Genomic DNA, 68,176 nt, shown 5'->3' with positions numbered 1-68,176 from the left:
AACATTACTTTTGAATCAAAATAGCAAACTCTATGTGCTGACATTTTCCTCGAAGTATTTGTAGCTGGCAGTCTTTTTCCCATCAGCTCTGGATGAACAAGCCTGTCTTATTTATCTAGTCTCCACTCACAAATTAGGTTCTCAATACCCTCACTGCTGCTTTCAGGCTTCTCATCCTCCATTGCTGGTTTGAAACCACCTTTCAGAAACAGAAGTGAGCAGAATAATATACAGCCACTCAGACTTGGTCACAGAAAGACTTTGTCTCACTCTTTCTTCTCAATGCTTCAGGTGGTCTGGCTCAGCCTTAGACTGTGGACCAGACTGTCAGATCCAAGAGAAGCTCACCCACTTCAGACCTGGCAAAAAGGGGACAGTTACAACATCTGGCACACAAGATGGCTGCCACCATGCTGCTCTCCAGAGGCTCCACATTTCTCTGTTTTTTCTTTCTAATAGCAATGTCTCAGTGATGGATCAGACCAATTGAAGCATTGGAGTAATACCTACACTCCCCGTGGCACATATGAGGAGCACAGCTGGCATTGGCATTGTATCTCAGCTGAGTTTACCACACTTATCCCAATATGGAGCCTGTTACACAGTGTATTAGATTCACTATTGTAGATCTTTAACCCCTATAACTTGAATGTTATTTATTTCATGCACCTTTTATAAGTTGTGTTCTTTTTGTTTCCTCATATCTAAACAAGTTGCATCAATGTAACTTTTCTTGCAAACTCTTTGCCAGTTCTCTTTTGCTGCATCATTGTCACTTATTTGTGTGGGATAATAGAAGTGCTGTACTGCTCCCTGAATGGACAGTTTGAAAACAGTTGTGGCCCAATATTTTAGGAAATGCATCTGATAAATAATGGGGAAAGAGTGAAATGGTGGATCTAGGTGTGATGTGATGTGATGTGATGTGATGTGATGTGATGTGATGTGATGTGATGTGATGTGATGTGATGACCAGAACTGAAAAGGCAGCCTGTAGGATTTAAATACTTGGTTATAATGTTTCTGTAATGGGAATTACAGAAATTATTAATGGGTTAATATAATTACCCTATTAACAGGGCTAATATTTTATATGTGGTGTAAGTTTTACCACAGATTTTGGAAGAGCAGAATTTGAAGGCTGGGCTGTTGGCTTGGTGCTTTGGTGCATTGCATCAGATAAGAGTATCTGAAAAAGTACAGGAGAGATTTTGAGTGAAGAGAATATTAAAAAAAAAAAATCAAAGCTAGTGTCCTTGATGAGGCAGATGACACAAATTGGGTGATGTATGGTGTTGAATAGAAAGACAAATAGTATTACTGACCTAAAGACCTGCTAGCACTATCAAAAACATTTTCATTAAGCTTCACAGGAGTAGGATTTAATTAAAAAAATAAATTTAATACTCATAGAAACATGGAGTTATGGTAGGTCTCGAGTTGGCTCGGTGACCAGTAAAAGTAGATTCCTAGTGGCTATAATTTTTTGCAGGCAACAGGAACAAGTTCTGACATATCTGCAGTTTTTGTTGCTCTTTGGCTGACTTGTCATCCAGACAGGTTCCCTTGTGTGTCCCAGCAATGACAGTTTATTATACAAAGAAGAGGAAGATAGTTTTACTTTTTAAACCATTAATTTCCTTAAGGAAGACAGTGTGGATTTGAAAAGCAATGTCTTAATGCTTTGGACATGTTTGCCTCATCCAGTCTGACTGATCTCTCACTGCCATAACAAACCACAACCACTGTTCTGGTGTGTGGTATTTCAACTCTGAGATTACATTTTAGAAGCAGTCCTGTATCCCACTCCATTGTCCAGACCAACTGAACTGGAGCCAGTTCACCCTGTGCTGTTCCTACCAAAGAATGTTTCAGGGGTTTGGGTGGCCCTGTGGGAGCTGGGAGAGAGAAAGACGTACTCTGAAACCATGAACTACAGACTTCCCCAGCTGTAAATGGTGTCCATGGAACCTACTCCTTTTTATCAAGTGTCTTCACTACAGGTCATGTGCCTGTAGACTGCTTTAAGGGAGGTACTGGACTTTTACTCTCTTCTCTACTTGGTGTGTAATAAGTCCATTAAACCAACCATTGCACATTGGCACTGCACATAGCCCCATAGTTCATTGCACATGTCCCTAGACACTTCTCCAGATGAGCTCCAGTATTGGTAACTCAGCCACCCTGTGTTTTTTTCCCAGCTGTCAGACCATATGCTAATCCTGGATACCTTTTTTAGACTGGCCACTGATGAAAGTTTGTTTTCTTGGTGTTATTTAGGTAGGAAGACTCCATACAAATGGCACAGATGGCAACAGTCATCTAAAGATCTTGATGGCTTGTGCTCACCAAGGACTGCTTGTAGAACAAGAAAAAGTTTCTCCTTCCAGAGGAGCTCTGCTGGTCATCTCAAATCTGTGCTGTGCTGTTGTTCTTCACCTGTTGCTTCAGGCTGGAATGGGAATTAATTTTCTCTTCAACAGTTTAAAAATGGCAGATCTCATCTGGGCAGGCTACCTCCTAGCTTTGCAACTTCCCCTGGGGTACTATCAGCACCAATAAAACTTGTGCTCTTGTTGAAGACTGAGTCTAGTGATGTGATGGTTGAAAGCAGCAGCTGGACCTGGAGACCTACCTTTGCTGCCATGATATGAGTGTGTCTGAGTTGGCTCTGAGAGCAAAAATAGGGGCAGGTATGTGGAGTGCCAGTTACTTTCCAAATTGCATCCAGGCTGCCTCAGACTTCTTTAAAAATATATCCACTCCACAGGGAGTTTCAAAATAGAAATTCTTCACTGCAGCATCACTGGAATGAAAAGGAAACAGAGATGAGTTGTTTCAAAACAGAGTTAGCCTGTAATCTGGTGGTCAGTCCAACTTCTGTCTGGGAGACCTAGAAAGGATTGTGGGAGGCAGATAAAGAAGACGGACAAAGGAATGTTGGCAGAAAAGGAAAAAAATGTTCAAATGAAAGAGAATGGAAAGAGTGTCTCTCTCCCTTGCTGTCTGCTCTGCAGGTGGTAGGTATGTGACTGGGATAGAGATACTAGAAAGAGAGTGTCGTAACAAATTACGGAAGACGTTTCACTGATCATTTATTTTTACAGTCTGTCAGTGTTTCTCCTAAAGCTAGGATAATCCAGAGACCTTAAAATTACTTCATAGGCAAATCCCCAAGCTGCCGATTGCAGTCCTGTTCCCTTTCAAAAGAGATTCTCTCCCCTCTTATGCTCACAATGAAGTGTGATTTTCCAAGGCTCTCCATTTGTATTCTTTGCACAGAACAATACTTTTATTATTACATACTCTGCTTCTTCTGCAAACACTTTAGCTTTTAAACACAGCATGTCTGGTTTATTTTGGCTTCCTTTCTCTTTTTACCCAACATATAAGAAAAACAGGCATGTATCTCCATTGCACTCTGTATTCACAACACACTGATCTGTGCCATTTTGCATCTTCTGCCACTGTTGATCTCAGCAGTTATTGAGAAACCTTTGTAGCAGACATTGACCAAAACACTCTAAAGCTACAAAAGCTTTGCTTTCCCAGTGTTATCCCAAGTTTCTCATTAAAAATGGCTGAGCCAAATCTAATTCAATTCTTGCAATGAGATCTCAGGCCTAAGCACTTACATAGTTGGTTTCTGATTATCAGCCTGCCTGCAGAGACTCCTGCTGAAGTGATATCACTCCTAGTGATATGATGCCACTGAATCCAGTTGAACTCCGGTGTCTGAAAACTGCTGACAATGAGAGCAGCATCAGACCCCCCCTAACTGTGTGTGTTTTACATGTGTCTGTAATTTTTTCCACCCCACACATCCTTGGCTTTTTTTTCAGGTTTGTACCACTGATGCTTATAAAGTCTAGCGCTTGATAGGTCAAGATAGATTTTATGTTGTTGCAGTTATTAAAGAATTTAGAGTTTTGAAAGATAGCTCTCAATTGCTTTCCCTTGTGTGAATACTGTTTTTCATATAGAAAAAACAGGATTAGTCATTTGATAGCTGACATTTGAGCTGTGTGATATTGCAGTCTTTTCCCTTAAATACAATGCTTCACAAGTACCTGTTGCTGTGACATTCAAAATCCACCTATTGTAAAAATGTCCTTAACACTTGGGTTTGCTTGAGGAGGTAACTTTAATCATCTGTCTGGCAGTCAAATAGGAATTTTTCTGGTATGGGTACCCCAGGAACTGTATTTCACTGTGCTCAGCATTCTTTGAATGCAGCATGACTTCAGAAACAGACCTATTGAGAGCACTACTTTCCCTGATATTTAATCTTCTTTATGGAATATACCCCCATCTGTGCAGCAGTCATCAAAGGGGAAGTAATAACAAAGAGAGAAACTTACTTCTTCTGTTACTCTCCTCCTTTTACAGAATCACAATGCAGGGAGTGCATGGCTGAGCTCTCCATCCCCCAGCTGTAAGAATTTCCTTTGTGCTTCCAGTCCTCTTACCTGAAAGTGTTCAGCATCCAGCACGTCCTTCCAGTTCCAAGACTAACTGCTTCATCGCCAATTGTTTTCAAAAAGCTGACATCTTGTTCACCTGTTTAGAAAATGGAGTTTTGAGTGGTACACATCTTAACCAATGAGTTTGACATCTTGTCCCTGTCTTGAAACTTAATATTCCCCAGTTACTGCTGTATGGATGATCAAACTAAATGTTTAACACTTCCTTAATTGTGTTCATTTTCAGTGGAAATAATTGCAATTAAATGTCACTGTTGCCAAAGAAACCACAAAGTCACCAGTTATTTCTGTCTGTGAAATCACAGAGTAACCATATAATCTTGTTTATGCTGGTTAGTGAGAATAGGCACATACTAGCCTATGTGACAGACACCATTGTAGTATTAGGCAGAGAAAATTCCTGAATTGTGAAAGGAGGTGCCTTGGAGACCACTGAGACTAAGGAATAGATGTCCATTAATTAATCAGTGGAATTTTTACATTACACTAATTTGGTTTTCCACAGAGAACTTGTGAAAACTTACAACATACTAACTGGATATCAAGTCCAGCTGAGACACAAATTGCCTCAGTTCTGCTTCAGTGATTGTAGCAATGATGATTTATACCATCTGAGCATTTAAGTTGATGTTGCTGTTTGTAACCATGGTGAGAAAGGTATATTCCAGTGAGCTGAGTAACATAGAATGCTGGAGTTTTAATTATTTTTCTGTTTATAGTTCTTCAGTTTCTCTAGGTCTTATTAATTTCATAGCATGACCAAAAGTAATATGAAGAACATTAAAAAATTCAGAGAAAACCTTTTGTTTTTTGTTTGAAACTTTTACAGATTTCACTTACTGAATAACACAGGAAGTTGGTAAGTTTGTATGTAAATATTTTGTTAAATTTGGAAATATTACCCACTCTTTTTGTCAAAATATCAAAATCTTAGATTCATTTTCCAGTGTGAATGTTTTATTCCTGGTGTTTCAGGTGACTCATTCCCTGTTCGTACCTTGTCTTCTTCAAGTGCAAATGGAAAAATATATGCAGCCTCTGTCTAATTCTCAGGCCTGCTTTGGTACATAGGCAAAGGTGTTTTAAGTCACTACTATTAGTATTCTAATAAAATCTTAGGAAGCATGCAAGGCAGTCGCCTTGTTCTTGCAACAATGCAAATAATGTTTGGATTAAAGTTATGGTATCTTTGTTATCAGTTTTCTGGACACACTGAGAATAGTCAAATAAGCAGTTAACTGAAGTGTCTTAGTTATATTCTTGTAGAATGATGAGAATTATTTTATCTTTCAATTAGGGAGCTAACTCATGGAATGTTTTGGATCTACTTTGAAAAAGTGTTGAAAATATGGTGAAATTAAGTATTTTATTGGTTCCATTAACATAATGTTTATTTCATTTTCAGCAGTGCTGTAAAGCAAGCTTAGTGAAACAGAGTTTGCTAGCATATAGTTGTGCAAATGAGTTTTCCCATTTTATCACAACAGAATGGATTTCTTCATTGTCAAGGGATAGCAAGGAAAAGAAGCATCCTTAGAACATTTTTACTTTCATTTAGCTGAGCTTCATCTTAAACATGCCTTTTAACCTTGGTTTTTAACCCTAGTAATCAATTGAAAGAGTATCTTTAAGAGGTTGTCAGCCAAAAATAGCAGCTCTATTGCCGACACCACGTCCCCTTCCCATCCAACTCTGGCAAATGTTTCCCTTCCTCTCTTTCTCTTGCTATCCAGCCGTGTCATCCAGCAGAACCAGAGGCTGGGATCTGCAAGTATACAGGAAGGCAGCTGGGGAGAGAGAAGATAAAAGCCTGGATAGGACAGAAATGTTTTCTCTTGTTCCTTCTATACTTTCTAAGCATCCTGTCTGACTGTAGCGAAAAGACACCCTATCTGCCAACTAGCTTAATGCCTTTTAAAGGGGTGTCTTTTTCCTAACTGGTATTTCAAAAGCAGTAATGACAGTTGATAGCCCTGAAGTGTCATTTTGAAAGAACATTTGGAATAGTCTATTTGGAAACTTTAGAATTACATGTCTTGAGTTTTCTAGAGATAAATAAATGGTCTCCTTTTCTTACTCTGAAACTGTTTACAGAACCAACCTGACCTGTACTGCTACCTCCGTCCAGCCCTAGAAGTGCCTTTTTTTAACAAACTCAATGCCTGTGGCCTGCTCTAATGCTTTTTCAGATCCCAAATATCATCTGCCACCTGCCAACCATTGACATACATCTTGATAAACAGTGTTTTTCATTTCATGTGAACTGGATTGTTCTTGTTTACACCCAGCAGTATAAAACAGTCCCTATTGTCCATTGTTCCCTTATGTACTCTCAGAAAACCAATTTGTTTCTGGCAGCCTTCTCTTCAAGGAATGTGATGCAGAGTACAGATAAAAAGTGCAAGCATCTGTTAAGATGACTGGCATTATTCTGACAACAGTGTAGAAATCATCTGCTTGGGAAGGCAGGCAGGCAGGCAGACAGGCACAGCCAGACAAAATTAACTGTATCTTCAGTGTGCAGTGGATATGGTAAAACATATGCTTTAATTCCAGAAGAATTAAAGCAGCTGTGCAAAGCCTGCTGCTTATTTACTAGGCTTGCTGTTCATGGCAGGCGTGCACACCCTGATTCCTTCATCAGGAGCTGACATTTACATAGATGCTAAGCTCCAGTGTACTTTTAAGGAAAATAGTTTGGATAAAGGCAAAAATTCCCCGGATTTCTTCACATATTAATTGTTCTTGGAAGCTTTAAGGAATGTTTGCAATCCTAGAAGCTGGTACCTGACACAAGTGTTGATGCTTTATTTCAGTCCTGGCTGATAGTGGAAAGTCTCTCCAATCATCAGTGCTATTTCAGGCAACACTAAGAAAATTCTTTATGTTTTCCAGTTCAAGCTTTGACCTGATCTGACCCTGCTTAACTTTAATATCTGACCAACAGGGTCTGATATTATTTTTTCTGTATCTAAGAGCTGAATACATATTTAAATGCTTTAGGCCGCTACTATCAATATTGGTCCTCTAACCAAAGATAAATTGTTTATTTGACTTTTACACAGCTGATTTTGTCTCAGCAGCCCTAAAAAATATTTCTGAATGAAAAAATTACTGAAATCTGAGATCCTATGGGTTGTTTCATTTCTCACTAAAATATATTTTTAATAAAAACCTAAGAATCTTCAGTAGTGTCTGCTGAAAGGCCCTTCTCTGCTTCTCCAGTGAAATTTTTTTCTCGTTATTGCTGGCTAGATTCAACAAAATAATGTTCTCCAAAGAGACCAACTATTGCTCTTCATTCCATTCTATCTTTCACCTGGTTTATTTTCAGTTTTTATTATGCAAAATGCAAGAATCCTCTGGATGCTTTCAGCAAATACAAGTGTCAAATTCCCTAAACTGCAGAAAGTAGAAACAGCCCTAGAGAATCTTCTGCAAGACCCCAGCACTTTCATAAAACAATCAAAATGAGATAACTGGCATGCAAACCAGGGAAAGATTCTTCCATCACTGATGTTTCTCTGGGCTGCACAGGGATATCAGGTTGATACTTTGATAGATTGCAATCTGTTTTCAGCAGCTGACCCAGACATAACATCATCATTTCCTGATTATATTGATATGTGTTTCTATTATTTGCTTATTTTGCGCCTTGAGAAACAATTCCTTTTTGTTGTTAAACTGTAAACAGCATAGCAAGGCCTCATATTAAATCATAATTATTTACCATGCTGTTCACGCACCTTTGTCCCTGGGGAATGTGGTGACGTGAATTTACAGGAAGATCGGGGTATTTCTCACCAACAGTTTCCTGTTATTGATATGCTTTTGTTTAGTTGTGATCTTTTTTTTACTCTTTCAGGTTCTCAGGGGAAAAATAAACAGGCACATGACATTAATCACAGTCCTTGGATATCGTATTGGAAGTCTCACAAATACTTTCAATGTGGAATTGTGAACTAGGTTTGCATCTTTGGAAAACACCAATGACAGCTTATTGTTTGCTAGTACTTGCTCTCCTATTCTGATAAATTATTCCAATAATTCTTTAAAATTATTTTGTGATTGTGTTCCTTTTTAGATGCCAGAAAGGTTCAAAAGTTTATGAAGACAACCTTGAACGGTTTGCATCCGTGTGTGTAGATTTGCATAAATGGACCAAGTTTTCATTTGAGAGAAAATACGGATCACTGTCAGAGACAGTTCAAAAATCCAGAATCCTTTCAGCAAATACTATCAAATAAGGCCAAAAATGTTTTCTTTAAGACAGTTTGCCAAGTTCTTTTCTTTAAGAATACATGAAGCCAATACTCTTTCTGGAAAAAAAATATTCTATAAATTGTATTTACCAGTGTGTCAAACGTCACCAGTATAATTACCAGGGTAGTTATTTAACATATCTAAAATGTAGCTTCTAAATCTTTTTCAGTGGTTTTGGCTATCCTACTTTTTGTTTGTCTCTATGGATATGTGGTGCACTCCTAGGAAAAAAACCTTTGCAAAATATCTTGATTTTGCAATAGCAATTGCAGTAGAACAACTAATATATTTAATAACAAACCAAACTTCGGGAAGTTAAGATTTTTTTTCTTCCAAAACATTGTAGAAATATTGTGGTTATAGGCAAAATGACATCGTGTCCCAGAGAACCCACACCAGGAAAGCCACCAAGAGATCTCTTGGCTAAAACACATCACTAAAGTAACTTACAAATAAAGTAGTAGCTATTCAGATTCATTATCAAATTCTCAGGATTTAATACTTTTTTTTCATCATTATTAAATGACATCTTTCTTAGCATCTGTTCTGTAAGATTTAGAGAAAAATCTCAAAGTCAAACCTACATGTCCACAGCATATTTATGGCTGTAGATTTATTGTATTTGGTACTTAGTACTTCAGTGCTGCATTGAAAGTGTTGCTTTCCTTCATTTCTGCTGCTAGTATTAAGGACTAAAAATAAGCTGACAAAAGTTATACGTGATATAATATTAGTGAAAGATCATAAGATCATAGAATGGCTTCAGTTGGGAGGAACCTTTGATTTTGAGGTCAACCAGTACTAATCCCTGTGCCATGGGCAGAGATACCTTCCACTATCCCAACTTGCTCAGAGCTCCATCCAGCCTGGCCCTGAACAATTCCAGGGATAGGGAATCCGAATTTCTCTGGGCAATCTGTTCCAGTCTCACCATCCTCACAAGAATGTCTTCCTAATATCTAATCTAAACCTTTCAGTTTGAATCCATTCCCCCTTGTTCTGTCACTACATGCTCTTGTAAACAGTCTCTCTCTCCATGCCATATACTGAGGTTTTAACTGCCTTCTCCTCCTGGAGTATTTAACTTCTGGATAACATGTAGATGTTATATGATTTCTTAAAATATTAAATTGTTCATTTCCAGGCAGGCCATGTAATCTAAATTGCTTTATAAAAAGTTATTCAATCCTGCTCTCTCTGGATTTCTGTGAATTTGTCCTCACCTGTAAGCTTAGTCAAATAAGATCTGACGGTTCTTCCGATGGGGAAATTCTAAGAAATGTCAGGTTATTAGGTTGCTCTAGTTGTGACATTTTTTCCCTCTGGACTTCTACACCTTGAAAAAAAATTGCTGGTTCCATTACGGGATCAGATGTATTTCCTCCCAAAGCTATCAGTTTAAGAATTCACAAACTAGGCAATATACCTTTCTCTTTGTGGGGAAAAACAAAATTAAAAAACATACTAATGATTTATTAAGCAGGCTATAACAAAATTCCCTATCTGATCTTTTTCATTAAGTGCAAGTTTCCCTCAAACCATGAAAGTATTCTGTTCCCCTAAGTTTTTCTATTCCAAGAGAAGCTCAAGACTAACAGATAAAGTTGCCAGCACAAGAAACTCATCTCCCTCTCTCCGATATCACCCTTGAAGACCTTAGGTGTTGGGATCTCTCCTAGCACATAGTCCTCTAGTATCCATAAAGACCTAAAGTCCCTCCAGTTTTTTTCCAGCACATTGCTGTTCTAGCATCATCTGTTGGGGTGTCAGCTCCAAACTGTGCGATGGTGCACTGTGCCCTGGCTGGGCCTCAGCAACTGTGTGGCCTGAATTAAACCATGGCTTAGTTTTTCATTCATACAGCAAATGTGTTCTTTAACCTACTGCAGACCCAGCTGACCTGGCGAAGATGAACTCAGATAAAGTATTTTGGAAATTTAGGAAATGCCTAGTTCCCTAGTCATATCCACAGCTACACTCTGAATGCACCCTTTTAACGCAGTTCTTCCTTCCTCAGTAAGGGTTTAAGATATGAATCTGGGTCTTCTATTTAAGTACCACACAGGATGGAAAGTAGTCAGAATTACATTTTATCCAAAATGTTTCAGATTCTTTACTCCTACTGGTTTGTTTTTTGGGATCAGTCCTCAGGAAAGAGGAAGAAAAAAAGGTCTGTCATTTTTCTGAGTCATTGAATATTTTATTGATGTTGTTTCTCTGTAGTTCTTGCTCTCTGGTAACCACCTTAAGAGTCATTTCCAATGACATGGTGAGATGCTTGTACTTTCTTATATCTCTCTAAAGCCTCAGAAAGTGATCTTGATATGTTTAACATCTCTCTCAAGATATATCTATTATTATTCTCTCATTCCACAGGAAAAAGTTATTTCTGTTGTTAAGTGCCTTTTGGAAACATAGATCTCAGTCATGATCATTACAGAATTATGGTCCCAAATCAGAATGCCTTTCCCTCTGAAGGGATGCTTTGGCCACTTTGATTTGTTTTATGTTTGACTAATAGATTGCTTTCATGTTTGTGACAATTAGGAGGACAAATGTTCAAGATAACAGTGAAAACTAGATATTCAAAGGTTAATGTTAGGTAGAAAAGCTTATTCATAAGCCATGTTCTGCTTCCAGAAATACCCAAGTTCTGAAACACTAAACTTTCTCAAAGTTTTATAAAGTTTTTCAAAAGCTCGTAAGTCTCTCCTGTTTTCATAGTACAATGTCTTATTGTAAAATTTTATTTTCACACGGAGTGTGTGCTTATCTATTCAATCAGCAGCAATTTTACATATTCCTCTACTTTCTTCGCAACAACTCTGTTTTCTTCTTCTAGGTTCCTTTTGGTTAAATAAAAATAAAAAGGTCTTTGATTTCCCTGCCACTGCATTGGAGGTTTGGGTGAGATGGTTTTTGTAGGTCCCTTCCAGCTGAAATAACCCATCCCATCCCATCCCATCCCATCCCATCCCATCCCATCCCATCCCATCCCATCCCATCCCATCCCATCCCATCCCATCCCATCCCATCCCATCCCATCTTCCACTCACCAACTATACTTCCTTGGTACTGTGTTATGGTTCACAATATCTAATATGTATTTAGTACAAATACTATTTTAACACAGGGTCCAGAAGGATGCTGTAGTATTTATCTCAGCTGTAAGACTGAGGTAGTGTTCTTAACTCACACAAATGCAGTGCAGAAAAACACTGGTTTTTTGTGGGTCCCTTCCAACATGGAATATTCTGTGATTCTGTGACTCTGTGATCTATTCTCCCTGGATTCCCTACATAGTTTATAGAAAATTTTAAGTTCTCTGAGAGAATCCCTCTCACCCTGTAGAGAACACCAAGAGTGGGTCAGATGAATGTGTACCATTGTTGTGAATTACCTGGGTTTACAATTGTAGAGGTTTAAAACGAAAGAAAATTACTCTACAGCTGTATGAGCACTTTACATAAATATTGTGTAGGTGGTAGTTAGAGGGTACTCTGGAGGGCTGAAGTCCAATCTGCCCCTCCAGACAAGGCTGCATGAGGTCAGCTACATCTTTGTGGCTGACAACACAGCCCTGTGCCACCTTTGCACTAGCACACACTAACTGGCCACTCTGTTGAGCTCTCTTAGTTGAGACTCGTGTTGTTTGCAGCATATCTCCTTTTGATGCTGTCAGCCCTGCTCAGAGCCCTTGTACTGCATGCACAGCCCCTTCTTGCTTGGCAGCTTTTTATCTTTCCAGGGTGGGTTTAGCAGTGTTCATTGTCTAGGTGTGATTTACCTGTGAACTCAAGCTCACAGAGGCACTGGCACACCATGGGTGCACAGATTGTCAATGTTCTGCAATGAATGCTCTGAGAGCTCAACCACAAGGAAGGACAGATAAATTCTGCCTTTGAAGAGATAGGATGCAAAAACAGGCCTTACGTGGGCCTATACGCTGTTCTACATTCCTAAACAAGATACCAGTTTTGAAATTAAAATGTATATTTTTCTACTTGAGAGGTCAATTACACTGGTGGGATTTTAGTTATGCAAATATCTATGGATGAAATGTGCATATCTCTTACCTGCTGTTTTGTTTGCAAACCAAGAGCAGCATCCCGTGGTATGAAAATCTGATTGATTTGAAGATAGGATGGGACAAGTGTAAGTACTTGAGTTGCCATCTTGCTGGCAAAGGCAGTCTAAGATTTTGTCTAACATCACCTTGGACATAGTCTGGTCTCGCTGAGACACTGCTCAAACCTAACACCTAAAGAAGGAAGAGTTACTCCAGTTGCAGAATCAGGAGTACCCAGAAATGTCTCCAGGAGATCAGGTTGTCTTGAATGTTCAGATGTTATTTCCAAACAGTTTTGATCTACCCTTTAGCTGAGAAAATGTAACACAATCATAGTAGAGTCTAGGTCCTGAAGATATTTCAACTGTGATGATATCCTCTGATGATGACATACTTGGCTAAAGAGAGCTGAAACACAGCAATGGGGAGAGTGACAAGAAATAGGAGTGATTGTATGCAGACAGCCTCTCCATTTATTCCACAGGTAGAATCCCATGAATCTCATGTAGGGAAATTTCCAAGTGTTTTAAAAGCTGCATGATGGAATGGAGTTTACAGTATTATTTTTTCCTAATTTTAAATGCACCAGTCAGAAAGCTGATCTCATGGGAGAGCTGAGCTCACTGCCAGAGAGGTCTACCACAGAGAGTACATTTTTAAAGCAAAATTCCCCACTATCTTTCCTCTTGAAAAATATTTATTCTTTCTTTTCCTAAGCTATGTTTTTCTTTGGGATTTTTCAGATATTGTTGCCAATATCATTTTACAACAATTTTTGGCTCAGGATACAACATATTAAACTCTTCCTTTCCACACAAAACAAACAAAAGAAAAGAGAAACAGAAAAGCCTTTATCTGTTGTCTTTTTTTTTTCCACCAGAATTAACTAGTTATCCATTGTTCTGATAACCAAAAATCCATCATTAATATTACCAAGAACATTCTGGAGCAAATGGCCTTCAATAGTTCTTAGTTAAAAAAATTACCAACAACATAATATGTTTTCATAAAAATTTTGTTCATAGATTTTACTCCTAATATTTGATGTGTAATAAGTAATGATTTTACTTAGAGAACTTCATTTTAAAGTATGAAGTGCTTATTTGCAGTTATAATGGATCATAGCATGGTACTAAGATGCATGTTTTTCATTTTTTTTTAATCTGGATTTTACATTAAGTTTTCCAAGCTACCATATGAAACAAATATTCATCAATATCCAAACCTGCAATGTTCCCAAAGCACTTTGCTACTGCTTTTAGAAGAAGAACCCAATGCAGTAATACTTACAAATGTCCAGGTTGCATAATTTATCAACTCTTTCTTTGATTCCCCCTGCTTTCTTGCACTGCACTTTTAACTCCTCAGGTTCCATCCAATAAAGTCATATTTAAATAAGAGATTTAAATCAGCGAGACCTAACCAACTCTTTCTCAGCCAATGGTGAAATTTTCAGGTGTTTGACTACAAGCACCATCCCAGTAAATTTTACACTTAGAGAAATTATTTCTTTCTTGACAAGAGGCGAACAGAGCATTTGGTGCTTTCTCTTGGAATCAGGGTTCTTTGACATTATGATTTGAACAAATTGCCACTCCACAGCAGGCTGGTGCATCAGGAGAGTGTTGGCTGTGAATCTCAAGAAAATTGCCAAGAAAAACCTTAGTGGCTTTGAATTCATTCTGGTAATAGAGTCTTCTGTCACTGGAATTTCTTCCACTCTGGACTGGTTTAGGCAGCACCAACAGAAGTACTCTCTTGCTCAGGTAAAGAGATGTAGCCAATATTGCTAGAACAGAAGTTTTTTTGCATGCAGACAGCCCAACAGTGTGGGTGCACCATGCTGGTGCTGCACAGCTGCCAAGATGATGGGTGAGTCCCACTTGTCCTCCAGTGCCTGCTCTGTCTAAAGGAATGGATTCAGATTGGCAGCAAGAGGAGCAGATTCCAGAAGGACTTGCCAGATGCTTCTGTGAATCCTCGATCCCCTGATCTGCATACACAGGAGTATTACTGGTTATTCTCATGTTGGCCCTTAGAGGTAGCATCTCCAGCCAAGGAAGGACCATGGCTGCAGATTTTATTGCCAGGTCTTGAGAGTAACCTCCACACTCTATGCTTTGCCTCTACCCAAAGTATTTTCAGGAGGGCTGTGAATGAGATGCCTGGACAAGGCATAGGAAATTTGTAGCACTCAGCAAGAAATGTGCCCAAGACAAGGGAGACACAGACAGGGAGAGGACCAAAGCACTAGAAGAGAAGTCACACCTTGGGGAATGAAAGAAAAAAAGAAACCAAGGTGGAGAGAAGTAATGAGACAGACAGGATCTGAGTAGGGCACAATCTGATAGGCAAGATGAGCCACTGCTTTGCAGTAAGCATTGCTGGATGTGGGTTTATGGTTTACTCTTTCCTTTTGATTTATGTTTTCTTGCTTTTATTTCTTCCTAAAAGTTTGAATGTCTGTGTGAATTCAGCAGCAAGATGGTATAAGGAATTTAAAATTCCAGCTTGCAAGGCATAAAGAAAGTTCTTTTCTGAAAACGATGCCTCATTTTAATAAAAAAAAAAAGTAGTAAATTAAATTCTCAAGCATAAAGAGAGATTTCCTATACCACTGGTTATAAATATATGAGTTTAAACAAGATTACTGGCTTTTTCTGAAAAATACTTTATTAGTAATATATTATTTCTCAAATATAACTTTTGACTGAATTATTTCTTTCAAGCAAGAAAACAGCACCCTGTGGCTGATGAAAACATTTGGAAGTGCTAAGTGTACAGATCAGAAAGAAAAATATTTATCTTTTGTGACGGCATGATGGCAAGGAAAAATTCTGAAGACATTTTAAGCTTCTGCTTGGAAATTTGGCACTATGGTCAAGGGATTAATTCTTGCAATCTTTACACCTCATGTATGAAATCACATTTGCCCTTCTCTAAGCACTTAGTGGGGAGACACTTCAGAAACAGAACATTCATCCTCATGGGGAAAATGGTAAGGTATAAGCTTAGCTTGTAGACTGGCAAATGATTTTCAGTACCTCAAGGATTAGGAGGCCTGAGCCTGTTTGCACTTCTCTCCATCTGGTGGGTAACCCTGACTATATTACATTGGTACATTGGGTCTCACTTTCTTCCTTTTTAAACAGGAAAGGGAAATGTGCTTTAGAGATAAGGATGTGATCATTATACAAGGAATAAATACGGCTATTTTTTAAAACCAGAAGTATAGAACATAGTCATTGCGCTATAGTGCTAAAAACTTCACAACTCTCAACATGGCTCAATATTTCTTCTATTTTTTTCTGTTTATTTTCTTGCATGTTTTGGATCATGGAAGGAAACTTACCCTTCCAAAAAGAACTGGACAGAAATAGTATAAAGAAGTAAATATTGTAAGTGCAATTAAAGAAAATTATTTAAACCTGTCGTACAGGAAAGGGTATAGATAACAGGGTTTAGAATAAGAAGTCATTTTTTCTTCCACAGTTAGAGGAGAATGAAACATGCTTTGTTTGAGAAATAACTTTTAACTGCAGCCTGGTAAAAATATATAAAAACTTTTTATGTAAGAATTGGAAAAAATGCAGCCAGAAAAAAAAACAAATTAGTATAGTAGTGAGGCTGAATGTGCTTTAGCCTAGCAAGACTCAAGAAGAGAACACAAAAAGCTACTTTAATAGAGACAGCAGCGTTATATAGAGTGCCATAGAATCACAGAATGGTTTTGTTTGAAGGCAACCTAAAAATAACATCTTTCAAATCCCCATACAACCTGGTCTTGGACACTTCCAGGGGTACAGCATCCACAGCTTCTTTGGTCAGCCTGCATGTTGTCCACATGTGAAGTTATACTGCTTGTCTGATTCTCCTTCTGTATAACCTAAGCCTAAGACTCGTAGAGGAAAAATCAGGGAAATTGAATTTATGTTGTGAATTACAAGTGCGATACACCACTGTGCATATTAACTATATCCAGCATTTGAAGCTGAGGTGTTTGCACATGTGCATGCTTAGATGCCTGGCTCTATATGTGTCTGGTTTTCTCAAAGCAGTGTGGGGTCGCACAGTCCCACATGGTACTGGGACTTCTTTATAATTTACTCTCTGTAAGCTCACAGGAAGACATGGTCTTTGTCCCAGAGCATTTTAATGTCTACCTAGAAACAATGGCATGAAACAAAAGGAGGGAAGCAAAGAGGGAAAGGGACAATGAGGTCTCAAAGTTACGTGAGTCAACTCCACATACAAAGGAGTTGCCCTGAATCCTCTGAAAGGCTGCTGGAGTAAATAGTTTTGCTGTCCTGGTTTGTGTCCGGGCAGCTGGTGCTTTTGCACAGCTTTGATGGCCTGTCTATTCAGTTTCATTCTGATGTGGAGGATGTTGTTTGCATTGTAAGAGAAGAAGGCCTGGTTTTGAGGAGGGAAGTAGGACTTCCACATTTGCATGCCACTGTAACGAGTTTGGGATATAGAATAAAATCTAGGATGCACAGTGTTTTTTTACAGCACGTCTGAGAATTCTAACAGGAACTGATATTGGAGTTATCTGTCCTTCTGGACTTCTATGCTTCTACAGTCCCTGCAGGTTCAAAGAGGTATGTGGGTGGGGGCTATGGAGAGGAACTTCCTATTATTTCATTTATATTCCTTGAGAAACTAATAAAATTTAATTGCAGATGACAGTCAGTCAGTATAATTTATGTGCACCAACTGTCTTATATACAAACATGCTTGTGTGAAAAAATGCTGGTTCCCAAAATACCTGTGTGAATAAAAATATTTTCACATGAGTCTTTCTGGAGAGATAGTTGCAAAGATGCACAAGCCTGCTGGAAGCAAACATCTGTCCAGAGACGAAGAAAGCATTCTTGACTGTTGAACAAACTTGAAGAGCTCTGACGAGTAAATAAATTGTAGCAGTCTCCTGTCAAGGTTTCTTCATTAAAATTGTTAGGCTTTAAGATACAGAAAAAGTACACCGAGCTTGATTACAGTGTACTGTAATCAGTACATTTTTTTAATTAATTAATTTAAAAATTAAATAATACATTAATCAGTACAAAATTACAGTGTACTGTAATCAAGCTTTCCCATATGAAATTATAGCAACAAGAAATCAAGAAAATTGACATTCTTTTTCATATTAAACTACAGGATACCTGAAGGTGCACCTTGCAAATGTTTAGAAAGCACTCCATGAAAGAAGATGATACAATAGGTAGGTCACTGGTCTAGTACCCACTACAGCTGGAGAAATCCCTTCCTTTGGCACAGACTACCAGTTGGGTCCAGGTTGGGATCCCTGGCCTCTATTTGCTGCCTTCAGGCTGTAGTGCCTTTCTGTCTGTGAGTACAGCCAGGGGAACACATTAATGACTGCTGGATACCTGTGGAGAAAGCAACACACAGTGGCAAAAAAATTTTTTGTAATACAAAAGGTTGCCTGTTGTTTACAGGAGAAAAATATTTCCACCTGCCTAGCACAGATTCAGCTCAGTTCCTACTGACATTACATCTGAGCTTTACAGAACACAAAATCTATAGGTAGCTCATCTGCTATTTCTCCATGTGAGCACTGCCAGCTGAATTCTCAGTGCTTCTGTCTCCTGTCTTACTAAGGCTGCTATTTATAGCCCCTCTGGCTGCATTCCACCTGAAGGTCAGATTGTTTACAGGGAGTGAGGATATATTGTGTTTTTTAAATAGAGAACACATATTTTGATTCATTAAAAAGAACACAAACTCTTTTCCCTGCACAAGATAATGGACAGACTTTACTCCTTACTCACAACAAAGACCTGGCTGCAAATCCAAAGCATTCCAGAGAGCAGAGATGGATGAAAAATTGGGAAAGTTCAGTAAAGGTTTTCACATGCATGCAGAAAAGTAAAGAACATCCAACTAATAAGCACAAATAAATACAGATGAATGCAATGGCATTTCTTTCCATTGAATACTTAACCCTGATTTTATGTTTATTTTTCTTGCAGTGACTCCTGCTCTGCTACTGAGCAGTATATGAAGTTTCATACTTTCCTGCACAGTTTCGTAGTCTGCAGACATGCTATGGCTCCCATTACTTATTTTCCAGTCACAGAATTCTTTACTATTTCCTTCATTTGAAGCAGGATTTGCTCAACAGTTTTTGGGCTCTCCAAACCCAAACAGAAAAGGAAAATGGCAGATACTGCACAGAATTAAAATCTTGCTTTAGATATATTATGTATGGTATCTACTTGTTTCTCCTAGTTCCACCTGTATTACAGAAATACTTCATGTCCTGGTGAAACAAACAACTCCTTGAATATGACATATTATGGTTCTCACCTTTCTTCACTACTTTTTAGTTCTTTATCCTCTCCTTGTCTCAATATAACAAGGGGGGAAACGTCACAAAGATAAAAACAGGTCTCTCACTTAAAAGCATAAATAAATGAATGAGCCTTTCTTAAGCTTTTATAGACCAAACCTTTGCAGCACAAGAGCACATGGAACAGGCAGAAACTTACACGTGAACCCAGGTAATTCACATCACTCAGCAGAGAGCTATTTTTGGCAATTAGGAAAGTAGGTGTCCTGAGAAAGAGATCTTCTCCAGTGTATGGTAAAAGAGGACAGTGTATGGCCAGTGAGCTGATTATAGGCTCAGGCTTAATTGGAGAAATAAGGTCTTCAGCTTTTCCTCTCCTGCTAATTCCAGCCACTGCCATGTCACATGTAGTTGCAGCAGTACAGCCTGCCCCTGAAATGCAAACTTTCAATGGACCTTTAAGTCTCAAGAGGAGATCACCTCCTTCCATTACTGAAACTACTGCAAAGTTAAAAGCCTAAGGAACAGGGGGGGAAAAAACTTAATTTAAGTGACTGAAAAGGTCTGTTTCATACCTACTACCCTGTGAAAGCATCCAGGGAATTGAGGTTGGAGCAGAATAGGTACTGCCTGGCTGAGGTCTGTCCAGACACTTGGAAATGGTAGCAACTTCCTCCAGTACATGAAGGGAGAGTGAAAGCCTCCCGGTACCTGAAGAAAACCTACAAGAAAGGCAGAGACAGGCATTTTAAAAGGCATGTAGTAATAGGACACAGGTGAGCTGCTTTAAACTGAAACAAAGTAGATTTAGATTGGCTATTAGGAAGAAATTTTTACTGTGACAGTGGTTAGGCATGGGGACAAGTTGCTCTGGGAAGCTGCAGATGCTCCATCCCTGGAACTATTCAAAACTATATTGGATTGGGCTTTGAGCATCGTGATCTAGTGTAAGGTCCCTACCCTTGGGAGGGGAGTTGGAACTGGGTGATCTTTAAGGTTTCTTTCACCCCAAACCATTCTATGATTCTATGTAAAGAGAAGATGCAAACTCCACAGCTGAATTTGTTAACATGCTGTCAACAGCTGGGAGACTTGCATGGCTCAAATCAGATAACAAGTCCTGTGGCCCAGGACTTGGATGGTGCTTCTTTAAAAATTGCTTGATATTATAGAAAATTATAAGTTTCAAAGAATTAATCTTATTTCAGACTAGAAGAAACTGGAAGCTGCAGATGGTCAACAAGTTCAAGAAGTGATTAAACAGAGGTCTGCCCAACAACTCTGTTCACAGTTGAGTCTTTCAGCACAGCACAAATATTTCTGCTGCCAGCATAGTTAGAAGTATGGAAGAACAGTCTTGGTTTTGTTACAGACTTGGTCACTAGAAAGAGCTGCCAGATGCCAAGGAAGTTCTGAGAAAAAGGCTGTGAGTTTGATGGCTGTCAGAGAAATAAGGGTCATTATGAAGAACATACTGGCTAGAAGAATTTTCAGCCTGAACCAATGGCTTTTCTCCCTCCTTATGTTACGTTCTTACTGCAGCACTGGATGATGACTCTATCTTATCACATGTAAAGGTTGAAATCAGCTACCACATACTTCCTACATCTGACCTTCTTCTATTTTTTTATGTATCCACCCTGGAGATCAATAGAAAACAGCTACCACACTAAGATTGTCTGCTTAGCTACTTTTCCAAGACAAAGCAAAACTATCTACAGAACTGAACACCTTCAGGACCAGGGAGAGATCTGGACCCAGGTATAATCCATGTTGCTGTATTGCTTTTGTGCAGCCAGGTTTTGATGGAATGGGGTGACTGTAAGAGTGACTTCTGTGAGAAGCTGACAGATGCTTCCCCAGTGCCTAACAGAGCCAATGCCAGCTGGGCACTGATTGGACCCACCACTGGCCAAGGCTAAGCACATCAGAGAAGATAATAACACCTCATTAACATATTGAAAAATTAATTTAAGAAAGAGAAAAAGTTATTGTGAGATGAATTGCACTCACAGAAGAGCAGCCTGAAAATATGTGAGAAGAACAACTGTGCAGACACCAAGGTCATTGCGGAAGAAGAGACAGGAAATGTTCCAGTCTCCACAGCTGAACTCTGCAGCCTGTGTGCAGCCCATGGTGAGGCAGCTGTGCCCCTACAGCCCATGGGGGTTCCTGGAGGGGCAGAGATCCACCTGGAACCCCCGGGGGAGACCCAGGCCAGAGCAGGGGGTTGTCTGAGAGGAGGCTGTGACCCTCTGGGAGGCATGTCCTGGAGCAGGGTCCTGCCAGGGACTTGCCCACCCGTGGAGAGATGAGCCCATTCTGGAGCAGGTTTCCTGGTAGGACTTGTGACCCTGCAGGGAACCCACACTGGAGCAGGTTGTGGCTGAAGGACTGCACGCTGTGGAAAGGGACCCATACTGGAGTAGTTCCTGAAGAAGCCCGTGGGGAAGAATTCAGGCTGAAGAAGTTCATGGAGAACTGTCTCCCATGGATAGCACCCCACACTGGAGCAGGGAAAGAACTCCTCTTCCTCAGCAGCAGCAAGAACAATGTGTGATGAACTGAGCATAACCTCCACTCCCTGTCTCCCTGCACCACCAGAGAGAGGAGGCAGCAATCAGGAAGGAGAGAGATGTGGCCACAAGCTGTTTTTCTAAAATTTGTTTTATATTACATTTTCATGATTTTTTATTTGTAGTAAATTTGAATTCATTTATCCATGTCAAATCTGGTTTGCCTGCCCATGACAGTATTCAGTGAGTGATCTCTCCCTGTCTTTTACTAATGAGCCTTTTGTTGTATTTTCTCTCCACTGTCCAGTTGTGTAAGGGACTGTCAGAGAACCTTTGGTTGGTACTTGGCATCCAGTAATTATTGATAAAGCCTTGATAATTATTTAAGATAACTTAATTAATTAACTTTATTAACTTAATTATGCCCAGGGCATTTTTGCATAGTTTTCATAAAACATTGCTTAATTGGTTGCTTCAAGCCAGTTGTGGTGGTGGTAAAGTGCTGTGGATGGCAGTGCCAGCCCTCATACTGGCCAGGGGAGGGGAAGCCAAATGTTGTTGCCTGACATGGCAACAGCTGGATTTCAGGAGTTTGAAGAGACTTTGTGAGGTAGTCAAGTGAGAGAATTAGGGAAGGGAGACAAATACTTTTGCTGTTCACTGTTCGGTTTTGTACTTTCTGTTGGGCAATGTCAATATTGCCAGCCCCAAGCTCACAGCCCTGGTTGGGACCCAAGTCCCAAGAAATCATGACATCAGTTTCAATGTGCTAAAAGTTTGGGCTTCTTAACACCATCTCTTAGATTAAGCATATGGCTGCTGATTTCTGAGTCCCTGAGTACAAACATGCAAAGAAGTGCATTCCCCAGTAAGAAAGTTTATTTTGGGGTAAACAAAAATTTTCCCCAAAAATCTTTGTATGTTTTTAAGTACCAGATAAAATTCCTGACTAATTCTTTGCAGATAGGTCCTAGGCTGCTAGCAAAGCATTCAGTCATTACTTAAAATTTGTGGTACCTCTTTAACAGGTGAAAATATCCACTGTTCTGTAGGTAAGTTACTTGGTTCTACAAGATTACTAATACTTCACTGTATTAAAAGGGGGTGGGGGGGAAGACACAAAACTTCTTTATGATACAATATTTCACCAGAGCCCATTTTTGTTCCTTTTTAATTAAATGCCAGACTGGGAAATTAAGGTGAAACTGGGTATTGGTGGCTTTCCAGGTGAAAAGATGAGGACATACTTGCCTACAGAACAGGCTTGAGTTGTCTTTGTGTGCTGCTCTTTATGCTTATGAAGCCCAAGTACATTAAAAGCTGAAAACTAGCAATGTAAATTTCCTAAATCCCTTTAGAAAACCAAGAACTCAGCCACTGCCAAGAGAAACATGACTTCCTGAAACTGGACAGCATTGCCTGGGTTTCCTTTGAAGAAAAAAAAAAAAAGAAAAGGAGGAAAAAATGGAGAGCGAGCCAAATGCCTGAAATATGTAAGACAGAGGGATACAGGAGTTGAGGGGAAACTACATAGGAAGCAAAGCAAAGCCCAAAATAAAGAGCAGCAATGGAAAACTAAAAATAACAAACAGGAAAGTGTGACACAGCTGCAAGGGCTCTGGTGCATTCTCCCCCAGCATTGTACCTTTTTTTTTCAGGAACATACTAATAGTGTGTTTGGATTTCAATGGCATTCCAAACCATTATTTGTTCTTCAAAAATAGATGTTTCTCCTGTGAGGAAGAAAGATATTTTCGAGTAGCATTCAGAGGATTTCATTGGTTACAGTTTATCAAAAAAACCACTTCAGTTAGGCTCAGTGTCTGCAGTGCAGAAAAGCTGCATCAATTATGTCATTTTTTGAAAAATTATTCTGTGTTTCCTTAGAGTAGCGAAGCTAAGCTCATGTATAATCAACTGTCGCCCTTAATTTAGTTGAACTTTTACTTAATAGCTTTCAAAAGTAGGAAGGGAGCAAGCACATGAATCTGAGGTGCAACTACTTTGGAAGCAGAGTGAATGGGAGGGGATCAGGGGAGATTAGGAGCACCATGTACTAATAAAGTTAAGGAAATCTCTGTCTTTTTTCTTCCTCCAAACACAAGTTTGTTTGTTTACACGGAGCATTTTGCAGAACCAGGAAGGCAGCTCAGGGGACATGGAGCTGCCAGGACTGTGGCTGGCTCCCTGCTGGCACCTGCAGGAAAACCAGGCTGCCCAGGCATGGGTGCAACCAGCACCCCACCATGACTGAGGTACTCAGCACGTGTACAGGGGTTACTGGCAGCTGCTGCAAAAGAGAGGGCAAGGAATACTTCAGCATGAGGATGTCTTGGTGTTTTGACACCTATTTCATTACTAAACTCACCTATGCTGAAATAATTAAGCCAATTAATTGAGTTGTGCCTGGTGTCTGGCCCCCCAGAAGATAGATGGTGCCACTTTTGGAAGAGAAAAAAAGCCTGAACCCACCAGTTTCCTTGGACACTCACAAACACTAGTGAAAACCACATTAAGATGGGTCAAAGGGAGGATAATGATGTCTGTGAAGTTATCAGTCCTATTTATGAAATTCCTATTTTTGACAGACACAAGAAGAACAGGAAATATTTACCAATTTTGCAGGTGTCAGGAAATATTTTCAAAGTGCTGCTGTAACCTGAAAGTCCATTTAGATAAATAGCGAGCATGTGCAGAGGTAATAATAAATATATTTTATATTTTTAAAATATTCTTTGATGTGTTTGCTCCAGTATCTGTGTCCTAGTGGGTCAGAGTGGCAAATTCATATTGTTAATCACACTACAGTGATTAGGCAGTAATAAATCTCACAATACAAGTGTCAATGTTTTATATAATTAAATCATACATTTGGGTACGCTAAAGATGTTTCTCACAGTTGATGCTGATAAGACTGTTTTTCATGAAAAGTTGACCTACAGTGGAAATATATTTCTTGCATATTATGTGAATCATGGGTGAAATATATCTGAATATATTCCAGGCTTCTCTATTCTGTGTGCTTTAGACACTGCTCTAAAATATTTGATTACATATTGTTTGAACTGTAATGGGTCTGCAACACCCTATAGTACAGACTGCAATACAAACTGCATTAAATCACAGTTTTTATCAGTGTCATCCCACATTAGGTAAAAAAAGAGAGTCATTGCATATATTATGTAGCTTACAGTTATGAGGCTTCTTTGCCAAATATATTAATACTGTAAATAATATATGTAAGTAATATATGAAAACAAATTAAATTCCAGATGACATGACTACATTCTGTGATGAACCATCTCACAGCTTTTACTTCAGGAGTAGTAGTAGATTTTTCAGCTTAACAGTTGAACTCAAACAATCTTAAAGGTCTTTTCCAACCTAAAAATTCTACTATTACATGGGTGTATTACCTTTTGCATTATTTCCTATCCTACTGTAGTGCCATTATCACTGGCAGCAACAGAGAAATGTTTCAATGGATAAAGGATAACGGGATGAAGTAATGTAATTTCAGCCTGAAAACTGTTGTGTGTGCAACAAACTATCACTGAAGCAGCTGAAAATATGCAAAAGCATTTTATAAATTTGATGAAAAAGAGTAAAAATCATCCAAAAATGTTTTCAAGGCATGCCTCTCTATCTCCTCCTTTCTCCTGACTTTGTTGTGGATTTGTTGTGGATTCAGATGTCACTACTCTATGATAAATGAAGAATATCAAGGAGCTGCTGGCTCTGCTCCACAGCTAAATAGTCCCTGGCATGGTGATGACCAGACTAACAAGAAAAGACAACTTCCAAGTCCTTCCTGTAGTGGGATGGGCCAAGGATTGGCTGTTCCAAGTAGGCAGCTAGGATCCAGCCACCTTGTTGTGAAGCTGAAGGTAGTTGGAATGGCGTGGAACAAATCTTTCATTACGTGGGACACTGCACATTTTCTGCAATCATGAACAGTCCCAGCAAGTTGCTGAAATAGTTGCAGATAGTGTGAAACTGTTTCTGTGGATTTGAGAACAAAGCATACCTAATCTGCATGCACCATCACCAACAGGCTTACTCTGTCATTAATAGACACAGTAGACAGTAATGCTTTCAGTTGTCTTTTTTTATTGAACAATAATAATATTACACTTTTTAAAACCAACTGACTTATTAAATTTACATTCAAGAACTCGTAATGTCATTTATGACACTGTTGCAAAATATTAATAATGTATGCAGTATTTACTACATTCTTTAAATATTTCTCATCAGACTGCTAAAAGACCAGTTTGATCCTGCTCTCACTGAAATCAAGAAAGAAATTACTTTTGATATCAGTAGATTAGAATCAATTCACTTGCTAGTAAACAGCCCAAGATAACATTATTCTCTCTCAGACCCTAACATTCAATACAGTTAAAATGTGTTATTATGCTAGCTTGAGATTTATGTTTGTATGTCTCCAATCATGGCAAGAGAATCTGTATGGTCATACTGACATTTGAATCTTCTGTCATCATCCTCTTGTTGCAGATCAGCATGATTCATTCCTGCTTTCTCAGGTGACCTGCTTTCACAGATGTTGACTTTGGATCTCTTTAAAGACATTAAAGTTTATGTTGTTCATAGTTTTAAATGTGTGCTTTCAGATCCCAAACTATCTCTGGCTACTGTACTGTGTGTTCCTTCTCTCACTGCAATCGTTGCCAAAGCTCAGGTCGATTTCAAAGGAAATGTTAAAATCAAGCCACACTTCCAATGAGAGTGCTCTGTGTTACAAGGCTGTTTCTAAACTCATGGCATTCAGGTTCACTCTGACATTGCAACATCAATTTTCATTATCTGTGGATCTGGTTGTTTCCAGACCTATTAGCAAGCCCTTCTCAGTGGTAATTTTTGACTTTCACATATATCATCCAGCTTAGGCTGAATGAAAGACTGCCTATTCCTGCAACACTCTAACACGTGTAAGTTTTTCTCCTGACTGAAATGGCATCTCTTGCTCATGCAATTGAGAAACAAAGGACTGGGTACCAAAATAATGTAGTCTGTGGCTGCACTGTCACTTGCTGAGGGTCCAAGTCTTTTCTGGATCAAATAAACTCTCTGTGAGTCACATCTGGGCCATAGCCAGCAGTGAAGATGGAAAGCATGAAGATTTCTTTGCTGGCCTCTCACCACTCTTTCCAAAAAATGCATATATTGTCTTAATTACACCAACTAGCTGGTTTATAGAAACATATATATTTAAATTATGATAAGCAGCTTCTTTTGTTTCAGATCCCCTTCTACAAATTGGCAGAATTTACCAATCTGCTGTTTTTCTGTACAAAATTTAACTTTAGAAATTCAGCGAAATACAATGTATGTCTGCAGTGTCTTGCCTAAGTTATTCACAATGTATAAAATGAAGTGCTGGGTGTTTTCTCTCTGAAGAAAGGCATATTTATCTCTGAGGAATTGTCACCAAGCTTCCAAAAACTAGAAAATCGTTAAGAACTAATGTTGGTTTATTTAATTTACACTGTTGTGCTTTTGTTGTTATTATTGTTATTGAACAGGGGTGTTCCCTCCATCTGAGGTGCTGTTTATGTGTGTTTCTTTCATGATGGTTCCACATCAATAGTATCACTCACCCAAACTGTCCTCTTCATTCAGTGAGAGCTTTCCCAGCCTCAGGCTGGCAAGAGTCAGCCTCTGGCATTATTTAAATGATCATGTTGGGTTTTCAGTGTAAGTATACATTCAAAAATCCACAATACATTTCTCTGTTCAAATAATTATCAAAACAAATATCAAAAGCCATATACACTGTACAAAGTCTATTTTTAAGTAAACATTTTTCTCATTAAAAACAGGTCACATTTGAGCTTCAGAGATTACATATTCATACATTAAGATCTACTTTGTTCTTAAAGTGTGTTGTTGCATATTCATTAATCTGTGAGAAATGCATTCACTTGAAAGTCTTACAAGTGTAAGTAAATATCAGCGAGGATTTAGCCATTTCATTACTGGAGAGCGAATAACTTTCTCTTTAATGAATTCCTCTTTTACAGAATTTCCATCCCCTGATGCCATGTCATTGTCTGAAAAAAAAATGAAAAAAAACCAAAAAAAAAAACCAAAAAAAACAACAACAACAAAAAAACACAACACAAAAATAAAGATGGATTTTATGTGAGACCTTTAAAATATTGTTTTAGAAATACTCTGGAAAACCCATAACATGTTTGGAAAATCCTTAACGTATTTGCAGAAAACTCAGAAAATTATCTCCAATTAACTAGTTGTGAAATTTTTACCAAATTAAGGCATAAGTCATATCTGTTTTCTGATGCTTCAAGCATAAGGCTGATTTGACTTCAGTTTCCAGTTCTGACTGTAACACTAACTCCAGTGTGACACGGGACCAAGCAACATCCTCAGTAACTACAGCAGTAAATAAAACTCCCCTGCAGCTCTTCTCTGACTGAGGCCAGCTGGCATGGAATAGCCTGGTGCGTGCCACTAAGCTCTCTTACTCTCCAAAAATAGGTAAAAGATATTCAGTTTGTCAACTGGAGACAGTCCCTGGCTGAGGCTGATTCCTGAGCTGTGGCTGAGGTTGTTTGGGACAAGCATGCTGTCCACAGCCCTACTATTTGACCATGAAAGGAGCTGAATTGCAATGTACAGGACCAGGCTCTGACACATTAAGTTTGCTAGGGTAGATATAGGTATAGTGGTCTTTATAAAACATATGTGTCAGAAACTTGCCTGTTTAAAATACAGAAGTATTTACAGCTGTTTTAATTCACTGAAGATCACTTGGAAGCTATAGCTATTTCTGAAGATAACTTTTAAATTAAACTCTGTGTGACCACCCCATGGAGTACTACTCGTAGTGTCCCTGGTCTGCTAACAGTGACAGACCTCTGAGGACAGAATTCCTTGGGAAACTTTTGCAAGGGTAAAAAACACCATTTGTTTCCATGCAGTGAATATCTCATCCTGGCTGGAATAAGTCAAGCAGTTAAATGTTGAGGCAACAGAAAGTTTGGGACCAAAGGCAAGTGAGGAAGAGGAAAGGGAACTGATGCAAATAGGTTATCTGGGAAGGTTTGGAATATAGACTAGATACAGAAAAAAGCAAGCACCCTCAATATTTTGGCATCCTCAGTAACAAAGAGAACGAGAAAAGACAAAAGAGCACAGTCATGTAGAATAATACAAAAGCATCAGGGCTGATTTATCTTGTAAGAGGCTTTTTTTGAAATTATTTTCAATGTGATATAAACATGTGCTGCATGAGTTTGCTTCAATCTAGCTTTCTCTAAGCAAAGAAAGGGAGAAAGAAAAATCTTGTATAAAGACAGAAAACTCCACACAGCCTAATATAACAGAAGAAAATTTTAAATTGCACACAAACTGCAGTTGGAGAAAAAATTAAATCCAAAGACCTTTAGATGAAACCCTATAAAAGATCCCAGTAGTCCTACGATTAAATCTCTGGGTGTTTTTTTTTCTCTTTTGACTTCTATCCATTTATTTTGGTTGGTGTTTATGTTTAGAGTAAACATTATTCAGTCAAACATACCTCAGTATTATCAGGTGAGAAAAAAAGAGGAAAATTTTTAATTGCACCTCTAAAAACTTCAGTGATCTTTCCTTGGTGCATCAAAAACACTCCAGCTTGTCACACTCCTTTCTTTTTTAATTTTAATTCTAGACATATCTATTACAAGCTTCAGAGATAAGTGTAAAGGAAATAACTTATTCCAGAGATACTGTGACAAATGACTAAAATGAAACATTTAATAAAATCATTCACAGACAACTGAAAACATTTAAAGCTCTATCCTCATGAGAAAAAAAATGTTGTTTATACTATGTACAAACTAAAAGCAGCAGATGCAATGTAGTGAAATCCTGAACTGGTTGTTGTAAATCCTAGCACATCCTCCTGCTCCACAGGTGAAGTACTGCTAGCACATGCAATATGTGCAAAGTATTTCAAAGTGTTTCTACTAAGTGTCACAGCTCACTTAATTCCTTGCCACACTTTAAGGAAGCTGCAATAAGAAAAACAAACCTACCTTGTGTTGTTAAATGTTTGCACAGCTCCACCACAGTACCCACCACGCACACACAGAGTGGTAGCAGATCATGTGCAAGGTATTTTCTGCTAAAATCAATTGTCCCACAAAGACTTACCTGTGTGTGAAGATATTTTTCGTCGATTTGGAGGCTTTGAAGCAGACAGTTGGAAAAATGGGAACTTCAGACACTTCCCTGTTACTCTGTCACAGATGCCAGAGGGACAGTTGCAGGTTTTCCTGCATTCCATTCCATAGCTACCATAGGGACACTCTGGAAAAAAAAAAAAAAATACAGCAAAGCAGTTCTCAGCCATCCAAGTCAGCTACTGTCTTAATAGCTGGTCTGCTTGAAAGTGGAAAATTTTTGAGTAGAGATCAGCTAGACCTTAGCTACAGGATTTCAGCCTGTTGACTGTTTTTTTTTTACAAGTATTTTTACAAGTATTTTCCAGTTAACAAACCTTGACACACTTTACATACACAATTTCATTTCTTATAAGTTATTTACAATGTGCTACCGGTAATCCTTCTCAAACACTCTTAGATTTAAATCCATTCTTACACTAAATTGCCTGAGTTAAAGACAACATGAGTATGTAAGTACACAGTTATAGAACCTTTAGTTTAAGGACTAGGATTGAATTTAGAGAGGAAGGCGACTCCAGAAATTCCCTGAATTCACTATGTGGTTCTCTATGATATTATCTGTGTTGTGATTTAGTGCTGCAACCCGGTGCAGAGGTGCTGTGGCCAGGGCCAGCAGTCTGGGTGGAAGATGCAGCCTGACCCTGAGGAACTATCCAGCAAACTCACCCTCCACCTGGAGATGCTACTGAATCCTGGGGATAGCCTCCCACCCAACACCTTCTCACCAGTTCTGCCTTCCCATGGCTCACAGCCCACCTGCATGTCCAGCCGAGAGAGTGAGTACAACCTGAAGGGATCTCTGGCACTATGGCAAATACCTAGTTGTGCTGTGTGTGGTCACATAATGCCCCAATTCAAACCTCAGATCCCTGAGCAAGCTTGTTGAGGAGCACTACAAACCAGCTGCTGGGGTGGAAACAAATGTTTTCTGAAGAAAACTAAGTCAGGTACAGGATATTTGCCCCATCCCTTAGCTGACGCCTATCACATGCTGGGTCATACAACTTCCCAGAGGGTTTAAACTAGAGATTACAGCCCTTGTCTTCCTCTGCCTTGCTGTTGAACAGGATACCTTCCCAAAACCATTGCTAAGGAGATGGAGACAGGGAAAAGCCGTGTCTAACATGTCCTTTCCAAACCCACAAACAGGTGATCATTCACAGGAGAAGTTTGAGACATTCCAGGAGAAAGGCCTTTTTGTTCAGACTGTCTTTGCCAACCCGAGGTACATAGTCACCTTAGATAGCAAGGTCTGGAGAGTTTCTGATTCACCTCCTAAGGGCAGATGAATGACTGTTCAGGGCTGGACCAAGGAACCAGGCTGGACAAGGAATCAACTAGACCAGACTTCCACAAAACACTAAAGAAAGGTGACCACAGTAATCACAAATGATACCTCTCTCTTCATTTTATCTCTCCTTTTCAGCTGTGGGACCTCCAGATCCAGACATAGTTTCTGTGCATGAAACACCCCACAATAAAACTATCCTTTTCAATTTGTCCAGTCTTCTCTTGAATAAATGCGAACTTTTAGATTTGCCATACAGCCTAGGCAGTATGAAAATCAAGCTAATGCATTATAGTGTAGCAAGCATTTTACAATTCTCTGTGTACCAAATGGATATGCTCTTATAAATGAAAAGAGCATATCCAGAAGGTATGCTAGCATACCTTCATGGAGAGAACACTCTCCAAGGACACTCTTTGATCTGCTGCTTGTTCACATAAGCAAAACCAAAAACCCACCCAAGTAAAACTGTTTGTGTGTGCACACCCTCTTTGGGAGACAAGCAAAGGGCACACACTGCATGGAGCATCAATCTGCCAGCTGCAGGTGCTCAGCCTGGAGAGGTGGGATGCAAAGCTGTGCACAACACCACAGAAACAAGTCTGAGCTCAAAGCACTTGGCTCTGTGTGGAATAATCCACACAGATGTGGCCCTTTATGTTTCATGAAATTGAGATCTGAGTAAATTTTTCTTTTATAAGATTTTTATTCAACAGGACCCTGCTCCTAGATAAATTGCAGATAGTTCCCAGTGGTATAATGGAAGCAAGGGCACCAAAAAAGTTTTTGCTTCTGGCCATAATGACATAGCTATTGATAATAGTGTGATGCACCCTTCTATCCATAAAACTATCTATAAAAGTATCCAAAAAATTGTTCAGGAATATATACTGCCCATTTTAGAAATAAGAAATTGAAGAACAGAGAGTTCAGGTCATTTTTTCAGAACTTCAAAGTAAATTGATAACAGGAAGCCAGAGAGAATTTAGCCATCCTGCATCTGTCAGTTATTACAAACATGGAAGTTATTAAAATGAGTAAGTGACCTGGTATCATAGCTGCAAATGGATATCTAAAATAACAATCTCTGGCCCCAGAGAAATATTGTGCTCAGAGCTGAGATGAAGAAAGAAAAATAATTCAAAATTAAATCTATAGTATTTATTGGAAATAAATATATGAGGAATACAATCTCTAAGCACCAATTTATAATTCTAAGTCAAAATATGGATATATTTAAATTACTGAATTTTTCACTGGCTGATCGGAAAAAAAACCCAACCATTTTATTTTGCATTTTCTGCAGAACATCCAAGGTTCAGCTATGGGGATTCAGATCTCAAGTCCTATAATATTTCTTTTTTCCGTTTCAAAGGATGCTATTGCAAAGAAACTCCTATGGGGACAGTGAAAAGTACACACTAATTCAAAAGAATTGTTAATTAAATTATAGGTAGTATAATTGCACTGTGGTAATTTTTAATAAACTGAAGATCAGTCAATTATCTCAGTAAAATATTTTCCTGGTGAGTGCACCAAAGACATAATCTTTTTGTTTAAGTTCTACTCTTTTGCTACCCACAACTGTTTTGGGTTTCACACTCAACCATTTGCATGAGTTTATTATATATAAGATAAATAAGTGTGTGCTGTATGTGAACCAGCCTAAGTGATTTTTGCAGCATCAGGTCCTAAGTAATTATTTTATCTGAGTCTATTAATACTCCTGATATTTAAGTTCCAAGATATTCCCACTTTTAAGGAAGTTATCTAAGGCTTATCTGTATCTATATACTGAAGTGGTACACAAACACAGCAAAACCCACTGCATTCAAGGTTCTTTTTTTTTTTTTTTTTAATAGTTTATTTTTTAAAAAATTCACCCTACTTTTTACAAGTATAATACCTTTTCATCATTTAAAGATTCCCCTGTTTAAATGGAGTAAGAATAGTTCCTAAATGAAAAATGTGATTATAGCCTCTGACTAAAGAAATCAGCATGCAGCCTGGAATAAACTGAAAGTAGTGCCTGGCTTCTCATTTCTCAGTCAGCTTCTGCTCTCTTACTGCCATTTTTCAGGCAGGAGGGTTTCTGTTTGCCTCCCCTGACTACATCCCTGGGATGACTGAGCACCTCAAAGGCAGGACTAAATTAGACAGGACGAAGTCTCCAAGCATTCGGGCAGCGCTTTCTCCGTCCCCCAGACCCAGGGTGACCACCTGGTCCCTGGGCAGGCAGCCAGCAGTGCAGAGGGAGCATCACCCCCAGGGGTGTGCAGCTGTGACAGGGACCCTGAGGCAAGGCTGGACTTGCAGCCACCCACCAAATCAACAGAAAGAACAGGACTAGTGCCTGGGTCTCTCAAGCCGTAGTAAAAATCTCATCTTCAAGCACACCCTGTCTCTATTTCCTCACACAAGTCCCCAGGTGTAAACAATGTCCTCGCATTAACAAACCTGCCCCACTACATGCAACGCCTTCTAATGAGAGCGGGTATTTTGTCCGTTTTTTTGTTGGCTAAGGCATGAGCTGGAAAAATCCCATTTTAGACCTTTCAAGCAACAGGCAAACTCTGCATGTACCGCGCTATCAGATTGCCACGGTGGGTGCATACAAAGTGAATATCATTACCTTTGCAGATACCAAATTCATCACCAAAATCATCCTCCTCAGTGTAAAAGTGGCACTTCAGCCCAGGACCACACTTGACCCCGTCCATGCCCGAGACGGTGCGGTAGCAGGTCTCGCCCAGCGCAGCCGCGCACACGCGGCAGCAGCCGCAGTCGTCCAGCACCGTGCGCTTGCAGCGCGCTGTGCTCCTGCACGCGTTGCTGTCACAGGGCTCGGGGCAATCCACTGCGTATTTCGCACTCCAGGCAGCTCCAGCCTGCACGGGCATCAGGAGGAGTGTGAGGAACAGGAAGCCTTTCATGTCTTGCAGGCGTAGATGCTCCATCCCAGAGAGCAGGTCTCAGCGCTCAGCCTGCTGGTGCCTCTTGCCGAGGGAAGCAGCGGTACAGAATCCAAAGTGGTAGCTGCACACATCAGCCTACAAGTTTATGAGCTTTATAAAGTGTGTTGCCCACATGTTGCACCGTCGTCAGCTTCCTCAATCCGGCAGCGCTGCTCCTGCCAGCCTCCCTTGTTTCAGTTTATGAAATCCAGGATGAAGGTTGGATTAGCACTCTGCTGCCATCCAGGAATTGAAAAGCCTGAGCTGATGTAATCTGTTATGTTTAGTTGGTTGTTTTGCATGAGGACTAAAAACTCTCTCACATCCGTTTCAAATGCTCAAGGACGTCTGCCAAGAGTTAAAAAAAAAAGGCAAAAAAACAATCAACCCCGAGGAGGTTGCATACCTTCCTGCAGGACAGGGATTGCTGTGACACTGGGCACACTGCTGGCAAGAGACCTTGCCATCACAGCTTGTATGGTCAGAAGAAAATCACAATGAATCATCTTATTGCTGAAAGAATGATCTTTAATAGAATAAATCTTTGCCATACTCTTTAGGGGATGTGGATGATTATTTTGGAGAATTAAATGAGATCATGTCATTTAATAGCCAGGCTTAGATTTTTCAGTAGATTTTTCTGCCTGCATCGAAATAGTACTTTTTAATCAGTATTTAAGTGAAGATGACTGAAATATTCCACTCAAAGATTACTGCTAGAACTAAAAACTGGGCAGACAAAACCCATCGTTTTGTGGGATCTTCCACAGGAAGTTCAGGAGAGTGAGCAGTGAGCTGCCCCAGCTTCACTACCAAAGGGGAAATCCCCATCCATCATCAGCACTGTCTGCACAGCGTTAACACAAATCCAGGGGGCTGATTCTCCTCCTTTTACACCACTTCTGTTCTGACAAACTCTGTGGGATGCTCTGATGTTGCTTTTCAATGAAACCAATGTAAATAAACAGAAAACAAATCTGTTTCCTCTGTCTCCCCTCTTAGACTTTATTTATCCTGCCAGAGCTTTGACAAGAAACAGCAAACAAGTGGAGTCCAGTGAAACTGATGAGCCACTGGAGAGATGAAAATTTCTACACTGAAAAAAATCTACAGGAAAGGAAAAAAGGAATAAAGCTAGCCATAAATAAATCTTTGAATACCAAAAGTTGTTGCCAGTGAAGTTAGTGGGAACCAAAGTAAACTGACCAGCTTGTCACTTGGGAATCCTGTCTCAAGTGGGCTAAAGACACTGCCAGTAGGCTGCCAAGTAAAACAAAGGACTAGGCTAGAAATACAGGACAGCAGGAAAGCTTTTTCTTCATTAATGCAAATGTGAATTGATAAATCCAAAATCAAAATGCTTAACTTCTTCTGTCTTGTGAAGATGGGGTATAGTGTATGTTGCATATGGGAAGGGGAGGGGAGGGGAGACTGGCCTAGTATGTTTAACACTTGTCAAAAGTCAATATTAAAAAAAATAAGTAAAAAAAATTAAAGAGTTAGATTGAGGTCTTATAAACCAACGAAGTACTACTGGTAAGCATGAGCTGAGAGCAATTAGCTCAATTAGTAGAAGACAGCTTTATCTTCAAAATACAAAGCAGCCATCCTCTAAGAAGTGAAAAGAGTACTTCTAAGATGAAAATGAAAATTGCAGCTAAAACCAGAGGAGGAGCACAAATTTAAGGTTGTAATGAGAAGATCATTGATGTCCTACCATTGACCCCCATCACAACTAAAATATTGCAAAAATCTGTTTAGAAAAAAAAAAAAACAACAATTTCTTCCATAGTTCTCAGGTCAGCAGAATAATGTAAACCACTGCCCATGTCTGCTGGCTTAGCATCAACTAAAATTGAGATTGGTTTATATTAATAGGTCAGGCTGTAACCTGTGGGTCTGAGGAGCCAGTGTAAATCCCACTAGGCAGTCCCTCATTGGGAGAGAGATGCCAAGTTCAGTCAGATAACCAGGGAGCACAGCTGAGGCCAGTAACCCTCTCAAAACATGGGCCAGAGCTGCTTCTAAGGCTGAAAGAGCCAAAAAAAGAACTTTGCCCCCTTGGTACATGAGACTTCACCAGTCTGCAGCCATTAGGAGCAGGAAGGCTCACCCTTAATTTAATTCTAGTTCGTACCTGCTTGCTCACTCAGAGGAGATAACAGATGACATGCAGTGTGCAGACCCATCCACACATAGACATTTATGCCTGGTAGTAACTATCAGCTGGTAAAATCCTACTCTGTAAATACTAATTGGAAATGCTCCTTATCTAATACACCAGAGGAGATCTAAAAAGGACTACATCTCACATTTGGGTTTCTCACAGGAAAAATGTCCTAAAGAGATGATTAATAAAAAAATTACACACAGATGTGGTGAAGAAAAGAAATCATAAAAGGAATCAGCACACACCCCTAGCAACTAGCCAATATTATTTGGAATAAGATGAAAACTGTATCCTATGCTTGGAGCTAGAAGCCAAAGTAAATTATTATAATGGATTAAAAAAATACATATAATGGAAGAAAACAATATGAACAGATAAGTGTCTGGATTATGCATGAGTATCATAGAGGAAATAAGGATACTCAAAATTTTCTGCACTGTCCCTTGGTTAAATAGTGAAATAAATCCAGTGTCACTCTCTTTGGTTCTAATGTTTCTCTGTTGTTTTACCTGTTGAATCCATTAAGCTTTCCTTTCCAGTGAAAAGTTTAATCCCTGAACTAAGGTCTTCCATGAAAGTCGATGCAGTGGGAATTAATGAAGCTTCCTCAGATATCAACAGCAGAAATTTTGCCACCATTATTTAACTTGTGGTATAAACATATTTCAAAGGTGGAAGACCTTATGGATCAGATCAGAGCTATTTTGTTTCCAAATTTACTACATAAATTGTCTTTTTGCCAGCTTACATCATAATTACATCACCATATATAATGTTTGGCACACCTTCTAGAAGCAAAAAGATTTCAACCCTTGGGTGCCGTGCTTACAAGGAACTTGCAATCTAATATCAGCAAGTTGTGTTTCCAGCTGAATACTTCTGAGAACCATTTTTCCAGTTCTTTTGTAAATAATCTATTTCTCAAGCAAAAGCAGCCTATGGGATGGTTTTGATGTATTTATGCCATCTAAAAAGTCTGATCCCACTTGTTAAAAATCTCCATGAAAAGGCAAATGTCTTGATACATGGTTAGTCTGCATTGGTATATGGGCACAGTCTCCTCACTAGGTTAATTGGCTTTGTTCATTTTACTCTTCAGATAGAGAAACATTTACCTCCACTCTTCTGAACTAAAGCATTCTGGCCACTGTTACTATCCAGCCTTTTAAATGCATAAAATCAGGATTAAGCAAGAAGCAGTAATATCTCTTTAAACATAGGAAATTATTTAATGCATGACCCTCGTTGCTCATTTCCAAAAGACAGTCCCTAAACTAAAAATATGTTTCTGCACATTCCTGAACAATCCAACCTTTTCCCAGGCTTCCTTTTCAAAAAGCCATAAGCACAATGCTATATGAAAAGCAAAAATTCAAAGAGAAACACCAAAAGGAAGCTGACCTGTAAAGTCCAAAATGAAAAGCCAGAAATAGGAAGTAAGAGATAAGAATCAGGAAAGTGAGATAGCAGCAAGGACTCCCCTTTGTATGATTTCTTTTCTTGTATCTTTTCAATGAATTGCTAATTATTCTTTGTTCCAGCTGTAACATAGAAACTCCATTCTGGTAAAAATAGATACTTTGGGATATTTCCTACTTGCTGAAGGCAAGTGATGTTTTCAGGCTTTCTCTGGGCAGACCAGGTGCTACGCAGAGAACAAACTGCAGGGTAGGCACAAACTGGAGGAGCTGCCATAGAAATGACTGGATGTGCTGGGTTACCTGCAGAGAGCCTCAGGAGTGAGAGCCACAGCTTCTATGGAGCACAGAAAAATATACTTGCCCATATGTCCAATGCAAATACGTGGCATGTGCAGCCTGGGAGCTGCCAGCCAAACCTACTGCACATGATTTATGCTCTGAAATGCATTTCCCGTTGAAATGGAGCTGGACCCTGTCAGGTCTGTGCTGCTTACTCTCCTGTTCTTCCATGGGCTACAGTCATGGGCTCTGACTGCAGGACTTCTGCCTTGTGTCTCTTCACAGAACAGGTATTCCCAGGGATTTTACAATCACCAAAATAATCTGCACAATAGATATCTCTGGCTTTCTCTCAATTCAGTTACGAATCAAATGGCTCTTCTATGCTTGGAGAAGATGTTCAAGAGGCAAAAAAAAGGTCACAGGGTGGTGTAAAATTCTACTACATGGCAGCAAGGGTAAATTTTTTTCCACGGCAGGCAAATCTGGGTTTGTCATACATGATAAATACACAGTTGATTTAAATGGGGAAACATGATGAAAAATTATGTTGTGATTCTGTTACGCTGAAAACTTTTTTTAATGCTTTCAAGACATTTACAATTCCAGAGGAAGTGCTCAGGACCTCCAAGATCTATACCAGGGGATTTCTGAATAATAGGAGAAAGTCACATATGTTTTCTATACTTCAGAAAATTTGCTGCTCTGAATTCAATGACTGGTTACCCACAGCCCAAGTTACCCACTTCACACCCATTTTATCAATACTTTTGTCAGGAGCTGCTTCTTTTGTGACACTTCTTGGTTCTAGAAATCTAAATGACACCAGATAAGTCATATGTACACCTAGGGAGAAATAAAGCCTGTCTGTATAGAAAAACATCTTTTCAGGACTGATGATCAAATATTCTGTTTCTTTATGAACATAAAAACCCAAGATGCAAATGATGGTTCTTTGCAAGTTCTGCTTAGAGGGTCAGGTGTCCATATAGTTATTAGTTTTAATGCTGAGATAATGTGGTTAACTATTTGACATAGTTAACTGATGTAGAAACACACACTCATTTCTCTATCATTATGAAGACTCTCTCTCAGTAGTTCTCTGCAGAACTAGAATAAAATATATTAGATTTTAAAAAGCATTTTCATCAGTTTTTTCTCAAACATAAACAATAACACAACAGTCAGTAAAATTACAAATACCATATGGATTTTATCTTTACTCAATCCAAATATGATTATACTCTGATTCTATGAATCCCTGATATATAAGCCAAATTCCAACTGAATCAGTATTCTTTTTCTTGATGACTGTGCAGAATCTGAAAGTTCACTGTTTGTTTCAATTTCTAGTTATAAATACTAGAATCAAATATTTTAGGATTGGTTAGAAAGCATACTTTTGCTTGCAACTCAAGTCAATATCTGTTTTATAAGATTAAAAAATTGAAATCTCTATAGACCTTTATAGGAATACGACCATACCTTAAGTATTAATGTGATTTCTACCTTTCTGTACCAAAACATGTATTTTGAAACTTTGTTTCAGTTAAGTAGTGCTATTGTCTTACAACATTTCTGCAAATGTTTTAGCCATGCTTTATATATAGTTTTGACTTGACTAAGTAGCTATTTCCTGTAATGAATGACAAACCTATTAAAAGCCTGTTATCTTCTTGTGCTCCATGTGTTGCTAACAAGCAAATCTGCAGTCATATGTGTGAAATGTTGAGTTGTGTAAGTTAGGGTTAGGTGTCTTCATGAGCTAATGCTTCCATGTATTCTTTGAAATATAGCCAGCATGACTTCCGTAGGCAGAGAAAAGTCAATTGGAAGTAATTAACTTAGATAAGCAAGCATATCAAATCTTTATCAATCATCACTTTTCTTTAAGGAGAAATCTCTCACTTTCGTAAGTATTCATCTTTTAAATAGAGAAGTCTTCCAGAATAATTATGTGATTCCAGAAAGGCCAGAGGAGGACTTCTGCATTTCTTAAGGAACACAGCTCCAGGGAAGAGCCAGACAAGGTCTGAAAGCAGTAACGACACCAATGGGAACTATTATTTAGATTTTTTTCCCAGTGTTACACATACTTTCTTTCCTTGGGATGAGTGGATGTTTTATTCTTACTTCCCTCTTCCACATGATCTCTCTCTCTCAGCCTTAGATTTTCTCCCTTATTATACTGTACTTTCTCTCTGATCTATGTGCAAGTTTGCTTATACCACACACAAAAAGCACCCTAAATATAAAAGCTCAGCAGACTATATTCCTTTATTCCATCTTTATTACTTTCTCTTGTTCAATCCTCACACTTGTTCCATCTTGTCTATTCCAGCTGAAGCCTCAGAGACTTTGGATTAACTGGAGCAAAGCCGTGTTAAAGGAGACTTTTGGCAGCTGGTCCTCAGCCATTTCTGTGCTACATGAATTGGTATCTTCTACTTCAGTGAACAGGTTTGGAAACAAACTGTATTAATATCTTGGTTTCCATGAAAAGAGACACCAGTCAGGGTGCCCAAGAACAATGCAGTTGGAGGGAACTAACACAGGACCCTTTATTTCCCCACTGTGGCAAAAGGATTTTCACGCACATGGTTCCTACATCCTTTTTTCTTTGCTCCATAAATCATACGGCTCTGCTTGCAAATTATTTTTTTCTTCTTTCCCTGGAGTACACATATTGTGCATGAATGCTGACCCCAATGACATAAGTGCTGTGCCACTCATTTTAGCAGAGTCAACATTTCACATGATGCTTTCAATGTTTATGATCTTTGCTACGTGCTTTTTACTCAAAATATGGAAAGGAATGTTTGCAAACAAGCTCTAATCAGAAAGCAATGAGGAGTAACAGCTGCATATTGCCTGTGACAAATTCGGTCTCATTAAGAAACAAAACTGCTAAAAAGCTTAAAATTATAAGCTGTAAACCTAGAAAGAACCTAATCACTTCCAAATCTATTTTGGCTTTTATTTCATTATTTTCAGCTTTCTCAATATGTTGCTAAAAGAGGTATGTTAACTAGCAATATTACAAGTGCAGAACTTGATCTTGCATTTTTACTCGGAAATGTGATTATTTATATGCACTTATATACACTCAGCATATATGAGAATAAAATATAAAAACACAAGTAGTCTTTTTTTTTAATTTTGTTAATTGATCAACATTAGTTATTTGATCAAAACCTGGTGATTATTTTCAGTCATTTTACCAAATGCCCAGAAGATTTATTCTTTAGGAAAACTACATGGGAAAATAAAATATGAGTGAAATACACAAAGCTGGAGCCATCTTTCCAAACTGTGAATCTGGCAGACTGAATATGTGATTTCTCCATAATGGCACATAATTCTTCTCTTTTACTTTATAGTCCTAATTGTCATAGAGTGAACTTGAGTCATTTTAGATGTTTCATTTCCATTATAGAATAAGCTTTTTAAGCCAGAAACATTTCTGAAATTCTTTGTAATCAAAAGCACTTTCTTAGACTATTTATTTAAAACCAGATAGCTGCTACTCAATCCTATGTTTTAATTGTGCCCTGCACTGCATTATGGATCCTCTTCCCTGTGCCAGGAGTTGGCCCATTATGTTTTGGACTATGAATGCTGGCTGGGTGCTGGGTAAGTAAATCACCCAGAATGTAAAGAAGCTGCAAAGGGAACAAAGAGGAAGGTCAGCTGGAGACAGTTGTTGACAGTAGGAGACAGTCCCCAAAGCTGTGGTGTACAAGATGTTCCCTCATGTGGAGCCCCTGAGGCCACTAGGGCCAGAACTGGGCAGAGTACCTTCAATGCTGACCCTAGTGGCTTTTTCTGTTTTCTAAAGCAAGGAATGTTTGGGTTTATTACTTACAAAGCATTCACTGTAAAAATAGAAATTCTCAAAAATCAGCATAAAGGGAAAGGAGGTTTTTATTTGTCTATTGCCTAAGATAAGTGTTTGAAACAGGACTTGGGAACCACTGTCTGTGCAGATGGAAACCCTTTCAAAGTCACTGGAAGTGTTGGTCTGGGCAGACACTGCCTAGGATGGTAAGCTGCAACCAAGCTTCATGAGGAGGGAAAAAGCCAACCCAGCACTTTGGAGAAAGCACAAACCCTCTGGAGACTGCTGTCCCAAATATGAGTATCAAAACAGGTAACCATGACTGTGACCCTGGCTTCAGTCACTGGATGCAGGAGACACAAGGGGAAGGAAAGAGGTCTGGAAGAAAAACAATTTATATATTGCTTTATAATTTAGTCCAGGTTTTACACTTTCTTATAGCCAGCAGGGCTCTCACTTTGTTCATGTACTCTCAATATTTCTGCTCAATGAGGCCAAGACCACTTGATAAAATCAACATCATTTCTCATAAGACAGCATAGTCTGTTAGAAAGTAAGGTGATTTTTAATAATTCAGGACTTTGATGTGCAGACTCTGTCAAATGTGGCACTCCCTGGCTGACTGTTGCTGCAGCAGAGTCTCATTTCACAGGGTGAGTTAACTCCAACCCATTTCTACTCCTGGATGAGCACAAACTCCATTCCACTCCACTGTGAACGTGGTAGCCCTGAAGTTGATGTACCTAGAATCATGAGCACCACAGCATCCTGTATCACCAATTTCAGCATCCTCATATTCTCACATACCTGTGTTCTATTATAGAGCCACACCAAGGAAACATCCAATATTACAGAAGGAAAAGTAACAACACGTGAGTATCAGCAGGTTTCCCTTCTGTCTCTGCCTGGGCTGTATCTTCAGTGATGCAGGTAGAACTGCTGTCTCCACACTATTCTTTTTATTATGATATGGATTGTACATAAGAGAAATTTGTTGTCAAGGCCTGGCTGGGCTACCCTGAAACGCAGGGCCTCTCACAACCTCCAGTGAAAGGGAGAAGTGCAAGTTTTTCCACAGTTCTCCATTAGCATGCCCAAAGTTCTGAGGATAATTGTGAGCTCCGTGCAAATATTTGTTATATGAACTCTGCTAAGACCAGTGTCCAGACAGGACTGTGGTTTTTTGGCCAGGGATGTGCATGCCCAAGATTTTAACCTGTGAAAGCTATGTCACTGTCACTGTGGTCCATTGCTGTTTGAGTATGTCACAGGTTCTGCACACATACGAATCCAAAGTCCACTCTATTTTCATGTAACATAGAATCATTTGGATTGGAAGGGGCCTTAAATATCATCTGTTCCAACTCCCCTGCCACGGGCAGGGACACCTTCCACTAGATGACATTGCTCAAAGCCCTATCCAACATTGCCTTGAACAATTCCAGGGACGGGCAACCACAGCTTCTGGCAACCAGCTCCAAATCCAGTCACTATCCTCTGAGTGAAGGATTTCTTCCCAACATCTCATATAAACCTACTCTCTCTCAGTTTTAAGCGATTCTCCAATGTCCTGTCACTACATGCTCTTGTAATAAGTTCCTCCCCATCTTTCTTACAGGCTTCCTCCAGATATTGGAGGGCAGCTATTAGGTGAGCCCAAAATCTTCTCTTCTCCAGGATGAATAATTGCAATTCTCTCAGTGTATCTTCACTGGAGAAGTGTTCCCTCCCTCTAGTTATCTTCATGGCTTTTCTCTGGACTTGTTAATGAATAATTTGTGAAGTATGCGTAACTATTACTTAGTAGTACAGGTATGATTAGGAGTGATTTAAATAATATTTAATTTTTTCATTTACTGATAATGCTACTGTTCTAATTATTCCTTTCTTGTTTTTCTATGTAACTGCAGAGAGACCTGTTTTTTTATTGAAATAAAGGTGTTGTAAGATTGTGTTAATAGGGAAAATCTTCTTGCTTTTTACTAAAACATTATTAATAATTCGTAAAAATGAAGTCTCTGAAACTATGTTGTTTATATATTAAATCTAATGTATGCCTTTGTAAGTAGCTAAGGTATATAAGTTCCTATTGCATTATTATATAAGGGCTTTTTAAAAAAAAAAGGCTTTTTCGCTCATCTTTCCATGGTTCCTTGCTTTGAAAATAACCTGTGCCATCTTGAATTGAATTGTGATTAAATTAAGCCTACTTGTAATCTCATACATTAATTATGAAATGCATAAATCAATCCAAAAACATCTGGTTCAGATGACTGTGGGGTTATAAGCATACAAGGATAGAAGTGTCAGCACCAGCTGCCAGGCCCCCAATGAGAATAGGATACATTTTTAAAATTAGAAATCTGTAATTAAAAGATGTAGCAGATATATGAAAATTACTTGCTATAATTTGTCTGAGTATGATGAACTGACTTATTCAGAGTTCAAAAGAACTTCTGAGTTTATTTCTATTTGGTAAGAATTGAACAAAATTATCTTGAAAATCTGATGACTTGTTCTGTTTTAATTGTTCTGTTTTCTAAATGTTTCTTCTTGATGCCACACTGCATTGCCCAAAAGGACAACTTCTACAATTTATAAACGGGCAACTGTTACTTTACAGCTTGCTAGATAGCAGGCAGCATTGTAGTCAGAAGATAAAACAAAGACTGACTAGAAGCTATGGAGGCAGTCCATGCTTCAAACATATCACCACATTTTCAGGAAACAGCAGTTGTTGACAAAATATAATTACACCCTCTGTTCTGAGAAATAGAAGCTTGTTTAAAAAAATAATTAACAAAAAATTGAACATGCAGGGCATTAGATGCACAGCCAAAACATCAGGCACTACTGACCAGCACAAGAGCAGTATGAACCTAAGGAGTAAACCTGACTGACCTGCACCCCAGAGTGCTGTGTGTGAGCTGCCAGTCCCCTCTCATGGATAGAGGCAAGGGCTGTGTGTCAGCTCTGTGTGCTCTGCTCAGTGCCACACATCACGTCAGTGCCATTTGTCAGCTCTGCGTACAGCCTGGTCAGCCTCAGGGGCTCCTCTCTGTGCCCAAAAATGACTATGTGACAGGCAACAAGCAAGTCAGACCTCTCAGAAAATAATCCTTAAGAAATACTGCTTACCTGGAACACCTCAGTTAAAACAGTTGTAGAGGCAGAAGTGTAGAGACAGAGTCAACTCTGGCAGATGAAGCTGAGAAGTGCGAGCATAGAGAGGAGCATACACCTGGCCAAGGGCAGAAGGGTTCCTGAGGCAGGATCCCTTAATCCACTCATAAGTTTCCAGTAAAGATAAAAATAGCACAGGAGAGTTGGTCTGGTAGAAGAAGCCAATGTTTAGGAACAGGGAGATACTGTCAAGGGAACACCTCACAGGCACCTAGAGATTAGTGTTAAGGCACGTTGGGTAAAAAAAATACAAGACTAAATTTCTGTCCCTGAGTGAAAGTGGGATTGTGAATGCTGTGTTAGTATGTTCAGTAAACTCTGCCACAAGCTGCTGAAAATTAGCTCTTCTAATGTATTTCTAGCTTAATTTTTTCAGGCTTTGTTGGTGTCTGTCATTGCAAATCTCTAACATGCAAGGACCTACTCTTTGTGGCTTCCCTGTTTTGGTCTCAGTTCTGAGAACCAGCCCAGCAGTGCTTTTAGAAGTGAATGACACCAGTGGCCACCTCCTTTTCCCGGACCTTTCTTTTGCTCATCTCCAGCTGCAGAACCTTCCACCATGTATTTTCAGAGGTGCTAATGAAATGCAGAGCTGTGGGACACTTTGCAGGGCTCCTGCCACTCTCCCTGTCCCAAAGTCCTCCTCCTCACGCATAGAGGGGGGAGGCCAGGCACTCTCTCAAGTATTTCAAAGCTAGCAAAGGTTTCCCTCCTATTATAGGATGGAGGAATAAAGCCTCAGGGTGGACTGAAATTGAGTAAAGGCTGCTGCTTGTTAACTATTGCTGAGGGAGGGGCTGCTGGCCCTGGGGGCTGAGATGGGTTCTGGTGAGTGGAGGGGACACAGGTCTGGGCAGGGGCAGTCAGGCCTAGCAGGAGCACCCTTCCACATGCTGCATCACCCAGAAACTGAAACAAGGTGGTGTGAAGTATCTGGAGGAGATGACACACAGCAAGCCCAGCATCTGAGCTGCAATGAACCTGTTGGGTTATGGTTTCCAGGTTTATCACTCACTCTTTTCCATCAGTGACATAGACAGCCACTGTTCACAAGAGTGAGGGAGTGCTAGACTTGCCTTTGCCAAGTTAAACACAAATTGGTGGCCATTGGGCTGCATGGTGTGAAAAGTCTCCAGTCTAAGAGGGACTAATTTGTGTTCCAACATCCTCCGAGACCCCGGCTGTAAAGTGAGAACAATGGCTCATTATTCTTTCCACTTCTCTATAACTTTTTTGCTTTTTCCCTCAGTCTTTCCCACTTCTCTGTGTATTCCAGTACCGAGCCCAGTCCCACTGACATCTCCTAAGTTCTTCCTTCCTACAACCTGGAACAAGAACTGGGTCTAAGCCCCCACACACCACAGTCTCAGGTTTTACTGCACTATGGCAAATGACCAACCCAGTTTTGTGGTGTTCAGTCTCTTCTTTCCTGCATATATATCCTTTATGAACTTGTCCTGCCCTGCTCATAACTGCAACACGGCTCTGGTCAATAATCAAGGCTGGTAGGTTATGCTGGAGTTATTTATTCATGCCTCTACAACATCCCAAAGTGTTAGTGCAATAAGAGAAACTCCACAGATGGTCACTTCAAAAATGTTAGTTACAAAAGACCTAGAAAATATTTGGGAGGAAATGGAGTACAGCAAGTTAGCCACAGATTTCTTCAGAAATACACCAGGTTCTTCTGTTACTCAAAGTCTTTTCAAATCCATAGCTAGAGTCCTGTTTGTTTTGGCAGATGTTAGATAGGAGCTGTGCTAAAGAACTATAATTACATCTATTGCAATCAGTATTTATACTTGTTGAGCAAAGTGTTAACTGAAAGAATGAGATTATGACCCAAGGTGGGCAATAATTTTTTATTTGAACAACAAAACAAACAAAACAAACAAACAAACAAGCAAGCAAAAAACAACAAATCCAATAGTCCCCCAAAAATAAACCATGAGCACAAAAAAAAAAAAAAAATAAAGATGTCCAGGGGAAAAAGACAGACATTATTTTTATCTCTCTGTGTCTTTATAATAAAGAGTAATTACTAATTGGAAAACTCTTTCTCTCTGTTTAATATTTCAACTCTTTGAAATTGAATATAGATAAAAAATATTCAGTAATGGTAAAATGAAGTATTTGGAGTTCAGTAACATCATAGATAACCATTTGAACATTTTAAGCTTTTGTTCTATTTTTTCTCATTCAGCAGACATCTCATTCACTATCTATCTGAAACTGAATTTTTGTATAATGTATATATTAACAAATGTTGCTTTATCCCAGGTGTAATGAATACTTTCCCATCCCAGTAAGAAGTAGAGTGGAATCCAATACAAATTATATTTTCTAAGTGGCAGTTTCCTGTTAGAGATTAGTAAAGGTGTCATCTGTACAAATGTGGATATTTTAAACTGTTCTCACAAAGCTGTGGTGGTGCCAGCAAAGCTGTGAGCTGGGAGGTACATTTCAAAGGTGGTGCACTAAACAGCAGCATCCAGCTCTAATGCTCAGCACAGTATTTATTAAAATGCTCTGGACTTTTTCATGGTTCTCTGTCACTGGAAATGGTCCTTTTATCCAGTCAATATGGTGCTCTTCAGTGAGCAGCATATAAACTCCAGGTATGCTTCTATTTCCACATTCTCCAAAAGAAGCAATCCCACAGTATTGACCAGTACAGATTAATGGCCCACCTGAATCTCCCTGGATGACAAACCAGAAGTAGCTGTCAGTGTGTCCATTTTTCTCCAGAGGAGCATGCAGTGCCACCTGCAGTGCACAAGTATGTTTGGAAATGTTGCCTCTAACCTTTTCCAGGCTATGAAATGAAGCAATTCCCTTACATCACTTCATGAGAGTTGGATGAGGAATAAAGAGAGGTTGCTTTTCAAACCTGAGGGAGCCTTTGATGCAAATGCTGTGGACCAGCAGAGTGCTACCATGATTCTATTTCAAAATATGTTTTTTATTATTGGTATAAATTGATTCTCACTTCTTCATCAATTGTCTCTTCTGGATTCAACACAGGGAGCATCAAAAGCAAGAACCCAACAGCCCTTTTGGGTTTACAGTTAATTCTGTACTATTAAGGTAGTATCTGACTTCTTGGAAGGACCAGATGATTGATACCCTGAAGGCTCTGCTTTTACTCCCATAACTACAGGTCGTATCTAAGGAAAGCACCATAGCTAAAGTGATACAGCTGAAATTAGCAGATAATCCCCAGGCTCAAATTCCCATAGTCTGGATCATGCTTAGTACCCTGATCTAAACTAAACAAAGTTTTAACATGCCCTTTTCACAACAATAAAGTCTCTCATAAATGTGGTTAAAATCATTAAAACATGATCAGCCTCTTAAGATGTCTAACACTGCTTTGTTCCCAGTGAAAGAGGAACCATTGCGAAATATATGTTACCCCCTTGATAACTTTGCTTCTTACCTTGCAAGTATTGCTCAGATATAACTTACTTTTCCCTTTTGTGTAGTTTTTGTGTAGTACACAACATGTTGTAGGTTATTTTGGGCTCATTGGCATAATGTTTGCTACAGCTTTTCCTACTGACAATTTTAAGAGTTGCCTTCCAGAAATATTTTGGTGGCTTTCCTGGTGATGTGCCTCCCCAGACAGTCAGCCACCTGTCAGAGTGTGCCAGGTTCAACATCTTCAAAAGAGTTAGGCAGAAGCAAGTGTTGCATATATTTATTCAGCTTGGCAGTATCCAGCTAAAAAGGAAAAGAAAAATAAGGAAAAACAAGAGAAAACTAGATTTCTTACGCAGAAAGGAAATATCATCTATTTTCAATTAGTGTTTAGTCTCATTTTACCAATACTTCCTTTAAAAATAATTTTTCACATTTAGGAACTGATCCTAAGCTTAATTGCCCCTTTGAGAATTCAAAAGACTTTCCATAGTAGCAGTACAGCAATTTCCCATCTGTGGCAGAGGTAGTGAGTTCAAGCCCAGCATTCCATTGGATATGATGGGAAATGTAAAACCTACGTGAGAGTTAGGCTGCTGGATCTATGTCCTGTTCACAAACCTAACTTGCCACTAAACGTCAGTGTTGAAATCAGATTCTGGTGTTTGGCAGAAAATCTCAAAGCTCAATGCAATGTGCCTATATGAAAGATGAAAATGAAAGCGATAAGCAATTAGGCACAAAAGCAGCAACATCACTGAGGAAAAATCAGGTCTGAGTCTACTCTGACTGCCAATTTTTACTCTGAGAAATTCTAAAGGGGTTAAATTATTCAATCTGTCTGTGTTTTGTTGGCCTTTGCCTAACAGGTCCATCCCACAGGAGAGGTCAGTTAAAGCCAGTAGATGAAAACACAGCCAAACCCTGGCATAAATCCTGAGTGTGTTTGGTAAGGTCTCACAGCTACTGAACAGACATTTCAGTCTTATTATCACTGCACCATGATACATTTCACAGGGTGCTGTATGGTTCTCAGCTAAACAATTCTGGCTTTTTACCTTTCAAAAATGCACTCCAACAAATCAAAAATGTATTTAAAAAAAAAAAATCTTTGCAGTTATTCTTGTCACTGCTGCTGAAAATTTCCAAAGATGAAAAACTTTTTCCAAGCCATTTAATACTCCATTACTGCAAAAGTGTAGAGATGGGAGGTAAGCTCTGGTACTAGTGCTATCCCTGCTTCTGAGTCAAATTCAAAGCATTTTATGGTATCCATATCATTCTGGAAGAGAGTTGTGATTTTCAGCTCTAGAAATATTACCCCTAGTGATCCATTTTGGTTTTGTGTTCGCAGATACTCTGGTACTTCTGGCCACAGAAGTCAGTGGGATGAGCTAAATTGACAATCAAGCAGATGTAGAGTGCTCACCAACATCTGGGGGAAGGAGCCTCTCAGAGATGGGCCATGATCAGGTACTTGAACCACAGATGCCTGTAAGTGTTCCAGCTGACACAGGAAGGGACATGGTTCCTTTCCTCCGTGTCATTGCCATGTCAAAATAGTGATGTCATCTAAAAACTAAAAGCCAGGTTCCAGTCATAGAGTAATAGAATCACAGAATGTTACAGTGGGAAGGGACCTTAAAAACCATCCAGTCCAAACCCCCCTGCCATGGACAGGGTCACCTCCCTGTAAATTCAAATTCTTATAGCCCTGCCCCACTTTGGCACCAGATGATGATGTTGGCAAGGATATTTTCCATGCTTCATTCTGCAGTGTCCTGAGCCTCTCCACTTTGCGACCACTCTGTGCTCCTAGAGCTGAGTCTGTATGTCCTGTATTATCCACATTTTACCTAGTCACCCCAGAAAATTAACAGTAATTGAATTCCATCTCCATTTTTACTTAGTCCAACATAAGATATAACTCTGGGATAGAGATGTGAGCCAGACTCCATGGCATACATCCCTTCAGCATTGCCTTTGAAAAATTGCTAGGGAATGTGCTTTGTGGTTTGGAGCAGATGATGCAGTGAATGGATTAAAAAGGGAGTTTCAGAGCACAGAGTGGGCTTTAAATATCATCCCTGCCCACAGAGCCAGTGATTCTCTAACTTCATCTAGATTAATCCAACCAAAAGTAGACTGTTATGTGATGTTGTTGAGCTACCTAAACAATGTGCTCTTCAATATCAAAGAGTAGCCATAATGATCATCAGCACAATTCCTTTCATAAAAATACAGCAGTAATTAAAGCAGTTCCTTGAGGAGCATTATATCATCATCAAAGAGAGGTCAGTCAAACTGACAAAGAGGAAATGTTTCCATAATCACAAATATCTGTCATTCTTTTTCAGCAATGGATGCCTGATGAACAACCTTGTCTTCCAATTCATCCATTCTATAATTTATAGAAAGTATAGGAAAAGAAAGTCACTACAGGAGCTGAGCAACATCTCTGAGGATAATCACAAGATGTGCAGCACAACATCATTTCATTTTACAACAACGTGATTAAAACATAGAACAGGAAATAATTTGTTTCAATGTTTTGACATGAGCTTTTTTTTTCCTCTATAAAGTAATATTTCTTTACTGTAAATATAATTTATTTAAATAATTGTACAATAACTGACCTCCAGAGAATTTTAGATTTTGGAATTAATTTCATGAAAGAGCCTCCTGTCTTTATAAGGGGAATTGCATGCACAAGAACTGCAGCTACTGATGCCTTTCCTTACACTTTGAAAGGTCTCCTTTGGATTTATGATCTAAGCCTTCAAAGCAGTGAAATTTTGCTGACATAAACAGCATGTCAGAACACACATCAGTACTCAACACTTACCCTGAGTGTTATGCCTATGGGTAAATGTTAAAGTGAGTATCTTTAATATCAATAAGATTTTTGTCCTTAATTTTCTAAACACAGGATTCAGCACGTTAAAGAAGATATCCCGTAGTGGATATTTTAAAAAAAAGGAGAATGCTAAAATTTAAAGACATTCACTTCCTGCTAATAAACGTTAGGAGTTAAGCAGACAATAATTTCCACTCTATTTCAGGCTCCATAAGTATAATCAGAAATGTATTTATTAACATTTGTCTTTCTTCATTTTGCCCTGCTAAACTTAATGCTGCCCAAATTTGATATTGCAGAGCACATATTGCCTGTGCTTCATTTTCTGAAGATAATCTCACTATAAATGGGAAAATTTATCCAAGCCAGAACAAAGACTTTATCAATACAAACTAAAATAAATATTTTCTTCATTAAGGATGCATGTCTCACTGAAAAACAGAATTCATTTATTTATATGTGAAAACTTGTTTGGGAAAATAGCTGCAAAAGAAGTACTCAAGTCCAAAAATTTCTCTTCTGTCTACAAAGAATTTTTATCACACTTCCTCAGAGAGAATATGCCTCTCAATGATATGTCTCCATTCCATATGGAGATTGATATGTCTCCATCTCTGTGACTCTAACAGGTGGTTCACAGGCTGCACAGAGATTCGTGTTGCTGATTTCATGTTGTTTTGCCTAAGAGAAAAATTATTTCAGATGAGATCCATTATGTATGAAGTTCTACATGCACTGCAATTGCACCAGATATAGAACATTGGCTGGTTTTGTGTGAGCATTGTCTTAGAGCTAAAAAAAATGAAGCCAGACTGGTTCAGCTAGCCCCAGTGTCAAAGGCTTAAAGTCAGTCTGAAACAGCGTTCTGTTAGAAACCCAAATCAGTGACCAAAGCACATTCTCCACAGGATCAGAGACAGACAATGCCCTTTCTACTGAAAGCTAACAAATCTGTATTTTTATAAGTGCACCTGACTGGCTATCTCTGACATATTGACTGAAGAATTAGAAGCTCCATATTCCATTAAGAAGTCCTGTAATTCCAAAAAAGAAGACTTGGTTTTGTTTTGTAAATTTGCAAAACAGACAATGCTAGTAATTAATATTTCTACCCTTACAATAAAACCTGATTCATCTGAAAAATAGTGAAAATCAAATTGACTCAGGAAAATAGATTAATTAAATAGAGGAGCTGTGTCCTCTATTTCAGATTAACTCATAGAAGAAGGCAGACCAATCTGCCCACAGTGTGTTTAAGGAGGTCAAGTTTGCACAAATTTATTCTAACTTCTTTCCTTTCAGCTAGTCAAGATAAGAAGGAAAAATTGCACAACTAAAATACAGTTCAGGGAACATTTTAAGAAAAATAGGGCATTATACTTCCTAATTTGAACAGTAGATGTCCCTCTTACCCTGAGTCAGCTGTTCAACAGCAGAGCTGACCTGGGGATCCCACCTGGGGAACAGGTGTTTCTGCTCACTTTTGACTTGCCAAAAGGGGGAAGAGGTGCTTCTGCTCGCTTTTAATTTGCCAAAAGGACAAGGTTCCTTGTCACAGTCGTGAATGACATCCTGGGATTGTAAGCCCAGGTCACCCAAAAGGAGAGGAATAGTGTCCCCACCTAATTCAGCTTCATCTCTCAGGGTATTTTGAGGCTTAGTTCCAGGCACACAGGAGGATTTGTTTAAAAAACCTTGAGACATATTCCCTTCTGTAAGACATTGCTCTTTCACATGAATAAAGAATTAATTTGATCTTTCAACAGCACAGTATTTATGCCACAGCTTTGGCAGGGTCTGACTAATGAAGGTAACTCTGCAATGCAGATTAGTAGTTTATAGCAACTAAAAACAAAATTATAAGTTCTAGAATAATTTTAGTGAGAGAACTGCAACTTTTAACAACTTATTAAAAAGTCAATACTCACCTTTCCTGTCTTACAGGCTTGCATACCATGCCTCACTTCAATGAAGAATTAAAATTGCCACAATTTAAGATACTTACAATGCGCTGCTCTCAAAACCCATTGTTTTTCCACAAGAGTTCCTCTACAAAAAGCACCTAAATTCCTGTGCCACACAGCAGCTACATAAGGCCAGGAATGAGGAACACACTTCATGTCCTCCAACAATGTCCGTGCAGCCACCTGAAGTGCAACAGAAGTGCAATTATATTATGTGTTACCCAGAGGAACTGAGAATTTGAATATTTTTATTCTTAGGTGAGTACTAGCATCTTGTCAGTAGACTGACAGCAATTAAAGACATCAGAAGAGCAGAAGACCTTCCAAGGGTCATAGCTGCTGCTATTTGCTGACAGGAGCACTGCAAATTGCCATGCACTCTTTTGCATTTAAATGTCCCCTACAGGAACTGGGTTTGAAAGTTTTTGTTAATAGGCTCCTCTTCTGAAATTTCCCTTTACATCATTAACATCGTGTTATTTTGCTGCAGATTGATTTCTTTAGATTGTCTCTTACAGTTTCTTTAAAATTGCCTGTTTCTTGAATCGCTTAATGAAACCTAAATAAAATCTAATCCCTCAATAACACCTAGATGTCTCAGGGTATTCAACACACTTTTGGCTTCAAATGAAAAAAAGAAAACAAAAGTGAGAAGAATCAAACCAAGAGTCTTTAAGCTAGTGAAAAAAAAATGGGAAAATGAATGATGAATGCAAGGGCTGCCTGAAAAGGCCTCAGAAAACACCAGTGTGAAGGAATAATCAGGACATGTAGAGTTCAAACATTATTCCTAAAAAGTAGATACAGATAGAGTAAACTCAGGGCACATAGAGTACAAAAGTCACTCCAGTGGTACATCAGTAGCCAGCAATTGCTCCACAGAATTCCATTGCCCAGGTAACATCTTCAGTTGGAAAGCTAAAAAATATTCCCTTGTAAATTAACAAGAGCCACTGAGAATTATCAAACATCTGTTACTTTATAAGCTAAGGAATATGGGATATTAAAGACAAGCCAAGACCAGCCACACACATGTAAGACAAAGCCATTCATATTTTGTTAAAAATCATTTTGAGGGGTGAAGCTTTCAAATACAGAAAATCATGGACTCTGAAAGTGCCAAATGCAAACAAAAATCTAATCTGTGGTCACATAAAAAAAAGGTGTGTTGGTGAGAAACATTTCTGTGCTGTAGACCTCTGTTTGTATGCATATTTTGCATGCCTTCCTGGTAAACCACTACAAAAAACCCAGTCTGCCCTTGTGTGAAGAAGTTACAAATCTTGCTACTGTATTTTGGATTATTCAGAAATAATTAAAAATATAACTTGCTCAATAGAATTGGCTATAATTTTTATTCAAGAATTATAGAAGGCAGCTCTCAATCTCACTGTTGAATGAGATTGATTTCTATGTTACAGAATCTTATTAGTTAGAACCCAGTTTGAAAGCATGCACACAGTTCAGCACAATGTAACACAATTCATGTTTCAGAAGACTCTTCCAAAGTTCTTTTAAAAGAAAACAGATGACTATTAGAATTCATCAACTCTTAAAAGAGCCAGTTCCAGTTCCCCCAGAGTCATTATTCATTTTCCATTATCTATCTGATTCCAGAATTTTTCATCCACTGGAGATTACCCATAGGTAATCTCTGCAAATAGAGTCCTAAAGGCTTAATTATGTTTGTCCTTTATGGCTTTGCAGTCCCAATAAATATCTGTATTGGAAAAAAGAGTAAGAGACAAAATATGAAACAGATTCATGTTGTGGCCAAACACAAGAAGGTTTGTGTTGCTAGAGCATAACATCTAATGCTGGATTCTTTCTGCCAAATTCTATCAACATCATAGGAGAAATGCTGATTTGCTGAAGAGCTTTGAGGACTCCCTGAGTTTACTACATCTACTCATATTTCTGTGCTACCACATTTTCCACTGATAACAAATAAACATAACAAATAGAAACAGGGACACTGAGTGAATAGCTGAGGCACAAAAGATAAGCAAGTAAGTATGGGCACTGGTATCAGAAAAGAAAATAAAATAGGTATGCCCCAGTATATGTTCTGCCCTTTATCCATCAAATCCCTGGGAATCTGTCTCCCAGCCATGAAGGTGTGTGTGTCCAGACACACTGGGGTGGGATTGGGGTTGGGGCAGCCCAAGGAGAAGGCAGGGGAAGTGTGGCAGCCCTGCCTTGCTGCGCTCCTGCCTGCTGCCAGCTCTGCACCACTCTCCTGGCCCCCCTTCCCAGCCCAAGAAAACCCTTCAGCTGAGCAGAGGATGCCTGAACTCAGCACCAGCAAACCTGGAAGGTTTAGAGGTGCAGTTTAAATTGGTCTCTTGAACTGGTGTCCTAAAATCACATCTGATGCTCACCTCAAGCACCAAAGAAGGCAGCATGAAGAAAGAAACACAGTCACTGGGGAAGGAAAATGGTCAAAATGACAGAGTATAAGAAAAGGGGTAAAAGACCTCAGCACAGTAATAGAGCTCAAAATGATCCACTGACCCATGGGCCTGAAGCCCATGGGAAACTTCCCCAAAGGCAGAGGCTGGAAATAGAACTGCATATACTCCTGTTCTTTCACTCAGGCAGTGGCTCCTGCCAAGGGAGTGACTCTGCTTTGTGAGCACTGCAGGGAGAAAGGATGGAGTGCTTTGCTTACAATACCTCACTCCCCTTGAAGACCAGTTGAGTTTGCAACAGAGGAGCTAAGGAAAGGATTTGACTTGGGAAGGAAGATTTGCTTTGGGTTTCCTCTTACACGCAATAGAATCTGAACTTCACCATAAATTAATTTACTGCCATAACCAAAAGAGTCCTTTCAGCCACTAACTGAACACCCTAAAATTTTATGTCAAATTTTCAGTCTCAGCAATGTAAATTACAAGATGGAGAAAACTCTGTGACAAAGCATTTGGGTACAAAATTGGTGGTCGTTATGTGTTTATCAATCTGATCTTTAGCACCCCTGCCATGGATTGTCAGAGAGGTAATTCAGGAGCTTGCACAGAAAGTCATCAGCATATAGTGAACAATAGTTTATACTGCATGTTTCTAATTCTAATTATCAGTGTCAATCGATCTCTCAGAATTGAAGGGGATTTCTTAAGGAGCATAGATATGCTAGTACCTATGGAGTTTCAGAAAAAAAAAAATCTCTTTAGAAGTAAGTATGATTTAGAAGTAAATAGAAGCACAATGGGAAATTGAAAAAAGTATAAACAGCCTATAGAAGACTTGGTTCAAATAAATATTTACCTGGAAAACATCAAGGAACATTTGTTAATGTTTTATTCTGTGTCTTTTCAGATTTTCCTTGAAAACAGATCAGGGAAATGTAGGATGATATGTACCAAACCTCTTTTTACTGGGCATTGAACCTCACTTAGAACCATCCAAGGATGAATCATTGTAGCACTATAAGTTTAAGGATGTCTGAGCTTACAGCATTTTTGCTCACAAGTGCTCATCCTGATCATGTCTCTGCATAGTCCAGACAGGGAACAGTGTCATTATGGTAAGAGTGCTAATTAAAGTATCATAAAATCACATTTTGTCAAATAATTGTGATTGATAAAGAATTGTGCCCATGGCATCTGGTGATGGTATGTTCAGAAGAACACTGTGAAAAAGAACACAAGTGCCAGGAAGTGATGACAATTATGGGGATGTGTTAGTATTGAAGAGAAAAATTAAAGAAAATTAAATATTGGTGAGATTTAGCAGTGCATGGAGCTGTCACCATGTCACATAGGTGACTGTGTCTCGACAAAGACACATCAGTGACAAAGAGTTCCACAGTCTCTAAAATTAGATCTACACATGCCTTCTTCAGAAAAATTGTCAAGTTATCCTCTGTCCCAGACAGGAGAGCAACAGCAAACTTGAGCAACGTCTGCCCAAGGTCTTCCACAGGTGAAATTCACATGGCACTAGGCCAACTGAGCTCAAGATAGGATACAGCTAGAACCCAGAAGATTTCTGCAAGCTCTTTATTGTGGGGCTTCTTTCTGCAGATTGTCTGTTGTGAGGCTCAGGACTTGAAGAATCCTTCCAGCTTGTGTGACATTTCACTAGTTAGGTTATAGAATAATTGATACTCCAGATTATTTGATACTGATGCAAGATATTTTTATTATTTGGGTACACATTTGCAAAGGAGAAACTGTGCCTTTACAAGGCTCTAGATAAGATTTATTCACAGAATCACAGAATATCCTGAGTTGGAAGAAACCCCAAAAGAACCACTGAAATCCAACTCCTGGCTCTGCATAGGATACCCCAAGAATCACACCCTGTGCCGGAGAGCATTGTCCAAACACATCTTGAACTCAGGCTTGGTGCTGTGACCACTGCCCTGGAAGCTACCTGAGGGGTCTGGAATGAAACACTACAATTTCAGGTGGACAACTGAATCAGCCTAAATTGATGTGAGCTGAGTCCCACTGTGTTTCACCCCATACATCAGCTCTCAGCAAATGCTGCAGAGAAAATATGAAGTGAGGCAGAGACTTTCTTCACACCACAGCAGATGACAAATTCTCACTAACACTTCTGCTGTTAGGTACATCACTGGGGAGGGTTTCTGTCATTGTCGTGGTTATTGATGTCAAATACCCTTAAGAGGAAAAACAAAACCCACATCCTCTTCATTTATGTATATATATAAACAGACTGGTAGATAGAGGTCTATAAAATAGTGAATAAGGAGAAATATCAGACAGAAATCATGGGTGCTTTCCTCCCTTGGTACACCCTTGCTGCTGTCATTCTCGGGGTAATTCATGGAGGTAAGTACAATTTAATACTTTTGAAGGTAACTGCAGATGTATAGAATTCTAGTTAAGCCAACATATATTAATGTAAAGGATGTAGTCACAATTATTATTTGAATTCTTATAATTAGCTCGTCTCCACTGTCTGCATTATTAGGTTTGTCACACAAAAAAATATAATTTCTGAATGGGTAGTCTTAAGAAAAGCTACATGAAGTCCAAGCTGTTTGGAGGAGTTCTGAGTAGAGGAATAATGATCATCTGATCTTTCTCTCCAGAGGCCTAGGCATACATTAACTGCTTGATTTTCTCTTTTTCTGAAAAATGGTGGCTTGCATTGTACAGTGCAGTTTCCCTGCACAATATTTATGATATGGAGATCCAAGCTTGTTACTTAAAATGAAAGCTAAGAAATTAACCATATCAGTTATCCTCAAGAAAATAAATCTCTGCAAAAGCAGCCAAACTTTGGTGGGGCTTTTGCCCTAGCTTGCCCCACTGATCTCGTTCCAGTATTATTGAAATGCAAAGAAGTCACACTGCTGAACAGTTTTAAAAGTCTGTCCTGAAAACCATCATTATATGTGCACACTTGTGTGTGTGTTTATGCTTTTTAATTACAACAGCTGTGTTTTCTAAGACTTCTGCTCATTGCACTTTGGATGTGTCTTACAGTATTTGTCAGCCCACCTGTGTGTCTTGTGGCTTACTTTTTAGGTTTGTGTGTGGATATCATTGGAGGAAATGAAGTAAAACCACACACAAGACCATTTATGGTCCAAATCAAGGGAAGAGGAAGAACTTTTTGTGGAGGAGCTTTAATCAAGGAAAACTGGGTGTTAACGGCTGCACACTGTAAAGTGTAAGTTCTTACTCTGATTCAGGTATTGTCCTTAGTATCTCTGCTCGAGCAGGAGAGTTAGGATCTCTGGTAATTTTATCCATTTATCACAACCATGATCATGTTGACTACTGTGCTTTATAGGTTCTATCAGCAAAGTGAGTAAAAAAATATAACAAGGCATACTGAACTCCATTGTTTCTGAAGAGATATTTTAAAACTTCTAACTGCATGCAAGCACAGAATAGCAACACTGAAGCAGTGAATTTGGGGGAAAGTTTTATCCCTGTTTTCTCAGTCAACCTGTACACTAGATGAGAGAATGTACAGTTTTAACTGCTGCTCTGTGAAACAAAATTAATTCTTGCAGCTTTATTCTGTAAGAGATATGTAATACCTCTTAGAAAGAGACAGCACATGCTTGACACAGGAGCAAAAATCCTCTGAGCAGATGACAGGAGGCACTGAGAAATCTCTGCCTTGCCTGGTACATAGGCTTGCCAGCCATTCTTTCTTCTTCTGCCCAAATCAAGATGCAAATGGTTATTTGGCTCTACTGAGTCCTTCAGCAAGGCAAGAAATGAGTTTTAAATTATACATCCCATCCCTGCTTACTTTTGTGGGGAAGACTGGAGCTGTTGCTGAGCCAGACCTCACTCAGTCTCTGTCAGCAGCCTGACCAAGACTAGTGAGCCACTGGACTCTGCAAATATCAGAGAAATGTGTCCATCTCTCCTGTCTTTGTCCAGACAGGGAGATATGTGGAACCCACTACAAAGAGAGCACTGGGCTCAAAAGCTGTGTATTAACAGAAAGTAAAGAATGTTTCCAAATGAGATTGCATTAAAGAGAAAATACAATTCATTTTTAACTTAATGGTGTCAACAGACAACTCTCAATAGATGAAGGAAAGGAGCAAACACTTTCTCAGGGTTGAGTTTTCCACAATAATACATGAATGAGGGCCAACATAAACATCTTCTCCACGAATATTCTCCCATTCAACTCTAGGATGCCTTGTTTGCCCAAAACCAGCTGTGCCTGTGGTCAGCTGGTAACATCTGCTTAGCCAAGGGGTGCTACAGACTTCTAGTGTCTCTGTCAGAGAGCTGCAGCAGGCACAACTCTGCCACACCTCAGGACCTTGTAAGTGCAGTAAGTTGCAGAAAAACCTAGAGAAGAGGAATGGGCTGTGTATCACACAGATTAAGAAAATGGTGTTGAAATCTATTAGAGCAAAGCAATGGTACATTTTGATACAGTCAGGATATATATCTGAATTAACATTTTTCCTTAATATTCAGCATAAATTACAGAGGCATGGTTGATGAGACAAGTGCCCACAGCAAACCTGACACATCAACCATTCATCCAGCTCAGGAAACAATAGGGACAGGTCCTGAGTGAAGTACCTAAAACCTTTCCATACTCCTTATGAAAATGAGATAGCATGAATTTCAGTCCACTGATTAATTTTTTTTTTTTTTTTTTTTAGCTGTTGGATGAACAGGGCCATCTTTTAGATATTTCTAAATTAATGTTACTTATCTGGCACAAAAAAGGAGACTGTAGCAGATGGACACTACAGCACCACATTAACCAGCAAAAAATTTGGAGTTACATCAAAGTGAATAACAATAACTATGTGGTCCTCTCCTCAGGGAAAAAGGTCAAGTTATTCTTGGAGCCCATTCATTGAAAAAACGTGAAAAAGAAAAGCAGATTCTTCAGATTGCAGAACGTTTTCCTTATCCATGCTATGACCCCAAAACTAAAGAAGGCGACTTTATGCTGCTGCAGGTACAAACTTACGTATCACTTGTGGAATATACATCTCTGCACTGAACTATTTTCTTCCTTTTTGTGAAGGAGATGAGCCAAGAGAATTTCTGGTAGCTTTTTTTCTGGGGTGATTTAGTCTGGTCTGCTAATCCAGCAGCCTGGGGAATTGTGGATGCAATGATAACTAAGGCAATTGATAATTCCTGTAACATTTTCCACAGCTAGTAGACAAATTCTGGAGTTTGATCAAGATATTTCATTTCATCAAGATATTCCATAGAAGAATATTCATGCAGATAAAACATTACATTAAAAATACTGATGTTCTGTCTGAAAAACCGTTCTAATTAAAAATGTCTGACTTTACCAATCCTCATTTTTGTCAGTATCAGTAATTACTGTTATTTTGTCTTCTAAATGTTCTGAGAGCCAGGGAAGGAAAATAAGATGCTTTTTAAAGCTAATAGGTCAGCAGAAGGTAAGTGGGCTCTCATGAGACAAAGAATACTCTGTTGCATTGATGACATAAATACTGTCACAAAGAATTAAGGAATCTCAAAAGAGATTGCATTAATTACCATAATGGGAAAGATCTAATGGTTAATATGCAAAGCCCTCTCTTGGACTCTACCCCATAACACCTATTTTCCATATTTCTACAGCTTCAGAAAAGAGCAAATCTTAACAAAGCTGTGCAAACAATCCCCCTGCCTCCCTCAGAAGATGATCCCAAGCCAGGAACAATTTGCACAGTAGCAGGATGGGGTAGTACTGCCAATGATCCACGCAAGCTCCCTGCTGCCCTGATGGAAGTCAACATCACTGTCATCAAGAGGGAGATCTGCAATGACCAACGTCATTATAATGGAAAACCTATCATTACAGAGAACATGATATGTGCAGGGGCTAAGAATGGAGGAAAGGACTCATGTAATGTAAGTGTATTTACTATGACTGCATGAATTGTATACTAAAAAAAAAAATATAAGGTACCAGCATTGTGCATTTTCAATCCCTGTCTCTCTTCAGATCAATGAAGAATTTCATCAAATATCAGTGGATTTACCAAGGCTTGTTCTTCTAAGCCCTAAAATCAAAACTTAAGATGGGAGATAGCTGTCCTCATCTTCAACAAAATGAGTTTAATACTAAAATGGACACAAAACATCTAAAGGGCCCATTCTCAAGTAGCTGACCTCAGTGGAACAACTTCTCTGATGTCAGGTTTTGCTGAAAAAAATAATTTTGACTGGGTCCCAAGTCAAGTATATTATCGTGTAAGAACTACCACATTTAAAAATATCTAAATATTGCATTTTAAAAGTTACCAAAAAAGAGGTGTCAGTTTCTGGTGATTTACACTTTCCATGAGGAAAGTTTTCAGCTTTTCTTTCTTCATTTTCAAAAAGACTAATTCTTCCTTAGTACTGAGCTAGATTCATTCACCATTACACACTTTTGAAAGATTTGATTTAAGTCTATGAAGCCGTTTTTTCTTCATTTGTTTTCTTTTGGAAATCTTAATTTCCAAGGAGGAAAAAATTATCTCTAATAACACTCAGTACACTGTTATTTTCCCCATCTAACTACTGAAAATTTTATTTAAAGTAAACATTTTTTAGCTTTTGTTAATTTGAACAACAATATTTTTCCTTTTTCTAGGGGGACTCCGGTGGACCTTTAATATGTAAGGGCAAGTTGAGAGGCATCACTTCGTTTGGGAAGAAAGGGAGATGTGGCAAAGCTGATAGCCCTGGTGTCTACACTCGACTCACAAAGAGATACCTTGACTGGATTAGGAAAACCATAGGGGGAGCCTAATAGATTGGGTTTGTGTAAGTGAAATGGGCTTTTAAAAACAGCTTCACTAGACTGGTAAAAGTATTTGTCACAGTTCAGTATTGTCACACTGAATTTTGGCGGCTTGATGTAGTTCTGCTATGGCAGCATTTATAGCTTATACTGTGAGCCATGGAGTCATGGGGGTATTGGGGACTGAGGATTCCAACGTCCCTGCAGTGCTTGTTCACACTGAGATCTACATGGATTGGTATTTCACACCAAGAATATAATTCTTGCTTGTGTCCTCACTGCATATTGAGCATATACAGCGCTCTTCCTCAAGCTGGACTTCTGCAAAAACCCTGATAGTTAGTGGCATGCTAGGTACAAGCACAGGCACCTAGAAAACTGAGTTTCTCTGCAGCAAAGCTCCTGCTTTTATAGGTGTAGTGGACTGCTAAACTTCAGAAAATTAAGTTGAAGCAACTGTGAGACATACATATTAATTTCTAACTGTCTTGTATTTGAAACCTCTAGACTTTATCCCTTTGTATGCTTTGGATATAATAAAGAATTGGCAATGAAAATGTACTGCTTTAAGCTGTCAGTTTATGTGGAAACCTCTGTCTCTTGCAGCATAGATAGTCTATGTATTATCTGTAGGATCTGTTTACTATCTGTGTAATGTTCCATACATGTTATATATTTGCAAAACATTATCAAAGTAAGAAGCATCATGTTTGAAAAATCATCTGAAAACCCATTCTTCAGAGAAATTACAGGAACTGTAGAGTTCAATATGATAAAGCACTTTTGATAATATAAAGCACTCTTAATTTTATTATGCTAGCACTGCTGTTTCAGACATGCAGTGAAATTTTTAAGTGCTTCAACAAGCATTTGTCAAGCAGCAAATAGACCTATTATGAAAAATGTTTCTGCCTGCCTTTATGTTAACAGACTTAGACATTTTCAAAGCCATGAGCTTTCCAAGGGCTTGGATTTATTTTGTGTTGCTTCAAGAGGTTTTTACTTGGAGGTAGGTATTAGCTAAGAGAAAGCAGGGAACATTCAAGAGAAATTTTGGATTGATTTTAATTTTAAAATTGCTACTCTGTCCATCCTGAGCAATTAAGCACCATTTACAAACACAATGAGAAAGCACAAACTAAAACCTTTTTATACAACTGCCTCTACATGATATTATTAAGACAAGACAGTAGATATCTCACAGAGAAGTAAGGAAGGGTGAAGGTAAAGAAGACCTAAAGTACAGTGATCTTTACTGGAAGCTTTGATGATGAAAACATCTTATTTTTCTCTTTGTCACAAAACATTACATAGCCAGAATTTCCCACACTCTTATTCTTATTCCTATTTTTATCACTCTTGGGCTGAACTCACAAAATATGCAAATAAAATGTGCACACAAAGGGACACACAAACACAACAGCAAATCAGGAGAAGAGGAAAAGATTCTCAGACAAATAAGATTGCATCAGTGAAACTGAGAGGAGAATATGACCCACTGAATGCTACTAACACCCAAAGAAGTGACTTGATTCTGTCTTTAAACACACAGGAAATAAGTACATTCCAATTTTTTTATCTTTGCAAACTACCAGACCCCTGCTTAGGCAGAAACTTATTCTAAAAACTTTCAGGAAACAAAAATATCCTTGTCAACCTGTAGCCCACCTAGGGCTATTTCACCCTTCCCATATATTAGTCTAATTTCATTTCTTTCTCGTATTTTCACTGCCTTACTTTCATCTTGCTGTTGGATTATTTCATAATTGGCCCAATTTTTCTTCTTCCTCAAAGTCACAAACAGCATCCTTATCAGTGGAAAATACCCCTCAAATCCTGTAATTCAGTATTTCTCCATTTTCCAGGTGGTAGTTCTGAAACAAGTGTTGGAGAACCTTAAAGATCGGGAAGGAGATGTTCTGACAAAGGAGAAGTTTGTAATGCATGAAGAAATGTGCAACAGAGAGATGTGCAACAGAAAAATATGAAGCCTTTCTCTTCTACCTCAAAGTGAAGGGCCTACCCCAAAATATTTTTAATTTTTTCTTTACATGGATGTCTTCAGTGAATTGTGCAGAATAAGCCTGTCAAAATTGGACTTATGTGGTAAAAACAAAATCCCAGCCTATGTCACTACTGCAAATAGCATAAACCTGGAGGAAAAAAGAAGCAAGAGCAAGAGAATTTTCCTCTAGGTGGGGATTTGTCTGCTCAAGAGGCATGATATGAATCCATTCACAATAGAGTTCCACCACTGTGGAATGGAACCCACACTAGCTAAGAAAAATGCTATGATAATTAGATGTCATTGTTTTCTTCTCAGCCTGACTATATGAGATAATTGGAGGGAAGTAACAGGTACAAACAAACTGAATTACACAAACTCACATAATATATATGTAGGCAGCATCAATTCAGATCATATAGGGGAAGAACAAGGCACTGTCTGACAGACTTGGTGCTTTTAACTGTGGGAACAAATGGATTCCTCAGTCATTACATTCCAGACAATTGTTTTGTCATATTGATATATCTGAGAAGAAAGATACATGCATTGTATGAGCAATAAAGCTTTTCTTCAGGAAAAAGTTATTTTTGACCTGAAGATTTGGATTCCACATGTTGTACAGTGCCCCACCTTGGACAGGGCTGTAGGGATGAATATCTGATTTTAATCAACCTAAATTTTCTTACGCCTCTGTGCCACCCCTGGAAACTCAGCCTTCAGTGCATGCAGACCACAGATACAGAACAAGCTCACCTCTTAGAAATGAGTTCTGATTTCTGTCTCATCCTGGGCCTGAGCAACATACCAGGCATGTAACTGGCAATGAACTAAAAGAATGCCATATTCTACAGGGAGAGAGTTGGGATTTCAAATTTTGACCAAGACTTCTTATGGTAAGACATCTGCATTGGCAGAATGAAGCAGCTATGCAAGAGCATGGTCAACTTTCAGCAGCTTCACACTCTGCACATTCAGAAAAAAAGCACCACAGTATACATTTAATTTCACTACAGATTAGTTTCATTCTGGAATGCACACTTCAATGTCTTCTCAGACACGGTCACATAATGGATCTACAGGTCACACAAACAAGGTCCTCTCGTAGTTATTGACATCAGTGGCTTCTCCCACTTTTAGATTTTATGCTAAAATATGTCTGGGGCAATACAGCCTGACTAACCAACAATGTGCAAAAAGTAACTAAGATATGGGAAGTTCTTAGGCTGAGAAATGTGTACTTTTTTATTTTGACACTTCAGCATCCAACAAAATGTACATGGTTTCAGTATTGGTCAGGTCCTTCCATGCTACAGCCTCCCATCTTGTGTCATACACCTCCTTCTATATATAATTGATATAATATTGATATAATGATGCAAATATAATTTAGGTGTTGCCAAAGGATAGAGAGAATTTCTGGACAAATTTTTTTAAAAATGCGTGAGCAAAGAGACTAATTCTACTCTTTTTAACATTCAAAATGGGGGGAAAGCTTTTTGTACTCCTAAAACATTTTAAATTACTTAAAATACTATTTTGAGTACTTAAACCAGATTCTAAATTGTCTGATAAATCTCCAGAAAACAACTTGTTCATATTAGAAGACAGGCACTGTCTAAGTCATTTCCCAAATTTAGACATCAGCTTCTTGGTAGAAATTTCTCAATTGACAACCAATATTACCAATATTATTTTCTAATCTGCTTTGAAGACCACATGAGATGACATGAGAGCCCAATAGCAGGTCTATTGCAATCTCTTACTGGTAAAAGAGATGAGTGGTCTCAGCCTTCCAGAGCTGAAGTTAGGAACCACATGACTTGTGAACAGCACAAGATGAGGTTTTAAAAATCATGAGAACTAAAAACACGATGGTTTCACACTAATTTACAGAGGTAACTTGTGCCCCTATCTACCTCTTTTCATGCATTTGACCACCCAGTAATTTTCCACAGACTGGCACTGCTCTAGTCCTCTAATATCCTATTCTTCCCCAGCTACAGGAAATACTCCAAATAAATTTTCAGTTGTGGGGAAAAAAAAAAAAAAAAAAAAAAAGGAATCCAAATAATACAAGTTTCTGAACTCAGAGTGTTTAAATATAAAAATGCAAGAATGAATCCTTGCCTCTGCTCATTACTAACAATGAAAGCAACTGTTTGCTCGTAACCAGAATTGAACTGGTACCCTTAAGAAAGGAACTAACATCTGTGTTTGGCCCAAACACGTACATTTGGTTATGTCCATCTGAATTCTTTATTATTAATAATTATTAATAATTATTAATAACATAACCATGCATAATTCTATAATAATAGAATTATTATGCAATTGTTTATATTTTCAATCATTGTCAAATATAGTGTGTGGGTTTAAGGAAACTATTAAATATCCAGTAAGGATGGATTCCAAATTATGTTAGTTATCATTACCATTATGAAAACAACAAACAATTCCCTATAAATCATTTATATTTAATTACATATTTATCCTAGAACTCTAAGAGTATTTAGACAGATTCTATACAACAATTTATGTGATACACAGAACAATACTGATCCCTGAATGACTCAAGGCAATATACATTAACTCGTAGGCAGTTACCAATGAGAATACTAAGGTAATGTAAAATTTATTGCAATAATCAAATTTAAAAGCAGGACCTAACACTTTATACTGACTCTTTACAGAGGTCAGATTCTTTTCATGTTTACTAATTTAATTAAAGTATACCTGACATTGTTCTTCAGCATTAGAATATTTTTCCTTTAGGGTAAGATAAGCTACTAACATTTCACATAATTGACTGATAAGAAAATTTTGTTCTCTTAAATAAATTGTACTATCTTTTGCCATGTTTCTATTGGAAGGAAGACAAATATTTTGAATTATTGAATGGGCTGAACGCATTAATAATGGCTTTCAAGAAAAAAGTCACAAGAATGAGCTTAAATAACTGTTATTATAAAGCTTTGTTGCTGTGAATGCTCTCCCCAGACATATGTTCTTTTCACAGACAAGACATCCCATGCTCTGCAACAGAAAAGAGCCTTCTCTGATCTGGGCTCAGGGTTATATTTAAGACTCTCCCTTTGTGACCTACAAAAAGTATATGTACTAAAGAAAAGGAAAGATACATCAGAATTATACACACTGTGGCTTGATCCACTTTTCTGCAGCAGGAAAACACGCTGCATAGGATGAGAAGCTATCATCCTCTATTGACTGTTTTCATATCAGTAAGGAGCTGAAGGAAATACATTCTTAATAGGGAGTGGGCTTTAACTGTCTGCACCACTTTGAGGAGACATTTCTGTTAAAGGAACATGTTGAACCTGACTATTGTTCTCCATGCATTCACAACATCAGTCCCATCTGTGTTTGGTAATGTCACTCTCTGCTGAGCTTTCTCATCTGGCTGAACAGGCCTTGCAGACAGTTTGCAGCAGCTGATCCAACAATAATGAGATACTGTCTCCAGCTGCTTAGTTATTACTGTTAAGGAGATCTTTTAACAGTGACTCCAGTAAGCCATTTAGTGGAATTTTGTTTTGAGGTTGTCTGTAGTTGTAGTAAATCATTGGAGCTACACAAGGAAAGCAGAAAGCTACCCAGTCTAGCAGCACAAAGCATGCACAAAACTCATTAATATAGTTGTACAAAAATCTCACCCACAGAACTTGAACTGAAGGTAGAAAGAGTCTGGAAGTAAAT

At 38.8% G+C, this 68,176-nt stretch overlaps 2 protein-coding genes across 2 annotated transcripts; one reads left to right on the top strand and one right to left on the bottom strand.

Moving 5' to 3' along the window:
• Nucleotides 1–25,318: 25,318 nt before the first annotated feature.
• Nucleotides 25,319–45,084, bottom strand: ESM1 (endothelial cell specific molecule 1). Its single transcript, XM_079330625.1, has 4 exons — nucleotides 44,950–45,084; nucleotides 33,782–34,451; nucleotides 29,830–29,985; nucleotides 25,319–27,722 (listed from the first exon to the last, which is right to left on the bottom strand). The coding sequence occupies exons 2-4, from the start codon at nucleotides 34,104–34,106 to the stop codon at nucleotides 27,622–27,624; spliced, it is 582 nt and encodes a 193-aa protein (XP_079186751.1). The 5' UTR covers nucleotides 34,107–34,451; nucleotides 44,950–45,084; the 3' UTR covers nucleotides 25,319–27,621.
• Nucleotides 45,085–57,945: 12,861 nt separating this feature from the next.
• LOC306814528 (granzyme A-like) lies at nucleotides 57,946–62,470 on the top strand. The gene is made up of 5 exons (XM_079330661.1): nucleotides 57,946–58,034; nucleotides 58,737–58,881; nucleotides 60,522–60,660; nucleotides 61,305–61,577; nucleotides 62,305–62,470. The coding sequence occupies exons 1-5, from the start codon at nucleotides 57,974–57,976 to the stop codon at nucleotides 62,461–62,463; spliced, it is 777 nt and encodes a 258-aa protein (XP_079186787.1). The 5' UTR covers nucleotides 57,946–57,973; the 3' UTR covers nucleotides 62,464–62,470.
• The last annotated feature ends 5,706 nt before the right edge of the window (nucleotides 62,471–68,176 follow it).

The sequence above is a fragment of the Erithacus rubecula genome (assembly GCF_903797595.1).
Source record: "Erithacus rubecula genome assembly, chromosome: Z".
Taxonomy (NCBI): domain Eukaryota; kingdom Metazoa; phylum Chordata; class Aves; order Passeriformes; family Muscicapidae; genus Erithacus; species Erithacus rubecula.
This window is presented reverse-complemented; position numbering and strand designations above follow the sequence as displayed.

What these genes read in the sequence shown, in the direction of transcription:
- ESM1 (XM_079330625.1), bottom strand. Translation starts at nt 34,106, where the DNA reads ATGGAGCATCTACGCCTGCAAGACATGAAAGGCTTCCTGTTCCTCACA. An exon ending in TGAATTTGGTATCTGCAAAG is followed by an intron (nt 29,986 to 33,781) that starts GTAATGATATTC and finishes TTTTTTTTCCAG; the next exon opens with AGTGTCCCTATGGTAGCTAT. An exon ending in AAAAATATCTTCACACACAG is followed by an intron (nt 27,723 to 29,829) that starts GTAAGTCTTTGT and finishes TTTTTTTTTCAG; the next exon opens with ACAATGACATGGCATCAGGG.
- LOC306814528 (XM_079330661.1), top strand. Translation starts at nt 57,974, where the DNA reads ATGGGTGCTTTCCTCCCTTGGTACACCCTTGCTGCTGTCATTCTCGGG. An exon ending in TCTCGGGGTAATTCATGGAG is followed by an intron (nt 58,035 to 58,736) that starts GTAAGTACAATT and finishes CTTACTTTTTAG; the next exon opens with GTTTGTGTGTGGATATCATT. An exon ending in ACGGCTGCACACTGTAAAGT is followed by an intron (nt 58,882 to 60,521) that starts GTAAGTTCTTAC and finishes TCCTCTCCTCAG; the next exon opens with GGAAAAAGGTCAAGTTATTC.